The sequence below is a fragment of the Oncorhynchus keta genome, chromosome 25, assembly GCF_023373465.1.
Source record: "Oncorhynchus keta strain PuntledgeMale-10-30-2019 chromosome 25, Oket_V2, whole genome shotgun sequence".
Classification (NCBI taxonomy): domain Eukaryota; kingdom Metazoa; phylum Chordata; class Actinopteri; order Salmoniformes; family Salmonidae; genus Oncorhynchus; species Oncorhynchus keta.
This window is the reverse complement of record NC_068445.1, coordinates 17198526-17270614: the sequence shown is the minus strand read 5'-3', so window position 1 is coordinate 17270614 and position 72089 is coordinate 17198526. Positions and strand designations below refer to the sequence as shown.

Genomic DNA, 72089 nt, shown 5'->3' with positions numbered 1-72089 from the left:
CACAAGTACTGTGTGTGTGGACGGGGGATGAATCTGACAAGGGAGCGGAGGATTCTTATGTAATGCCCCCTTTAGGTAGCACAGAGTGAACTGCAGCAGCGAACGGCAGCCCACACTGCAGCATAACCTGTTTGTTAATATGCTTACAACAAGGACAAGCTGCTTGTAGGAGCCATAGTATGATTATTGCATTTAACCTGTGCACTTTTTAATTGTAGACCTCATACCAAGATTGACATTTTTACCTGCGTGATTTTACCATGCATGATTATGAACCCACATTAGGCTGGTAGGTGGGGGTGTGTGCCCGCCCTCCCACCCACACAGTCCTGCACGCACACCTCATTCACCAAATCACTCACACGCATGCACGCACACAAAAACGATCATGCACTACACTTAATAATGGCCTCTGAATGGGTGGGTGTGTGGAAAGTGGGAGTGGCTGTGTGAGTTTGGTGAGGCGATGACTTCCTCATGATGACCTCCAGTTAACAGCACCTCTGACATTTGTCAGGCCAGAGAGAACAGCAGGATGGAAACCCCCTCAACAATAGGGGCTATTGTTGACTGACACCAAGGGAAGTGTCAAATACTTCCAAATCAAAAAGTAAGTGCTCAACACAAGAACAATTTCTGTCTGGGTTTGATTCATACTAACCACCAATACAATACTAAGAATTGGCTTCATATGAGAGTGCATTTCATTTTAGCACATTAGCCTTAGAGGCATTACAATGCACAGGAAGCTGCTGAGGGGAGGATGGCTCATAATAATGACTGGAATGGAGTAAATGGAATGGTATCAAACATGGAAATCATGGGTTTGATAAGTTCGATACCATTCCATTAATACCGTACCAGCCATTACTATGAGCCCGTCCTCTCCAATTATGGCGCCATCAACCTCCTATGTTACAGTGAGTGTTCTGAAAGACACATCAATCTCTGTATCGAAGATATAAAAACCAGATGCTTACTCAATTGAGCAATGCTATTCTAACAATTTTAGCACGTCTAAAATCCAAAGAATGTTCTCAAGGAATAACAGAGGTAACATAGGAATTACAACATGTGTATAAACATGTTTAAACTGGAAAAGTAGACATTAAGTTTTTATTTTTATGACTTGGCATTGACGAGTAATTCTCTCAAATTTTTGGAAAACCTTACACACACAAACGGCTAACTTAGTTGTGTTTAGCAACTTTTTGAAAGAAGAAATCACATACAGAAAAAATATAATTTTAAAATTCCTTTGTCATAAGATATGGATGTCCCGTAAGGTTATTTGTGTTTGTTGGGAACTGAAGTGCTCTACTGGATTAAAAACGTACTGCATATGTTTGGAAATCTGTTTCCCTGGGCGTATGAGTGGAGTGAGTGAGCGTGAAGCAGCAGCTTGCGTCTCCTCCAAGAGAGAGGGCAGACACTCTCATCATTAGCTGGGCTTCAATGTGCTCCTCTACCTGCTCCAATCTGCACAGCTAGGCTCCATACTGATTCCAGACAGATGTTCCCAACATGAGGTGCAAAGCATGGAGAGGGAGAAGGAGCGAGAGCGCAGCAGAGAGGCAGAAGAATCGAAAATTCAGCAGAGAGCACAATAACATTTGAATTAGGAATAATAGCAATGGTTCTTTGTTCTCAGGTTGATGCTAAGCAAGGTTTGCTTGGCCTTTGGCTAAATATTTTTTTGGCGTCTTTCTGGGAGGGAGTTGTCTTTCAAATATATATTTTAAATTAAAGTGCAATGAAATAAACCACAAAAATATTTCCCAGAAAAATATTTAGCTAACTATAGCAGAGGTTATAAAGGATGTCTCAACAAATGTATACAATTGAATTGAAAAGACCTCAGTTTACTTTCATAGAGACCTAACAAAACAAACTCCTACAGTATCTTCCTTGGGTCAAACGATTAAGAGGCAGAAATTCCTCCTTGACTGCCACAGCACAGTCCAACTAAGACGAGTACATGAGTGTACTTGACACGCTGACTTCTTGAAAAGCACTGTCCTTTAGGGGGAAAATATAATCCTATGGTTAGTCAAAGGACATCTTGAGGGGCGGAGTGCAGCATCCCTACAGGCTACAACAGAGTACACAAACACAACAGCACCTGGTCTAACACCATCACAATACTTCACTGTTTGTATTTGTATGTCTTAGAGGAGCCTACACAGATTCACATGGGTCAGTTAGTCTGTCTGTCAGCCATGTCCTTTACCCCTGATTATGTAAGTCATGCCAGAGGTCTGGGTCTGGACCCTTGGATTCTCCCATGGAAGGTAACAGTCACTATGTGTACAGAGATTGGCTTGGTGCTGCATATAAATAGTGCATTATTATCTTCAGGTTGCATACTATCACAATATCTGCAATCCATTAAAACCCTCTGAGGTCTATCGCCCGCGTGGAAATTGGTGATATCATCACATCTTATTTTTAAAAACCCTGAGTGTTCACGCTAGAGACTGGGCTGTGTAGAAATCCATTGAATCCACCGGTGTCAGCCATTCGACTATACGGTAGACAGGCGGTTCAGAAATCTGTGTTTGCCAGACAAGAGAGGATGCTGAAAAGTTACTTTTCACGAAAACGTCTGTGAAGTCCAAACTGTTTTGCTCTACGACGCCCAGAAGCTTCACGGGAGTCGTCTCAAGTCAGTGACACCGACTTCCCCACTCTAAATAGGTCTTCTAACAAAATCGTTTGTTAAAGCTGAACAGTTTGAGCTACAAAAATGAACATGACCCCACCATCGAAAGCTGAGACTCTCACGAACGTTAGCTGTTTTGCTCTACGACCCCTATAAGCTTCACAAGAGTCTTCTGAAGGTAACCCAGTACTGGGTGGCCAAAATGAACAAAAGTTAATAGGGGGTAGAATGTGCCAAAAACAAAGGGGTTAAATATGCCCCCCAAAAGAGCTTTCTTATATCTCGAAGATATAAGGACAGACACATCAAAACATGCTTCCATTTTATTTTTCGATGATCTGTTTTGCCATGTATGAACGTGTTATTCAATGTGTTTCTATGGGCTAATAGCAGTAAGGCTATTTCATCAAATCATTTTAAAAACTATCAAATTGCTAAATGATCTAAGGTATAATCATCTTAAAACAATTCCATATGATAGCTTAGTAGAACCCCCCCTCCCCAAAGGCTTAAACTCAAAAGGGTGCTGTATACCACATAAACAATAATAAACTATTTTTTTCTAAGTTTCTGTATACTGCTGTGTAAAGTGCAAACTGTAGCTGGAGGATGAGGGTTAAAAACCAAAGAAACTGTTACATCCAACAACAGTGTATTTACATAAGCAGGCTCTTTTTAGATACTAATGACTTGCTTGTTAATTATCGCTGCAAGACAATACAAGAACATCAGCATTGATTAAGACTTTGGGAGAGAAGAGAGAGGGAGTGAGAGGCACACAATCTGGAAGCCAAGTTAGTCACAGAAAGAACAAGCTGTTGAGGATTGTCCATGATTGATGCAAAACACCACAAACTGTTTAGGGTATCCTACATTTCATTTAGCTTAAGAGGTCAATTGGAGTGAGCAATAAACTGGGGGATATTTCAGCTTATCAAATATACAGCTATAAACCCATTCACCATCTGCTCTAACCAAATCACATCTTTACTGCAAGTTGATACACAATACTGTGAGAACCCTATTTTCAAAATGTAATTCAGCTCTATGTACTCATAAAACATCACTGAAAAATAAAATACTAATTTGAAATGATCTACTCAGCATACCCTGCATTGTCAGAGCAGAAGAGCAATTGACTATATATATTGAAGTCTAATCGTTTTTCACTCCTGAAAAATAAATCAGAAATATGAATTGATGCAATTCAGATCAGCTTGCATAGAGAAACAACAGCTAAGAGGACAGAGAGGAAGGGAGCTGTAGGGAGCAATTAAAGATGAGAGACACAGCGATACACAATGCTGAGACAATTGGAGCTGAGAGAAGGAGCCTCCACAGACACAGAGGGCTGAGTGAAAGAGCACAGAGACCTGAGCCAAGAGAATCACAGAACCCTGAGATGTACATTTCATGATTCCACTTCAAAGATAAGAGGTTTAAGCAGCAATTACACAGCTCCATCACATGAGTTATTAACGGTTGTATGGTAACAGGCAGCACCAGCTAATAACGGTTGTAGGGTAACAATAGTTGATAAATATCAAATATCATCAAGAAGCATTACATGTATGTTCTTCATTGTCTCAATGGACAAGGAAAGACAATGAAAACAGAGAGCGACAGAAATGTTAACTCAACTGTGTTGTTTCAAATTAATAAAATATGTCGACATTTAAAGTAGCCCTCTGAAATACAAGTGGATTTTGGCATGGGAGCTGGCACAGGATGAAGAGAAATTCTATCAGCAGATGTGCTAGTGAGAGAGAAAAACTGGTTCTTTAGATACAGTAAAGACTCAGCCCTTTGAGTGAGCCAGCATGTCCTTGCTCTGTTAGCATGCTTTCTCTAATGAGGCCTCAGTTAAGAAGACCATTCCTCCAAATCAAATGCAATCAAATTTTATTTGTCACATACACATGGTTAGCAGATGTTAATGCGAGTGTAGCGAAATGCTTGTGCTTCTAGTTCCGACAATGCAGTAATAACCAACAAATAATCTAACTAACAATTCCTAAACTACTGTCTTATACAAAGTGTAAGGGGATAAAGAATATGTACATAAGGATATATGAATGAGTGATGGTACAGAGCAGCATAGGCAAGATACAGTAGATGGTATCGAGTACAGTATATACATATGAGATGAGTATGTAAACAAAGTGGCATAGTTAAAGTGGCTAGTGATACATGTATTACATAAGGATGCAGTCGATGATATAGAGTACAGTATATATGTATGCATATGAGATGAATAATGTAGGGTAAGTAACATTATATAAGGTAGCATTGTTTAAAGTGGCTAGTGATATATTTACATAATTTCCCATCAATTCCCATTATTAAAGTGGCTGGAGTTGAGTCAGTGTCAGTGTGTTGGCAGCAGCCACTGACTCAACTCCAGCCACTTTAATAATGGGAATTGATGGGAAATTATGTAAATACCTCCATACCTCCTTCCAGATACTTAATATCCATTAGTCTGCGCTTATGGACTTATGGACTGCCCTATTCAATTCAAACCCCGGGATTTTAATGGGGTTCAAGTCTGGAGACTGATATGGCCATTGCAAAATCTTGATTTTGTTGTCAATTAACAATTTCTTTGTGGATTTTGATGTTTTCTTGGGGTCATTGTCTTGCAGGAAGATCCACTTGCGGCCAAGTTTAAGCTTCCTGGCAGAGGCAACCAGGTTTTTGGCTAAAATCTCCTGGGACTTGGTACAGTTTACGCCATAGACGTTAACAAGGGCCGCAGGCCCAGTGGAAATAAAAGAGCCCCACAACATCTAAGATACACCACCATATTTTACAATGGGTATGAGGATATTTTCTGCATATGCATCCTTCTTTCGAGGCCAAACCCTCCACTAGTGTGCGTGGCCAAAGAGCTATTTTTTCATCTCATCTGACTATACAGTGCCTTCGGAAAGTATTCAGACCCCTTGACTTTTTCCATATTTTGTTACTTTACAGCCTTATTATAAAATGGATTAAATAAACATCTTCCTCATCAATTTACAAACAACATCCCATAATGTCAAAGCAAAAAAAGGTTTTCAGATTTTTTTTGCAAACGTATTAAAGATGAAAAACACAAATACCTTATTTACTTAAGTATTCAGACTTAAAAAATCGAGCTCAGGTACATCCTGTTTCCATTGACCATCCTTGTTTTTACAACTTGATTGGAGTCCACCTGTGGTAAATTCAATTGTTTGGACATGATTTGGAAAGGACCACACCTGTCTATATAAGGTCCCATAGTTGACAGTGCAAGTCAGAGCTAAAAACCAAGCCATGAGGTCGAAGGAATTGTCCGCAGAGCTCCGAGACAAGATTGTGTCTAGGCACAGATCTGGGGAAGGGAACCAAAACATTTCTGCAGCATTGAAGTTCTCCAAGAACACAGTGGACCCATCATTCTTAAATGGAAGAAATTTGGAACCACCAAGACTCTTTCTAGCGCTGGCCGCCCGGCCAAACTGAACAATCTTTGGAGAAGGGCCTTGGTCAGGGAGGTGACCAAGAATCCAATGGTCACTCTGACAGAGCTCCAGAATTCCTCTGTGGCGATGGGAGACCTTTCCAGAAGGACAACCATCTCTGTAGCTCTCCACCAATCAGGTATTTATGGTAGAGTGGTAGACGGAAGCCACTCCTAAGTAAAAGGCACATGACAGCCCGCGTGAAGTTTGCCAAAAAGCACGTACAGTGGGGAGAACAAGTATTTGATACACTGCCAATTTTGCAGGTTTTCCCTACTTACTAAGCATGGAGAGGTCTGTACTTTTTACCATAGGTACACTTCAACTGTGTGAGACGGAATCTAAAACAAAAATCCAGAAAATCACGTTATGATTTTTAAGTAATTAACGAGCATTTTATTGCATACAAGATACAGACTAGTTTACCACTGTTCCAGAGTTTTAAACTTCTTAGTTGTTGCCATATTAGTGGTAAGTGGTATATTTGTTTTTTCAGTAGTTTGTTTGTACCGATTATCTGAAAGTCAACAACCATTTGTCTCTTTCCATTTGTGAGTTCTTTGCCTTTCCCCATGGTGACAATGGGACTTTACATGCTTGTTACCTAATCTTTATACCCAAGTTAAACAGGAAGCCATAAAAGGCCACAATACCATTTCTTAAACTGAGATTAACTTACAAAAGTAGAATGTTGATGCAGATTCAATTTTGTTTGATTTTATTTACAAGAATCTTTTGGGGTGCCAATCTTTTTGACACATATCTTTTTAGATGATTTGTTTTACTTGTTAAACAAAATCTATTTCTCTGAGCAATCATATTAGTATAACATAATCCAATTGTCCCATTTAATATGGCTCTGTATTTGTATTATTTCATTTAGATTATTTTTGCTCCTTTCGATCAAGGGTGCCAATCATTTTGGAATTGACTGTATATGGAGTATGGCTACTAACTAACTATTGGAAATGAGCATATTCATTTTCAAACAGTTTTACCTCTGACCTTACCCCCGATTCCACATTCACCTCTACCCCCATGCATATTGAATAACTGACACAAATCAAAAGGGGTAAAGAAAAAAACGAAGTGCCAATTTCACTGAGTGAATAACTTTAATGTGTTGTAATATTGCTGACAGCTAACAGCATGGCGTGACCAGTGGTAACCCATGGTCTTACTTTAAAAAAATACCTGAAAAAAGCAGCAGACAAATGACCTCATTTACATTTTCAAGAACATATTGCTACCGCTATCTTGGTTTGAACTTTACTTGCTAAATTTTACAAACAAATATTATATTCAATAAAGGGTCAGAGAATGATCAGATTCTTCTGAAAAAAAAAATCCTAAAGAAAGTAAAAATACAAGGGTTATTCATTTGAACATTACCTGTACATACATTGCCTTCGGAAAGTATTCACACCCCTTTATTTTTTCCACATTTTGTTGTTACAGCCTGAATTTAAAATGGATTCAATTGAGATTTTGTGTCACTGGCCTACACACAATACCTTATTTGTAGAAAGTTGTTGAAATGAATAAAAAATGAAAAGCTAAAATGTCTTGAGTTTTTTCAGGATAAAAGGAAATGTAATACAGCTACGTACAGGCATAAAACCTGGTTCAGTCTCCTTTCCAACAAATACTGGGAGATGCATTCACCTTTCAGCAGGACAATAACCTAAAACACAAGGCCAAATCTACATTGGAGTTGCTTACCAAGAAGACATTGAATATTCCCGAGTGGCCTAGTTACAATTTTGACTTAAATCAGCTTTAAAATCTATGGCAAGACTGGAAAATGGCTTTCTACCAATGATCAACAACCAACTTGACAGAGCTTGAAAAATGTAAAAAAAGAATAATGGGTAAATATTGTACAATCCAGGTGTGCAAAGCTCTTAAAGACGAACCCAAACTGACCCACAGCTGTAATCGCTGCCAAAGGTGTTTCTAACATGTATTATTTCAGGGAGTGAATACTTATCTAATCAAGATACTATATTAGTATTTCATTTTTCATAAATGTTATAAATGCTATAATTTTGACATTACAGAGTATTTTATGTAGATCTTTGACCAAAAATGACAATAAAAATACATTTGAATCCCACGTTGTAACACAAAAAATGTGGAAAATTCTAGGTGTACTTTCTGAAGGCACTATATTAGTGTAAACCCCCAAAGGTATTTAGAAATAATTCAACACATTTACAACCACAATTGTTATAACTAAATGGAGGTTATATGATGTCACCTAGTCATTCCCAGCAATTAAACACCTCCCACTGAGGGTAGGCATCACTCAGAATCCTCCTTAACCCCCCTGACCAACCACCAGCCACCATCACCCAAACATCCTGCCACACTGGCCAATCACCACGCAGGTAATCCAAGTCAACGCCCACACAAGTGACAGGAAATTGAATTGCTGGCAGAGAAGTTGTCTGTCAGCGCACCTAAAATACATTTGTTTATTCTCAACTGGTCAAGTGGCCAGACAGTAAGGACCTTTAAAAAAAGAGCAAATGGAGGTGTACTGTAAGTTAATGGTGGAGTATGCTACAGTGCCTTCAGGAAGTATTCACACGCCTTGACTTTTTCCATATTTTGTTGTGTTACAAAGTGGGATTAAAATAGATTTAATTGTCATTTTTTTATCGACAGAAAATACTCAGTAATGTCAAAGTAGAAGAAAAATGTATAAAAAATGTATTGATGAAAATAAAACAGATATATTTTGAATAGATAAGTATTCAACTCACTGAGGCAATGCATATTAGAATCACCTTTGGCAGTGATTACAACTGTGAGTCTTTCTGGGTAAGTATCTTAGAGCTTTGCACTTCTGGTCGTACAATATAATTCTTTATTTATTTTTTAAAGATATGTCAAATTGGTTGTTGATCATTGCTAGACAGCAAATTTCCGATTTAAGTCAAAATTGTAACTAGGCCACTCAGGAACATTCAATGTCGTTTTGGTAGGCAACTCCAGTTTATATTTGACCTTGTGTTTTAGGGAATTGTCCCACTGAAAGGTGAATTTGTCTCCCAGTGTCTGTTGGAAAGCAGACTGAAGCAGGTTTTCCTCTAGGATGTTGCTTCTCTAGTCCTTGCCGATGACAAGCATACTCATAACAGGATGCAGCCACCACCATGCTTGAAAATATGAGACGTGGAACTCAGTGATGTGTTGTGTTGGATTTGCCCCAAACAACACTTTGTATTCAGCATTGAAAAACCTCCCTGATCTTTGTGGTTGAAATTGTACTTGAAATTCACTGTTCGACTGAGGGATCTTACAGATCATGTTAAACACTATTATTGCACACAGAGTGAGTCCATGGAACTTATTATGTGACTTATTAAGCACATTTTCATTCCTGAACTTATTTAGGCTTGGCAAAACAAAAGGGTTGAATAATTATTGACTCAAGACATTTCAGCTTTTCCCTTTTAATTAAAGTCAAGGGGTGTGAATACTTTCTGAAGGCACTGTATGAGAACTCATCTAAATTAGGTCACTGCTCTGTAACAAAGTGGACTGTAACAGTTAGTGAACTTGTCATCATTATACTAATGATTCACTACCAATACTAGGACATTTTTTGAAAATCAAGCAAGAACATGGGTGTGTCTCCAAAGCTTAAAGGAAAAAAAATACCTACCACTGAAAACTATATTTAGTATTTGTTTCATTCGCCCACTGTTGATACAGCTCTAAAATGTTTGGCGTGTCAGCAATCAAGTTTTCAAGATATAGAACTTTCAAAACACAGTACGATGCGACGCAATTGAACAGCCTAATGAATCACAATATTGAGTTTTCAATTTCATTTCGTGAACATTATGGATTATAATCCTGGCAAAAATTCCTAGTCATATCACATGTGTATAGATTTCATTAAGCCTCTATGATAACAAAGAGAAGCAAAATGTGTCAAACCTTCTCTGTTGCTTGTATAGCTGCTCTTCAAGTCACTAGTGCTAATCAACTAGGTTAATCACTGGGTTGCAGTGGAATTCAAAAATGTCTGCAAAACCTCACAATATTTGAGGCAATCAACAACTTAACACACATTTGGCGTGAGAACGCAGGAACGTGAAAACAAATGGATGGAGGAAGATGAGCAAAACATGAAGAGAAATAGGGGGATCGGAACAGTGCCCATTTCGGGGGTGTAAAATATGGAGAAGTGTGGATCATTGGAGGAGCTGCTCTGCCTCGGGGAACAGATGAAGGGAGGATGTTCTGCCAAGATCTCTCCACTGGAGGGGGAGCTGAAGGCCCACAGCTCTATAGAGCCTGCTCCTCTACTCGCCACGCATGCTGCTCTCCTCAATCACAGTCTCACACGCTTGCATTGACACGTCCTAGACTCTCGATCAGCAGCAGAGGGAAATTGCTGCTGACAGGGCCTCACAAACTTTCCCCGTCATTTAGTATGACTTACTCCCACACTTTTGTCACAGGCATTTATTGCACAAGATGCATGATATGAAAAAGTACTTCTCCTTTTTAACATGGTGGGCTTAAAAACTCTACCATTCATACGATTTAAGCCTTGCAACCTAGTCTCCAATTCAGGAAACAAAATCTTACAGGTATCACAGAATGGCATATTTAACTACAACAGTGACATTCTGTATTTGATACAGGCTGAATGTTATTGACAGACCTTGAATTTAAATGTTGTATCCGGTTTGGATGTCCTGTCCAGTAAGTGTTGAAAAAAAGCATACCCACTTTATTCGTCTGCTTACCTTTATGTCCGCCACCAGGTAGCGCCTCCAATGAGAGCAAGTTGGTTTACTACAGCTGGGAGCGTCAGGGTCAAACATCATTGAAACATTACTTTTCCCCTGAAAACAAAAAAGATAGACACTATTGTATAAAAGCTTAAAGGGAAAAAAAATACCTACCACTTAAAACTATATTTAGTATTTGTTTAATTCGTCCACTGCTGATACAGCTCTAAAATGTTTGGCGTGTCAGCAATCAAGTTTTCAAGATATAGAACTTTCAAAAAAAGTGGCTTCCAACATTCATTTAATGAGGTTTTGGATCTGATACTGCTGTGGCTAGCCTGTCAGTTATCAACAATGAAGTGTTGGAGGTTACATTAACTAAGTAGTTGTGAACATATTCATGCTTTCATTCTGTCCCTTCTGGTGTATCTTTACTCCCTTCAATCTGTCAGTGGGTAATTCTTGTGAAAAACCATCTCAAGTAAACACTTGATCACAGTCACTGGACGATAACTTGGCGTTTTAATTGCACAAAATATTCCACTCTGTCTGTCCCTCAAAGTTAGAGAATTATGTGAGCAGATTGAATTATTGCTAGAGCACATTTGTCATCCCTGGTTCTGTGCCCAAAATCTGTCAGACCATATGATGGGATTTTTTTATTTATTATGTTCACTTTTCCTGCAAACAGAGGCATCAATCAAGGCTAGTCCCAACTCACAAGGTCTCCATGCAGTAATTAAGACAGGAGACATGAGCACGGTGCTATATGTGCTGCTGGGGCATGAGCAGGTACAGCAGAAACAGGTTGCTCTGACAGTAACAGCCAATCACATTTCAGACCCTGTTTTGGAGGTGCAGTGAAGACCACCACTGTCACTTTATACAAGATAACATGATGTTCACACTTGCTTTCACAATCTGCTTGTTGTGTCCTATCTAGACATTCTTAAGACCTCAGAAAATTATTATTATTATTATCGTAAGCCGGTGTACCTGAATGAGACAATACTGTAGTCGTGGAAATAAACATTTTTGGAAATACAAATCTTCAGTGGGATACTTTTACCTACCTGACAAGCAGCAATAAGCGTAAACAACTAAGCCTAATAATAGGATAATGCTGTAGTCTCAGCGATAGTGCCTCCAGGTAATACCCAAACATACCCACAACAATGGAGCCTCCTCCACAGCCTGTCAGAGACAGACTCCATCGTTGACCCCCCTGGGCAGCTTACCAACCATGACCTGTTGCCTTCTCAACCGTTGTAATCCTCATTTGTTTTTGCTACCAGGCAAAGACAGCGCGATAATGTAGCTACATTAATTCTTAAATTATACAAAGATGAGTTAAAAAAATAGCACTCCTTCAAACAGCACAGTATATACACAATTTAATGCAATTTAAGTAGTGGATTAGGAGTATCTTGGTCAAATGTGATCTTTAAAGCTCTAGCAGCACCTCATACGACAACAAAATTAACTACAGCACCTCATGTTATCTGGGATAGAAAGGGGAAAACGAATACAACAATAATATACACAGTACTAATCTCAACTCTCATGCAAGACAAAAACCCAGCTATAATGGTCAGCAAAACTCAAGTGTGTGTGTGTGTGTGTGTGTGTATGTGTGTGTGTGTGTGTGTGTGTGGCTACCTGTAAGGAGCTGGCTAGTCCAGCTGGCACTCTGGAGAAAAAGAGACTCCCTCCATGTCTGCACTTCACACATTGTGGCATGTACCCTTCCTTCTCTCTTACAGGGACAGTTTTTTTCTTCCATCTGTCAAAATCCACATTAATTACACACTGATATGCATAAAAGACTCCAGGGAAAAGCAGATGCATATTTCCTGCCTTCTGAAATAAAATAAAAACTATGGGTGCAAAAAAATAAAATACAGCATATAAAAAATATACAATTTCATGTTTTAATACCAATTAAGTGTTTAAGTGCACATATACACACAGATTACACACACATAGAGACTATTGTCCCTCAAACAATTATTCCACTTTAATTCTCAACCCATTGTCCTATTTAAACCATTCACTACCCACGGTATAGGAGGGCAATGTGTGTGAACTGATCTCAATAGATGTCTCAGGGTTGAACCATTAAAAGTTGTCTGTAGCTCCACTTTTCAGATGAATATTGTGGCAAACAAAGGTTATTGTTGATGGTCATTTCATTTATTATCCCTCACATTTCTTTCATTAGCATTGAGTGGATTCTCTCCAGTGCGTTCTGTGTTGATGCAGATTATGTTCTGTGATCCATAGCCCCAGTAAGTGATGGCTGGCCTATTCAGATGGCTGTGGGAGGTGACAGGGGTTGACTGTCCACTCTGACATTGTCCATGGAACCTCACAGTGTCCTAACAAGCTGGGCCGAGAGCGATGGAGCCAGGGAAAATCAGGGTATGTGTGAGCCCCAGGCAATGCTGTTCCAATGGGCCATTAGACAGAAATGGGAGTGTGCTAGCCTGGGGTGCAGGCTGAAGGCGGGGAGATTGAGCCTGCAGTCTCTTGGGATTAACCTCCCACTGCCTGCTGTGATCACAGCAAAATGGCCCTCTGGGACTGTGTCTTGGACACAGGGCGGCTTTAATTAGCCCTGCAGCCGACTGGGTCTGGCCTGGGTGTGGGCTGGGTCTGGGTTGGGCTGGGTGTAGGCTAGATGTGGGCTGGGTTGGGCTGGGTGTGGGCTGGGAATGGGATGGGTGCGGGCTGGTTCTGGGCTAAGTCTGGTATGCGCTGGGTGTGGTCTGGGTGTGGTCTGGGCGTGGTCTGTGTCTGGGTCTGAGCTGGGTCTGGATTGGGCTGGGTTTGGGCTGGGTGTGGGTGTGGGCTGGGTCTGGTGGACTCTCCTATGGAAGGAAGAAGGAAGTATATCTTCATATTCATATTTCTCAAAGTGGAGATGGAATGAAGCAGGATGAAGGGTACATTGTCTACTACTGCTAGTGCTAATGTCCATATTTTTATGGCAAATGCATACTTTTTTGACTCATATATGAATACAGGAATCTACCAATGGGGGACCGAGCCAAGACACACAATGGTTCTCTTATAGATATCCATCAAATGCAGAGGTACAGTACTTGCAACACAGAGGATGGGGAAGAACAAAAGCTGAGAAAGCCCTTTGTCTCAGAGGGTGTAAACTACTGGCTTACCTTTGAGTGAACTCTACTGGGGCTGAGAATCTGATAGATGTCTAATCGCTGCTCTCGCAGAGCTGCATGGGCTATTGAGCTCAGCTCTCTGCTTACTGATGACACTATAGAGGGTGGGAGAGAGATGGAGGGAAGGGAGTTGGGAGAGAGAGGCCCCTCTGTGAGTTTACAAGTTCATGGTTTATCCCTGACCCAATAGGAAACGGTGTCATCCATGCAGCTGCCTATTAATATCTCCATTGCCTTATTCTCTGTGTTCTTCCTCTCCTTCAGCAGAGGCTGGCAGAACCCACAATGTTTCATTAAACGGTCAACTGTGCTCACCGCTCGACCCAGAGCAAAGCAACACATCTCAAATCCCTCTTTAAATAGCAAAAACACTTGAACACTTTTGGTAATTAACAGGTATCTGTGTTGTGATTAAGAGACGGTGATGGCTTAACAAGCATCGACTGCAGCTTAGAACAAGGTTGATGGATCGATCTGTAAATACAGAAAATTCTCCCCCTTGAAAAGCCCTGGAAAAATAGGGGTTTTAATGTTAATGTGATAAATACTCCTTCAGATACATGAAATAATACTGCAATCCTAAAACATCTAATTAAGACTAATCAACAACTGCAAAACAGATCAAATTGTACTCAACCAAAGACATCCAACATGTACTTATTAAGCCATACACACCTGGACAAACAGATGAGAGGCACACAGCAATCATTTCAGCTGTCACACATCAACACATTAGGCAGTAGGAAGGGAAGCCTAACAGGTCTGGAGATTGGTGGTGAGAGAGAGAGAGAAAGAGAGAGAGAGAGAGAGAGACAGAACAGGGGAGGTGGGAGGGAGGGAGCCATGGGGAAGGTTAACTGTGGTCTACGCCACTTGTTCTATCAGGGTCAGAGGATGAGGTTCATCCTGGGGGAGACAGGTCAGAGGTCAGGACTCCAGCAGTAATTGAATTCTGTCCAGGGAGTGGTGGGAGCAGGGGGCCCATAGATGAGATGGAGATAGAAGCGGGACAGTGGCCATGTTGAAAGGACATGGTTGTGTGCAGTTTCTGGCTGGAACTCACCTAGAGGTCACCAACCTTAGGGGTGGGGGGGGCCTTATTGTCATTAATAACAGCTCCCCCTCACATGCGCAGAGGCTTCGTAACCTCGTTCTTCCTCTTCACAACTGCCAGTATACAACCCCCCTTTCTGCCAGTCAAAAGGGCAGCACAGTAATCTGGACAAGATGAATTGGGTGCAGGAAACCACTCAGAGAAATATTCTAACAGTCCTTCCCATGAAAACCCATCTCTTCTCCAACTGAAACTCTAAATTCTTCTTTAAATGGTTTCTTGAACTGGTCCTTTTGAATGACTAATAAGCCACTTTATATTTAGCATGATATGAGACATCGACCCTTAATCATCCTCTTGATGATTGTGCTATATGGATCAGAGTGCAGGAGGATGACATATCACAAGACTTGGACAAATGAACGATTCACCTTGCACACAACTTGTCACACTGTTTGGCCACACCTCAGAGAAAATGAAAAGCTCAGGCAGAAAAGAGAGCATTGAGAGCAGTAGTGAAATTAAATTGAAAAATGAAAACATGTGTTGCCTGTTTGCATGTTATTTTGGCATTAATACGTGTCACACATATCAGTTTGCAAACAATGTAAAAAAAAAACACAAAAAAAATTGAGTTAATAAAGACTCATAGAAACTTGGTCTTTTATTTGCTTTCTTGAGTAAGGCAGCTCCAAAATGCAGGTGTTTCAGCCTAGCTCAGTGCTTTCTCTGGTGTTAAGGCAGGCAGAGGAAAATAGTAGGAGTTGGTAATGCTTTCTAGGTGCGCCGTGATTGGCTCAGTGTTCTGTCACTCATGGGGATACTACTTACTGTATGTCACCGCAGAATATATGGGAAGAGCTCAAAAATTCAAGCCCCTTGGGTGCTGCCATAGAGTTACCTTAGAAGGGGCCATCCAAGAAGGCTCAAGGTCATTGGCCACAGATAAAATGATGTCAAATCACATTATATCTACCGTAGCTTTGATTGGACTTAGCTAGCAAGCTAGCAGTTATCATCATGAATCAAGGCTACAATCTACTGGCAAATCCTTTTCAATCCTTGTTACATGAAGATAAATAATGAAGAGAAATTATAGATAAAACATGTCGGTGCACATCGGCCATTGGACTTAAACATTACACAACAAGTTGGAAATCACAAATTCAACAATGAGTGGTTTGGAAGGAATCAGTGGCTAACTGCAAGCATTGCAAAGCAATCACTAGCCTGCTATTTAGTGGAGTGGGTGTGTGATCCAAGTCTGGGTTTAAGGGTCTCTCTTCTAAGCTTAAAAGGATAAATATTCAACACTGGCCATGCTGTCAATCCAGCATGACTTCTGCTACTTTCAAAACAACTGGGAACTTGGAACTGGGAAATCTTAGACTTCAGTGAGTTCAAGACAACTGGAATCTCTGAAATAAATGAGCTCAATCTGGGAAAATACATTTTGAACGGTCATCCAACTCAGAATTGCAAGTTGGGAACTCGGTCTCTTTCTAGAGCTCAAACCTGAAATCACTGACATCACGATTTGACCAAGTTTGTTTCAGAGATCCCAGTTGTCTTGAAAGCACCATAAATCCAGAGAATGCCAGACTTTGATGACAAAATCCTGTTCAAGTGAGCACAGCACAACAAGGTGTGTCCAAAAATGTCTAGTATGCTGCTGCATAAATGATGTAATATGCCAGGGAGATATGTATACTGTAGCTAAGAAAGTAATGCTTAGTGTATGTTGTGTAGTACGCTGTTAGTAGCCCATGTGCCTCACCCTAATAATTTGGTCCCTTTTCCCCTCATAACTTAGCCTACTGTTCTGACTTGGTGGTGCACATGTAGCCTATAGCCTGTTTTAGACACATGTCATTATTGAATATTGTACGAGCTTTCCTTGGCCTCTATGCCCCCTTTATTTATCCTATGGTTCTGACTTGGTGTAGAGGGAGAATACTGTAAGAACGACCCATGTTCTGAATTCTGTCGCTGTACATTTCAAAAGTTCTGAACAAATAGTTATATTGACTACGTCCGTCTTAGCTCGCTCATTAATGTCTTAATCGTCCCCTTATTCCATAGTTTGTACATCCCAATTGTCAGTAGAAACCACATTTCCATACCAGCTATGGTTTTTAAAAGGTAGTAAATGAGGCTGAATGAACTGTTTCACTGCCAGACAAGGCTCTGCTGATAGCCAGGTGTAGCGATGGTTACGGTGTTGGGACTCTGCTGTTGGGACAGCTTTATGTAAGCCCTAACAGTTTGTGGGCACCGTTTGTCACCATTACAGTGCAATTAATGTATTGTTTAGTGTTGTGTTGTGTAGTGGCTTTGCTGGCATGCATACATTTTTAGTTTTAGTTTGCCCCACCAAGATTTACATGCAAAAATTGCAACTAATAGATACAATGCTCAAGTGAGTCAATGCTTAAGTCTGCTGGCGTTGGATCTGACCTCCATCACCAAAGTAGCAGTCTATTGGACGCCAAAAGGATACGAGTGGAGGATGAGTGAGGGAGATTTGCTCTACACACGTACACAATGCATATAAATGCCATTAGAGCCATTTGGTGAAAACAAGAAGTGACATGCTGTAATTTGCTGGCCATTGTTATCATTGGGCAGTGTGCTTAACTCTCCGCTGGTGCAATTAGCAGACTCAGCTTCCCTGCCATTCAGAGCTCCGCATCAGCTCACTGCCCGAATAATGCTAGAACATCTAAATGCAGAGGGCCTAAAGGGTAATACGCTAATTACAGTATAGCAAGTATAGCCTAAAAAAAAATCTTTGATTGATAATTGATGAACTGTTTCATGATCATTTTGATCCAAATTGAGCAAGTTGCCAGAAAGTTTGTACCAATGAAATCCAATGCTCTGCTAGTTTCCCACTCTGAAAAGGACTGCCCACTACCTCCAAACGTGGCTATTTTTAACTCAGCCTACCTCCTACACAGAAGAGGATGGCGGAGTGGCTCGTGGAACCACAGCTCCAGGAGCCACATGGTCAAATAAAAAACAGATCTGGCACTACGATGCATCAACTAGGACACAACACAACAGCCAAAGTCAACAACTCGAGAGCACTAAGTATGAAGAGGCACCAGTTCAAGAGTTATATCACAGAGGAATGGGAAACACCAGTTTACATGAATATTTAATCACATTAACGCCTTTCTTTTCATTGCACTCACCTAACCACAACCAGACTTTAACATGCTCTGCAGACAGCTATCTAGTTATACACTACACTGAGCTCCAGTCTCTTTTGTTGATTTTGTGCATCGTCGTGTCACCATAATTCATAGGGACATGAAAGATCATAGAGTCAACATATGATCATCATAACTTTCCCAATCCCTTATTCTACTGCATTATTGATTGTATGTTTGTTTATTCCACGTGTAACTCTGTGCTGTTGTATGTGTCGAACTGCTTTTCTTTATCTTGGCCAGGTCGCAGTTGCAAATGAGAACTTTTTCTCAACTAGCCAATCTGGTTAAATAAAGGTGAAATGAAAAAAAAAAAAACATGGGAACCATGTCAATTACAGCTTACAGATTTACCAATACTAAAAAACGGGTATTTCAGAGATGTATATAACTCCTAGATGTATATAATTCCTATATAACATCTGAAGCTATTATATAGGAATTATCCACTCACTCTTAACCACTGTAAAAAAATAAAAAATAATAATAATTGAAAAAAGGACTCCAAATCCTAAACAAAACAAATAAGAACAGTAATCTCTGTAAATGTTAAAATCCCCATGTCCTAAAATCAACCGCTCGTTTGTTTTTCCTGGTGGAAGTGTATTTCTTTGGTTTCCAACATCATACTGTAGCATCAGCTAACCAGGTGTAGAATGGTTCGGTCTGACCGAGGGGGGGTATGGAATTAGTAGAAGCCTAGAGTATGATTCCTGCATTTCTCTCAATGTTGAGGACTCTTTTTCACCATACCGATGCTTGCGAAAACAGTCAAGCTCATTCTAAGCTTGTTAGTCACCCTGGATGCGATCTTGCTAGCTGGGGGTTTCAACACTTTCTTCTGGTAGCTCTACACACACACACACACCTACTCACCACCATGAAAGCATTTTTGCAAATGCACATGCTCACACACAGTAACTGGCATTAACAGGTTGTATGTAACTTGTATGTAACAGGCACAAGCATATTCACCACCACAGACAAAGAAAAAACATATGGTAAATGGAGAAAAGAGAAATATTTTTGACATGTAGCTCTGCAGTACAAGGAGCTCAACATACAGAATGCGGTAAATAACAACACAGGACTGAAATCCATAATTACTCTTTTTATCATACTTACTTTATACGAAAGGTTATAGTGTTGCGCTGCCATTTGGTTGGATTGTGGAGGAGCACACCAACAGGGAATGTGAGTGCCGCTAAAAGTCTCAGTAGACATTCATTTTGAGGAGGAAAATGTAGATACAAAATGAATACATGTAGGCCTATACATTATGCAAAAAACATTTGGAGAAATGCATCATTGAAAGAGAGAAAAAAAGAAGCGTATCTATTTAAGACACCATATCATTTTAATCCAGCGATGAATGAAATCTCTATGTACACAGTGCCAGGATTTTTGCAGCAAAGAAATACACTTGGTACAAGTGCACTCAAAACAGCTAGTCCTCCAAAAGTCACAATATCGGGAAAGATTATATTTCAAAGCTAAAACTGCCTGAAGACAATTAAATAAGGTCTCTGAGAGCTGTCTGATATCCATCCCTCTGAGAGGGATATTCTAAATATAAACATATATTGGAAATGGGTTTTTAGTTTGACTCCAGGCAGGTATATGGTTCCTATGGCAACCTTTTTTTCATTTGTGATAATAGGGGAGGGGGTGTCTTTTACATTTACACTGCTGAAACAAATCAGTGTGATCTCAACGTGATCTCTGGACAATTAATGTCAGAATTCAGCCCCCGCCCCACCTGTATGTCGTAGCCCCTTATAATAATGACAATAATTAACACAGTCTTGCTGCTTTAGACAAGAAAAAAAGTGAGTCATGAGTAATTAGTACATACTGTGTCTATAACTAAGTAAATAGTCTGGAAAACTCCCCAATACTTTTCTTTCCCAAAACCCCCTTCTGTTTGCCTATCAGAGGTGTCAGAGCTGTTCACAGGCACTGTGTGCTTCACCAGCCTGGATGCCTTCCACGTTCTCTATATCATGATTCATGAATGCTTCTGATGCACTATACAGTGGGAAAGTGTCAATTATTCCCACATTTGCTTGTGCCCTCTGTTTACTCATGTCTGTGTAGGAAGATGCCATTGACACCATTCATGGACAGCCACCAGAAGACATCTACATACTGTCTTAGAGTGTACTGTAGGGTGGCAGAGATTAGTGTCTATCAGAGGAGGGGCAGTGCAGTCTGTGCCTGTGTGTGTGGCCTGAACCAGGCCCAGCCTGCCAGTTCACAGGGACTGATTTTTCAGTATGTCTCTGGGAGTCTCTGGTTTCAGTGGGCGATGCTGGGTGTTGGGAGACTGGGAGAGAGGAGTAACCAGGCTTTGGAAGCTTGACGTATTCAAACCAGACAAGTACAGTCTGTGTTCATATACTGTATCACCAGCCCACCAGTCTGACAATCAGGGCCATGTGATCAGAAAGGCGCTGAGTAGTTCAAGGAGCACTCATCTCACCTAACAGGAGGTAGAGAGCTAAGATGTCAGGGCAAAAAAATGTAAACACTGTAATAAATGAATACAACAGTAAATGGGTAAAACACGAAAAGACTTAGACGTTATCTCTCTTGTTTTTTTAACCCCTTCAATCTCAACCTCCAAAAGAAATAACAACTATTGAGAGAAGAACGGAAAGCCTTAGTTCGGAGGACAGGCTCAAAATGATCCTCCCCGTGGCATGACATTCATTTAGTAAGTGTTGATATATCAGGGCTTCCGAGTGGCACAGCGGTCTAAGGTACTGCATATTAGTGCTAGAGGCATCACTACAGACCCTGGTTCGATTCCCGGCTGTATCACAACCAGCCGTGATTGGGAGTCCCATAGGGTGGTGCACAATTGGCCCAGTGTCGTCCAGGTTAGGGTTTGGCCGGGGTAGGCCGTCATTGTAAGTAAGAATTTGTTCTTAACTGACTTGCCTTGTTAAATAAAATAAAATAAAAAAATATATGTAAAGCCCTGTTGAGAGGAAGACATGGGGCAGAATGACACAGATTTCACAATACTGAAAGTGTTATCAGACGAGATGCAGGTTTATGGTTCAAGGGTCCATTCATACAGAGAATGCTCTCCCTCTCCGCCTGCCTGACACACTGATAAAGACACAACAAACAAAGCAGCTCCACACACAGCTCCATTCTGGCCTCTCCCCACAGGGGTCATATATCATCCTACTGAACACTCCACAAGCAGAATCTCCTTTAACCTCCACCATTCATTTGAATAAAGCATATTTTACAAAATACTAAGATAAGTACATGAAAACAGGCATAACAGATAGATTATCGAACTGACACTGATCTGAAGGTCTGAACCCCATTCAGAACACAATTAACCACCAAAGCACATAATCTTAGCAGATGTGTCCTTTTCATCCTTGTTTGACTGTCACCCATAACCTGTCTACCCCTGACAGACCCAGGCATGCTTGACCCTGGGGAGTCGGTAGCTGCAGGCAGAAGTCATCTTATCCTGGATTTACATAGATAAATGCAAAGCAATAATTCTGGGGTCAACCAGTGGCCTGAGTCTTGACCTGATGTCTGCTCTGCTGCTATCTAATGGTCCACTCTGGCTATTAACCATACTGACAAGAGCTTAGCTGTCTTATGGTGTCAAGAGTCGACTACCTGATAATGTATTGTACTGAACTGAAATGATGCCCAGTTCTCAGTCTCTACTCTGTACATGACAAAAATCTGTCCTTTTTTAAACAGTAGCAACCCCAAATATAAGGTCCAGTGTGTTCAGCACAAAGCTGCACAGATGCACAGGATCAGCCTAGTGGCAAATACGAGGAATCAACCACTTAGGGTTATATCCACATCCAGGCTGAAAGACACTCCAACATACACAGACACAAATCCTGTTGAGCTGTGCAGAGATACCCTACATACTACCAGCCCTCCAAGGCACAATTAGGATTTCACGGGAGGGAGAAACCCACATTCCAGCACAAGTCCTTTCTTCCTCTTCAATATCAACTTTTTACTCAAGGAAGAACCTAAAGCACCACTCAATAGGATTTGAATAAATAAATAAAAACAAAGCCAGAAAAAAAACTATCTAGGTATTCATGGTTGACTGTGGAAAAGAAGAAAAACTATCTAGGTATTCATGGTAGACTGTGGAAAAGAAGAAAAACTATCTAGGTATTCATGGTTGACTGTGGAAAAGAAGAAAAACTATCTAGGTATTCATGGTTGACTGTGGAAAAGAAGAAAAACTATCTAGGTATTCATGGTTGACTGTGGAAAAGAAGAAAAACTATCTAGGTATTCATGGTTGACTGTGGAAAAGAAGAAAAACTATCTAGGTATTCATGGTTGACTGTGGAAAAGAAGAAAAACTATCTAGGTATTCATGGTTGACTGTGGAAAAGAAGAAAAACTATCTAGGTATTCATGGTTGACTGTGGAAAAGAAGAAAAACTATCTAGGTATTCATGGTTGACTGAGGAAAAGAAGAAAAACTATCTAGGTATTCATGGTTGACTGAGGAAAAGAAGAAAAACTATCTAGGTATTCATGGTTGACTGAGGAAAAGAAGAAAAACTGTCTTCCAGTTTCAATAATTTCCCCAATTCTATACAATATGAAAAGAAGCAACCACTGGTGGTTTGTGTGAAGTGTGTAACTTAGCCATGTTGACTGAGATGAAGATCCTGTGTGGATTGCTACAAACAGCTGCACTTCTACAATCTCTCAGTGTCCTAGACGAAGTACAGCACTAGAGTAAGAGGCCAACATTTTAACACAGCAAAGAGCTGGCTGACAAGTGTTGTGGAGGAATAGCTACATTATGAACAGGAGAGCAATTGGAGATAATATTTGACAGAACATGTCCACAACATACAACAGCAGTTAAAGGTTTAAAATAGCAAAATAATGAGACTGTTTTCACACTTGGTCCCTTTCAGCCAATTCGTGGGAACTCAGTGCAGTTCATTTATTTTTGTGTGTAGTGTGAACACTCCAAAGGAACTCAGACGCTCAAAAGAGTCCCCGAAGAGAACCGAACTGAGACCATCGAGAGGTTCAGTTCACTTTAATCCAGTTCCCTTTTTTTAGGGCAATGTGAACACAAAGCTCCCCAGGATCACTTGTCATTATTCCCACACCACACACTAGATTACTGCAACACTGTTTCCCCTGCCATAAAAAATGTGTGCTGTTTTTGGATATTGATTAGCAATTGTCAAGGATGCACAGCCATTACAAAATATGTGTGGAGTTTTGTACTGACACAATGTTCAGGTTATTTGTTTGCAATATGTGATATTTAGGCTAAGAGAGCTTCATAAGCTGCTTATTCAATTGTGGGGTTTGAATAGTGTGAGAAGACAACAAATATGATTTGGTCACAGCATAGGGTACAAAATCAATGCTTGCTCTTAAAGTGGCAGTAGCCTATATTGGGTGTTACATTTTCAATTACAGCATTATTTGTTCTGCAGTTATTCTTCTGATATTATGTTACCAATAATATTTACATGTTAATATTCACTTCTGATTATAATTATTATGTCTCATCTTTTAACTAAATGCAACCTATTGCTTCCAAAATGTAAGTGGGTATATCTAGCTGTCTCATAATATGTTCTGATAGAATGGCTGGTCCTGCACTTTGTAAAAACCCAGCGTGCATTGAGTGAATATTGGAAAAAGATCTTGGTTCCTTTCTAAACATAACAATGTAAATGCAAAGAGGACTCGGACCACAAAATAGGTGAAGTGAACTGGCAAAAGAGTTGAGTCCTCATGCAAAGGCAAGGGCAGTGTGAATACAAAGAGAACCAAGGTTTTGGGCTTTTTTTCCACCCAAGAGTTCACTTTAAAGAGGACTGAGATGGGTTCTTTTAAAGAGGACTATATGTGAAAACACCCTGAAATGAAGAATGACAGTTCTTATGATGTGATCACTGCATTCTACTAGGGACATGCATTAATTAACTAAGGTTAGAACAAGTATTTTTCAGATTCACTCTGACAGTATCATCAGCTTAATTTGATATAGCCAATAAACCCAATGCACCCTAGAAAATAAAGAGTAAATTGATGCAATTAAGAACGATAATTTCCTTTTAACAGCTTTCGAGAAACACATTTTTCTTTTACTGACAGTGACATCAGAGCTTTTTGATAAGAGCATGAGAAGAAAAAAATCCCTAATTTACTATGAAGATCTCAACATCTATTACACTGTGAAGTGACTTTGATGCTAACACTATCAGATGAAATGATGACAATAAATGGGGAATGCAACATGGGATAGTCACTAGCTGATGAGGAAATGCCTGGCAGCAAAGCCTGGACGTAGCACATCGCAGCACATAAGGGCTCAGTTTTGGATCAGTTACTGTGTTGTGATCAAGGCTTCCCAAGTGTCCAGACAGTGGAGCCGAGATTGAAAAGACCACATTGTAGCTGTCACTACCGATTCCGGCCCAGAGCTATTACCCTGCCTGGAGAAAAGGTTAAGAACATCCTCCACTTGAAAAGTGCCAAAACCTATTGACAGATGTGCGCTGGCATACAGAGAAATCATGCCTGCACTGTGGTTATGCCTCAGTACTCTAACTATTGATATAACTTCTCATAACATTTACCGAACAAAAAACCTCAAAGCGCTCGCCAACACCTACTTTATGAGAAAGTTCTTTCAGTGCAGCTCAAAAGCTGAGAGCTTCAACCCTCCACCTTACAGTGTGGGCAGTTCTGGCAGAGACACGTGCCGAACGACACCGACTGAGAGTGCAACAGTTATCAACAGAGCCAAATCTCCACGGCTGAGAAACTTGACTCTTGCCCACCTCTGTTTTATTGAAGAGTCCACAATGTCCACAATGCCTTCCAGGTCTCAGTGCATTAAAGGGGATGATCTCGATACAGCTTTAGCCACTTCAGGGTAATGCAAATCACTTTAATATGTTAAGAAGATTAAACTGGATAAATGTCTAGATACATGTTTTTTTTAAAGCCACATAAACCGCTCTGGTGTTTTTATTTAGGGAGGGGAGGTGTGTGCGTCAGTTCAGATGATCAACACAAACCCTCCAAAATCTCATGCCATTGGCTGAGGAAAATTAGGCTTATTCGAGATTTTGCATTTTAAGCTTCTTGGATATAAGACCATCCCACTTCTTTCTTATTATTTTAACACCAACCCTTAGGACAACAAAACACAGGTCACAATCTCATATCTCCGTTATGCTACTCTTGAATTTGATTTGGTTGTCTTGTCTTATCTTGCCTGTGCCAATATATGGTCTTAATTTTGACCATGAAATGTTGGTATTTTCAAAGGGTTCATAATCTATTGGTAAAAGTATGAGAGATATCAAAGTAGGTACGGTGAAAGGAATATGGAAATTATATCCCTTAGTAGCTTAATGAAGCTTTAGATACTTTTAATGATACTTTAGATAAAAGTATTATCCTGTCACACTTCGTAGCTTAAACTTTGATGAAACTTTAGATGAAAGTATTATCCTGTCAGAGTATGTGCCATATTTCTATAGTTTTGAAATCTGGTAAATTCACTACAACTATATCAATAAACATTGGATTTACACATGTGTTTACATTGGTTGGTTGGTTTCCCTGGCAATGATTTTGGCTTATCAAAATCAAAATCATGTTTTCCATTTATTACTGAGATATATCAAATTCAATCAGGTGATCAGGTATGTTCCCAACACATGATTTATTGTCAATCCTTTTCTATCAGAGGAATTGTGGAACTGAGAAGGTGTCTGCCTGTCAGTTTGCCATTCTGTTAAACATAGAAACTGCGCTCAAAATTGTTGAGTGTGAAAATGAAAAGGGAGAAATGGAACAAAAATAATGTAAAGGGATTAACAAATCATTTGCATACCCTTTCCACTGCTTCCAAACCACAGGATCAGAGGAATGACAAGAAGGTGATGGTTGCTAAGTCGTATCACCAACTGCATTCTCTGGAAAGGAGCAAAGCCAGCTCAGATCAATCAGTTTGCTTTTAAATCAGAGATGGATTCATTTAACATAATCATGTCTTGGTCACCACTCTCGGAACAGATAGACAATAAACAGATAAATATTGGCCTATCAAAGCTACCTCCTTAATTGGACAAAGGAAAGAGATGTTCTTATTTCAATTAGACAAATCTTCTCGCTCTACAAACTCTAACTTTCCGTACAGTGCAGTACATGAACACAATACAGCAATTTGAGGCAGGTGCATAGCAAGTTGAGTCGAGAGTTTTCTGCCCTCATGTCACTCGAATACATTTCATCCACGTAAGCACTGTGGTTAACATTTCATAAACTAACGTCTCTAAAAGAGAACGAGTTAGTCTGCTTTCAAAACTTCCACTTGTTTCCAAAATGAATTGGGTTCAAAATTTCTATTAAAAACTATTTGAACATAAATAACAACTTTATTCTACATTTCGGATGAAGTCTACACTAGCAAACACTGGTAAAGTGTAGTAAAAAGATACTCCACAGCAGATAAAAACAAATACTGTGTTTCGGGAAAATAAAGAACCCACAGAACGGAGTTCACAACAACATCACCAGGAGAGATGAGGACGTTCTTAAAGAAGGTGAATCAGGGGATTGGGACAGAACTGTAACTAAACCTGAAGCTGGACTACGGATGAGAAGCACATTACAATTTTGGAAAAATTCCACAGAGCCAAAGCTTCCTCGTAGGCTGTTAACTTTATATTCTTTAACTCTATCATCACTCAGAAATGTGAGTAACACTCAAAGGGAAAGTTTAAATCCAATAGTTCTGTCTGTATAGAGAAGAGAAGCCCTGGAGAAAGGTACAGTATAAGACAAAAGGAGGCACTAGCATGGAAGAGTCTGAATACAACAAGCATGAATTGAAATGTCACTGTTGGATTTCACAGCATTGCTCAGTGAGGTCACAGACAACTAACTAAAAACATCTTGAACTTATGTGACATTTTTGGGCACATTTCATGATCCTAACGCCAGACTGAAGGTGAGAGAATCCTTACATTGTTAACATTAGCGCTAATTACTGAAGGTGGCTGAGGTTGCTGCTGTGGTCTAGCTACAACACTAGATGGTTTCTGTGCCCTCATATAAATAGACATTTAATCTTGTATGTTTGTCCTAGCATCCACAGCAGCAAATGCACTTTCCTGTGCAGATTATGAATCTCTGTTCAAACAGATCTGAGAGTCAATGTATATGAACTGACTGAAACGGAAAGATGGCACTTCCATTTGAATAATATTGACAGAGACCACAGGTTGAGTACCGACTGTCTTTTCATGCTCCTCTTTCAGTTGTCTTTGCTCTTGATTATTTATGTTTTCCCCACCAAAATGAAGCAAAACTGATCATTATGAAAAGGCATGAACAGGGTTTTGATAGCAGCCAACATTTGGACAATATTCCATTTAGTCCAGGATTTACAACATGTTGTGTATCAAGTATCACTTTCATATGACTTTCCCCTCTAATACTGCTGCTTGCACACTAACCTGGGCTTAGCCATTCACACCACATGGGTATTCCCCTGATCTTTCCTTATCCCCTCATGGTGATAAAACACAACTCCATGGTAATTGAAATCATATTTTACTCAAATCCACTGTGTAATACTGTTTTACTACATGAGCTCCTATCACTACGCAAAAGAGAGGAAATGAGAAAGAAAGATAAATAAAGAATAGAGAGGATACTGGCAGTAATATATCAACAGGACAAGTCATAATGATTGAGTGGGTGAGTGTGTGAGTGAGTGATAGAGAAAGAGAGAGAGAAAAAGAGAGTGATAAAGAGAGGAGTGGAGAGAGAAAGAAGAATACAGAGAGGTCAAGAGGGGTAAATGAGCAGGTTGGAGCATTACCACAGTGCACACCTCACCTCAACCCAACACAGTGCACACCTCACCTCAACCCAACACAGTGCCCACTCACCTCAACCCAACACAGTGCACACCTCACCTCAACCCAACACAGTGCCCACTCACCTCAACCCAACACAGTGCCCACTCACCTCAACCCAACACAGTGCACACCTCACCTCAACCCAACACAGTGCACACCTCACCTCAACCCAACACAGTGCACACCTCACCTCAACCCAACACAGTGCACACCTCACCTCAACCCAACACAGTGCACACCTCACCTCAACCCAACACAGTGCACACCTCACCTCAACCCAACACAGTGCACACCTCACCTCAACCCAACACAGTGCACACCTCACCTCAACCCAACACAGTGCACACCTCACCTCAACCCAACACAGTGCACACCTCACCTCAACCCAACACAGTGGCCCACTCACCAAGGGCAAACTTCATAGCATGGCAGCCTGTGTTAACCTATCTGGGCTTTGTAGAATGGGGGGCTGTACAGAATTGACATTTGACACAACATGTAAATCATTCATCTTTGTGGAAACTCGGATTATGTGGCTTATTGACTTTCAACATTCAACTGATTATGCATATTCAATCCTGCGCTTCTGGTAAGAGAGGTTGTAATTCTTTACTGTTCAGAACCTCACATGAATCATACATGTTGCGCAAGAATGGACGATGACTGAATAAATTGGGTCACGGGTCAGCTTAACAGGGTTGTTATTATGATAAACTGGAACATTAGCTCGGGAAATAAACACCCTGAATCTTGGCTAAATGAGCTGGTGTAAATCCTACCAGCCAACTACACCCACCTGATGACACTGGATTTACAACTAGACAGACATCACGTTTCATTTGCAGACCTGGGGTCTCATGTAATGATAACTAATAGTATGCAAAGTGTCTTTAGACGTCTAAATATACATCCCTGACTCTTCCGCTGAATGAGGACAATCGCCTACAGAAATTAAAATCCCCGTCTCTCTCACATCCCCAACAGGAAGATCTTTCAGGAATCCTGCATGGGTGGACGTGTAGGCTTTCCTGGGAATGACAGGGTCTGTTGGAGAGGAACCCCACCCTCGCGTTCTCCACCATGCCAAGGCTGTTGAGAGTGGGCAGCTAGCACTGAGACGGCAGCCTGTCGTGGGCACTGCCAGGCTTAATGCTGCCCTGTCGTCATCAGAGGCTTGCAGAAAAGAACACTGAGATTCACCAAGAAAAGAGGAGGGGGGGATCGTCACATTTAAATCCTCTCTTAACGCCCCCACATGGTTTAGCCAAGCGTAACAAATCATTCACACAGAGTGAGACAGAGAAAGAGAGAGAAAAAGATATTAGCAGCAGTAAGCAAGCTCAAGAGATCATAGTGAGGCACTTCTAATCGTAGTAATGGTTTAAGCCCTCATACCCTCCACCAGATGCGGGAAAGTCTCCACAATAACTAAAATCCCCCATGCCTAAGACTGTGCCCTGTGGCTCTGGGCCCTCCTCAAAAAACAAACTCCACAACTGACTTACATTTGAGAATACCAAAGAAGTGAAGAGAACTCCAGTGGGAAGTTTGCTTAATAAAAGCTGAAGAAATGTATTTACAATCGTACAGTTACTGTAAGTTGATACACAACAGATACTTTAATGCAAAGCTCACAAGATCAAGTAGTGTAGCTGCACAAGAGACGACATCAAGTCTTAACCACTTCTAATGGATTGATGGTGGTGAGCCAACAAATGCTTTCCATTGTAGCAATATATGGTGAATGTCATCCAAATAACAGCAAAACACTTGTTGTGTGTGTTTAATGGCCATGGTGTTATAAAGACTAGCATTCTGTGGAATATATTGAAGTATACCATTCCCAAGGGGACCTCTGTGATTCTAATATATTCCCCATTGGTTATCATTAAGTGATAAACATAACTTAAATCACTCCTAAGGAGTTTGGCCATAGTCCACTCTTGACCCTCATTTGAATTTTTTGAACCTTTATTTAACTAGGCAAGTCAGTTAAAATAACACATTCTTATTTTCAATGATGGCCTAGGAACAGTGGGTTAACTGCTTTGTTCAGGGGCATAACAACAGAATTGTACCTAGTCAGCTCGGGGATACGGTCTTGCAACCTTTCAGTTACTAGTCCAAAGCTCTAATCATGAGGCTACCTGCCACCTTAAAGTCATTAAAACTTTATGACCTCAAAAAAGTTAAATATAAAGAAATGTGTCACAGCACTTAGGTTTTTAAATCTACAGCCAACTGAAACAAACTCCTTGTGTTATCAACAAGCATTTCACCTCATCATGTTATATCATTACTACTTCAGACCCACATAATAGATGCTTATGGTGATTTACGGCTCAATTAGTAATTTCAAAATGCATTGTAAAAACATATAGACAGCCTTTCCGAATGGGAAACTAAGTTCAAGTTATTGGGTGAATCATTACTTTATAGCCCAGGACAAGGAAATATATTGTTTCTGTGTGCCTTTGGTTTTGTTTCTGGTAATAAAAGCCTATTTAGAGGCATGGTTGGCTGGGCTTCTGCTCATTCTGCTCCATTACAATTACTCAGCAGGCTAGCATCGGGGTAATGAAGAGGGTGTCACAGTGGGCGGGCCTGACAGTGACTGACCGCTGCTCTGGAGCTCAGTTCTGTTCCTCAGCCACTGGCTGCTGTTACGGTCCCTAACTACAGTGACAGCAAGCAGACTGGCTGTAGACCTACCCACCTACCTACCGCAGAATAAACACGTGTGTGCATTACAGTAGTATACAACCTCCATGAACCCTCCTGCTCAAGCCTCAGCTAGTACTGTATGTGTTTTTAAAAGTGTCAGGGAAAAAGGGAATTACATTTCAAAGCCCAGTAAATAAAGTTTGTATTGATTTGATATAACATGTAATCTGTTTTGCTGTCTTCTACCAAAAGGGAATCATGTAAGACAGCATTATAGATAATACGACCATACATCAATTGGAGTTTGGCCGACATAAGGGCAATAGATCATGTTCAAGCTAGACTGCTTAGCTCTGGAATTTATAAACTACCTCCTAAATCGAGGTGGCTTTCAATTTTAGTTTTTGATTTAAAGATATGAGATATTGTCAGAGTTGATTTTGTTTCATCTTTAGTTTCACAAGGGGCTCTAGATTTAACTCCATCTCTCAAACTGAACCACACTTGCCATTGGGTCCATTACAAAAGTAATGCATTGCTCATCGGTACACCTGCAGGTCTTCACACCTGTTCAAACCAGTGTTTCTTTTTACTGTGACATTAAGAGCTATTGATAAACTGTATTTTGTTCCCTATCACATCATGTCTTCATCTTTGGTGCTAATGCCCGAATGCATTTAAAATATGAGTAGGCTAATGCTTATCAAGGGATGTGCTGGTGGTGTCACCTTTTGTAACATGATAAATGACAGTACGATTATTCCATAGTTTGCCAGTATATACAATTTAAAAGTATTATTTCCACATTGTATCTTGAAAATCTGCAGATTTTCTATGCAGTAATAAAATAATGTATGCTGTTACATACAGCAGTCTCTACAATTTCAAAGCATATTATACAAGATCTTAGTGATTTAGTGAATCATACTGTATATTCCACTGATTTTATTCCCAGTAAAATAAAAATGTTCTATGATTGAATTACTGAATAGCCTGTATCTATCACAAAAAAAACAAATAATACAGTGATCAATTTATTTGCCTATTGTACTATAGTGAGTAGAAACAACAGATAACTGAAAACATTATTTCATTATTGGCTCTACGATTTAGATTAAAACTGAATTTAAAAATAATCAACATTTAATCATCAGTAACGTAAGTTTGTATATAACGCAACAAATCTATATAAAAGATGAGATTTCAAATCACAATGCATTTTCAGCATTTAGGCTAAGAAACATTTGTGTAAAATATAGGCTGCTTGCACCACCCTCTGGTCAACATTGGTTATAACAACACTGGCAAAGGAGAAGAACGTAAGGGCCTCAGAGACACAAACCAGAGTGAAAAATAGTGACAAGCCTAATGTTGTTTCATTAATTAAAAAGTTTGATTAATATGTTTATTGTACACACCGAAGACAACAAAATTGCTCATCATCACTGCATTCACTGACTGAGGCCTGAATAATTATTATAACAATTTGACTTGATGTACATCTATGTGCTTTAGTGCACTCTAGTGTTAAAATAAAGAAGTTAATTCAAATTATATTTTGGAATCAGATGCATTATAGATTCCTCTCACCTTTCTCAGCGCTGGCTAGGCAGTTGTATTTTATCTATGAAGAACCCTGTTCTTTGCTAATCTTCAACCTGAGTTGACGATCCCCAGGGACGATCAGTTACTTCTAACCCCCCAGTGAAGAAACGGACAGTTGTTTACTTACACAAGGCAGTAATCTTCCAATGTCATCCCTGAGTAATGCAGGATTATAGAACGTCTGCATTGGTAAAGGGCATGGCATTTTCACATTTAGATCATCCCAAAAAGGTCGTGGTTACTTGCACAAAGAAGCATCCAATGGGCTCTTGTCAGAGTCTGGCCTGATCCCTGATGCACCTCATAAAGCCCAGCAGCCAGAGAGTTCGAACACCTTCAGCAACAACAAATGACTGGAGACGTGTCAGTTGAGATCGTTCACTCACGTCCTGCTTGGTTAATGGACAAGTTTCAATATACAACGTCATAAACGGGGACATCCATGTGCAGGCTGCTACTTTAGATTTATTATAACACTATTTACACATTTCAAGGACACATGCTACAGAACTCCAGATTTACAGCTCTTAACAAACAATACAAACACCTAACTCTCCAGAACAACAAAAACAAATACCTGTTGACGAGGGAAAAATGTCAGACCAGGCTATTAACACTGAAAAAACATTTCAATTACAAGGCTTCTTTATATCTATGCAATTGTGATTGTGCAGCAGATTCTTGTCCTGGTGCTGCTACCAGCTCCCTTTGGTTGATGCTTCTCTGCAGCAGTAATATAGCACCTATGGAAAAGAGTTTCAAAAGTTCTGAGTTATAGCTTTTCATCTAGTCATAATATATTTGCAATTTTTAACACCTGATGTCATCTACTCATCTACGCATATGAGCTGTGTAGGTCTACATGTCATACCCCCATAATGTAATTCAGTGAAAATTGAAGAAGGCTATCAGTCTACATAATGAAGTGTGCATTTATGGGTTTAACAACACTATGTCCCGCATAATGCACACAATCAGCTATTATCTATGCTGGAATATGCACAGCTAAAAGCTTGTTTTATTTTCTCGGCCATATTCTAACAGGCAGTCTGAAAAGAATTGGCCATTATCTATGCTTTTGATTTATAATCCAACTTTTAATGCCCACACCAAGTCAATACCATCCATTGAAATGATAATACTAGTATTTCTCCACAGTGGAGTTCATGATCAGAAAACAAATTAGAATTGGTATTCTCTGCATTCATTTGATGGGGGTGTGATGAATTTTCCAACCGATGAGTGTTTTCTAGTGGGCTTGTCATTGTGTTACTCTATTAGTGGGATCTTAGAGTGGTAAAAAATGGTTTACTACTAAACATTCCATTCAGAGCATGAAAATAATAAACGTAAACACTAACTAAACTAACAAAAGCACAGCTCACGATTCTCTCAAGTGTACACACATTGATTCCATACTCAGATATGTACAATTACATATACACAAAGCCTTCAGTACCATGGTACGTTGACATCTTTAGTACACACAAACTAGAGACCACAGTAACACGATCTGCATTCAATGTCTCACACACACACTATACATTAAGGCATGAGGTGTCTTCTTGGATGCAGTGCATCAGCAGAAGAGGATACATTGAGAAATCAACTCAAATGCATTTCAACCACAGCATGTAAATGTCAATTGTCAAGTGGAATGGATTAAACTAATGGAAAGAATTAGGCCCGAATCAAAACGTCAAATGATCTAAGTGTACATTCTATAAAACATATGATTTATACAATATTTCAGAGTGAGACAGTGGTTAATTGATGCAACATTTAGCAGTCAAAAAAATAGAGGTCGTTCAACAATTTCAACACGATGAACCATTTTTCAGTCCAACAATTACAACAATTAATAATTTCACTATTTGACAAAACAGAACATTGACCACAATCAAGCCTGCGTAGTCTGATGTACAGTACAATACAGGATGATTCAAATGGTTATGAGTTGGGATAGTATGCCAAGTGACTTATCCTTTCACTAGATACATATGTCAAACCTGCCTTTTTCAATTATAGATTAGAGCAAAACATCACATATGAACTTTATCTAAACATGTAAAGCTATTTATTGGCTTGTGCTCATACCTATACTTCCATGATCTATTCCTTAAATTACAGATTATACGGATCAGCCATGTACATGCAGTCAAATTGCATTAAATGAACATTTAAGCAACATTTTGAGATATAATGTTAGCTTTGTAAGTGGATTCATGGCATTTAAATGACTGGAAAGCTCATTTTGAGGATGTCATAAGGGATTATAATTTCTAAATGCATGGAGGAGAACAATATCCTACAATATCCTACAAAAAGCCCTGTCTAGTATCTATAATTATTTGATTGTATTATTTCACAACGAAATGCTTCCCGGTAGCCTACTGTATATTAGCTGGAAGCGTGCTCCAGGTTATATTTTCATACCCAAGCTGTAGTGCCACTTCTTTTGACTCAAAGCAGTTTGCCTGCATACCATACATGTAACCAGAGGTCAGCACAAGCATTTGGAGAAATGTGAAAATTACAAATAACTATCCATAAAACAAACAGAAATCTAGTGGACTATCACACTACATTAAGTTGCCAAAAATAGCGCAAAACATGGATTTTAAATGTCTTTGATAATAAATTAGCAGCATTCATAACTGTGTATGAAACAAGTCAAGTTGTTATACATACATATTATTTCCAGTCAGTTACCACCATCATTCTATAGTAATTCAAGGGCACTGTTATGTAATGGAGACAACTTCATGTAAAGTTTTTTTGTATTTTTTTTGTTGTTGAAATATATACACACACACCTGCTGTAAATACTCAAGATTCAATGAGCACCATGCTTAGAAATCAAAACAATACTGTGGGTTGTCTTCGGTGAAATGACAACAGGGAGATAAACATACACTTCAGATATCTCTTCAGTGTACATTAAGGCAGGTGTGTCAAACTCACTTTGCCCTGGGTTGGATTGGACTCCCTCGCTAGCTGTATGTTTGACACCCCTGCTCTAAGAATTTCAACCCATCTTCCTATCAAACTTGTCTTGAAGTGCTGCTATTATTCTCATCCAATGAGCTCTCCAATCACATGTAGATTGTTTGCAGCACATGTTAGACAACTGTGTACAGTACTGTAGTGGCCTCGGTGCTCTTCTCATCAGGATGCAGACAACTTGGTAGTGCAAAGCCATTCCATTGTTGCAACAAATAGCTAGTGGTGAGCTTCGTTTGTGTTTGATGGAGTTTCCAAAAGTAAATGCTAAACGATACTCTGTGACTGAGGTTCTCGTGTGTCTTGTCAAAAGATGTTGAATGTGGCTGTGCAAAAGAAAGCCCTTTTCTGGCAAGTAGCCACACATCACAAGAGCACATCACACTTGGATTAAAGCAACAACAACAAAAAATCCCATGACTGAAACTTAAATTGAACTCAGATTGGCAGGAAAACTTTATGGCCTGAAGGCTACATCGGGATTTTCGAAATTCAACAGGAGGGCTGCACCGTTTTTTTAATGACCAATTTGTTTGTCGAAATCTATTTGTGGGCCAGGAAAAAGGGCAGTTAAATATTTTCTAAAATGTCCATTATAATTTCTACATGCTTTCTATCTAGTTTTAGACATTCAAGTGTGGCCTGGAGTGTATTTTTCCTAACCAAAATATTAATTTCCCCCTGTCCTATACATACAGTTGAAGTCGGAAGTTTACATACACCTCAGCCAAATACATTTAAACTCAGTTATTTACAATTCCTGACATTTAATCCCAGTAAAAATTCCATGTCTTAGGTCAGTTAGAATCACCACTTTCTTTTAAGAATGTGGAATGTCAGAATAATAGTAGAGAGAATGCTTTATTTCAGCTTTTATTTCTTTCAACAACTCAGTTTAAATGAATTTGGCTAAGGTGTATGTAAACTTACGACTTAACTGTATATACACACATCCATAAACTCAGCAAAAAAATAAACGCCCCTTTTTCAGGACCCTGTCTTTCAAAGATAATTCGTAAAAATCCAAATACCTTCACAGATCTTCATTGTACAGGGTGCACCTGTGGAACGGTCATTAAGACACTAATAGCTTACAGACGTTAGGCAATTAAGGTCACAGTTGTGAAAACTTAGGACACTAAAGAGGCCCCTCTACTGACTCTGAAAAACACCAAAAGAAAGATGCTCAGGGTCCCTGCTCATCTGCGTGAACATGCCTTAGGCATGCTGCAAGGAGGCATGAGGACTGCAGATGTGACCAGGGCAATAAATTGCAATGTCCGTACTATGAGACACTTAAGACAGCGCAACAGGGAGGCAGGACGGACAGCTGATCGTCCTCGCAGTGGCAGACCACGTGTAACACTTGCACAGTACATCACAGGCAACAACGTCGCCTATGGGCACAAACCCACCATCGCTGGACCAGACAGGGCTGGCAAAAAGTGCTCTTCACTGATGAGTCGCGTTTTTGTCTCACCAGGGGTGATAGTCGGATTCGCGTTTATCGTTGAAGGAATGAGCGTTACACCAAGGCCTGTAATCTGGAGTGGGATAGATTGAGGTGGAAGGTCCGTCATGGTCTGGGGCGGTGTGTCACAGCATCATCAAACTGAGCTCTTTGTCATTGCAGGCAATCTCAACGCTGTGCGTTACAGGGAAGACATCCTCCTCCCTCATGTGGTACCCTTCCTGCAGGCTCATCCTGACATGACCCTCCAGCATGACAGTGCCACCAGCCATACTGCTCATTCTGTGCATGATTTTCTGCAAGACAGGAATGTCAGTGTTCTGCCATTGCCAGCAAAGAGCCCGGATCTCAATCCCATTGAGCACGTCTGGGACCTGTTGGATCGGAGGGTGAGGGCTAGGGCCATTCCCCCCAGAAATGTCCGGGAACTTGCAGGTAACTTGGTGGAAGAGTGGGGTAACATCTCACAGCAAGAACTGGCAAATCTGGTGCAGTCCATGAGGAGGAGTACTTAATGCAGCTGGTGGCCACACCAGATACTGACTGTTACTTTTGATTTTGACCCCCCCCTTTGTTCAGGGACACATTATTCAATTTCTGTTAGTCAAATGTCTGTGGAATTTGTTCAGTTTGTGTCTCAGTTGTTGAGTCTTGTTATGTTCATACAAATATTTACACATGTTAAGTTTGCTGGAAATAAAACGCAGTTGACAGTGAGAGGACGTTTCTTTTTTTGCTGAGATATATACATGCCCATTGTACCAGTCAAAGGTTTGGAAACAACTGCACATTCCAGGTTTCTTTATTTTTACTATTCTCTACATTGTAGAATAATAGTGAAGACAAACTATGAAATAACACATATGGAATCATGTAGTAAACAAAAGTGCTAAACAAATCAAAATATATTTTATATTTGACATTCTTCAAAGCAGCCACCCTTTGCCTTGATGACAGCTTTGCACACTCTTGGCATTCTCTCAACCAGCTTCATGAGGTAGTCACCTGGAATGCATTTAAATTAACAGGTTTTCCTTGTTAAAAGTTAATTTATGGCATTTGAGCCAATCAGTTGTGTTTTGACAAGGTAGGGTTGGTATACAGAAGATGGTCTTTTACCAAATAGGACTAAGTCCATATTATGGCAAGAACAGTTCAAATAAGCAATGAGAAATGACAGTCCATCTTTACTTAAAGACATGAAGGTCAGTAAATGCAGAACATTTCAATAACTTTTAAAGTTTCTTCAGGTGCAGTCGCAAAAACCATTAAGCGCTATGATGAAACTGGCCCTCATGAGGACCGCCACAGGAAAGGAAGACCCAGAGTTACCTCTGCTGCAGAGGATAAGTTCACTACAGTTACCAGCCTCAGAAATTGCAGCCCAAATAAATGCTTCAGAGTTCAAGTGACAGACACAACTTAACATCAACTGTTCAGAGGAGACTGTGTGAATCAGGCCTTCATGGTTGAATTGCTGCAAAGAACCCACTACTAAGAGACACCAACAAGAAGAGATCTGCTTGGGCCAAAAAACACGATCAACGGACATTAGACTGGTGGAAATCTGTCCTTTGGTCTGATTTGTCCAAATCTGAGATTTTTGGTTCCAACTGCCGTGTCTTTGTGAGACGCAGAGTAGGTGAATGGATGATATCTGCATGCGTGGTTCCCACCATGAAGGAGGAGGTATGATGGGGTGGGGGTGCTTTGCGGGTGACACTGTCAGTGATTTATTTAGAATTCAAGGCACACTTAACCTGCATGGCTGCCACAGCATTCTGCAGCGATACACAATCCCATCTGGTTTGTGCTTAGTGGGACTATCATTTGTTTTCAACAGGAAAATGACCCAACACACCTGCAGGCTGTGTAAGGGCTATTTAGCCAAGAAGGTTGATGGAATGCTGCATCAGATGACCTGGTCTTCACAATCACCCAACCTTAGCCCAATTGAGATGGTTTCGGATGAGTTGGACCGCAGACTGAAGGAAAAGCAGCAAACAAGTGCTCAGCATATGTGGGAACTCCTTCAAGACTGTTGGAAAAGCATTCCAGGTGAAGCTGGTTGAGAGAATGCCAAGAGTGTGCAAAGCTGTCATCAAAGCAAAGGGTGGCTACTTTGAAGAATGTCAAATATTGTAGCGTTGTACGCTGAGAGCCAGGGAGTGAATACATTTAATTAATAAATGAACAAAACAAGAAACACGAACAGTGCACCGACATGAAACAGGAACAATGACGACTGGGGAAGTAACCAAAGGGCGTGACATATATAGGGCAGGAAATCAAGGAGGTGATGGAGTCTAGGTGAGTGTCATTATGCACATGCCGCTGGTGACAGGTATGCGCCATAACGAGCAGCCTGGTGACCTAGAGGCCGGAGAGGGAGCACACGGGACAGTAGCCCCTCCCCAACCCGCAGCTCCAGCCTCAGGACGCCGCCCAAGAAGATGATCCCGGGGATCAGGCGCGGATCGGTTGCTAAGGCGCGGGAACCTGACGATCCGGCAGAGGTGCGGGAGCATGACGTCCTAGAGTGCCGGAGAGAGAGAGCATACGTGACAGTACCCCTCCCCGGTGCGTTCGGTTTCAGCCACAGGACGCCAACCAAAGGGACGATCCCTGGGATCTGGAAAGGACCGGTCGCCTCCGCTGAGGCGCAGAAACCTGATGAACCGGCTGAGACCTACCCGATTGCCTCGGTCTAGGCATGGGAACATGTCGAACCCGCTGAGGCATGGGAGCCTGTCGAACCCGCTGAGGCATGGGAGCCTGTCGAACCCGCTGAGGCATGGGAGCCTGTCGAACCCGCTGAGGCATGGGAGCCTGTCGAGCACGCTGAGGCATGGGAACATGTCGAGCACGCTGAGGCATGGGAGCCTGTCGAGCACGCTGAGGCATGGAGCCCGTCGAGCCAGCTGAGGCAGGGGAACCTGACAAACATGCTGAGGTCTCCCATGTAGCGCCGGTTCAGACACCCGGACCCGACATCACCTCCAATACCAAAACAAACAAAATAAACACTCCCTGATTCTTCTCTTTGTTGAGTCGTCATTCTGTAACGATGTACACTGAGAGTTGGGAAGCAAGTTCAGTGTGTGACTACATTTAATTAATAAATGAACAAAACAAGAAACACTAAACACGAACAGTGCACCGACATGAAACAGGAACAATGACAACTGGAGAAGAAACCAAAGGGATTGACATATATAGAGTAGGTAATCAAGAAGGTGATGGGAGTCTAGGTGAGTGTCATTATGCGCGTAATGCTGGTGACAGGTATGCGCCATAATGAGCAGCCTGGGGACCTAGAGGCCGGAGAGGGTGCACACGTGACAAATATATTTGGATTTATTTAACACTTTTTTGGTTACTACATGATTCCATATGTGCTATTTCATAGTTTTGATGCCTTCACTATTATTCTACAATGTAGAAAATAGTAAAAATAAGGAAAACCCAGGAATGAGTAGGTGTCCAAACTTTTGACTGGTACTATACATATATCAAACATCATGAGTCATACATATGAGGGAAACCCGTCGTAGTGACAGAGCACTTTAACCCCTGTGTCACAAGAACACTGGTCATGTATTCACTCATATCAACGTCAGCTGTGCAAGTTGTATACAAACATTCAAATATGCAATAACTGTAAAGGAGTCAAACCGCCGCTATTTAAAACATAATTCTGTACAGAAAGTGGTTTCCAATAGGAAAATGGTCTAAGACGATGTCCTACATGACATTAATAGATTAATCGTAATGTAGACGTAATGCATTTTGTTGATATTTCTGCTTGAGAAGTGGTTATAATTTTACTGTACACATCCTGGTTTGGTAGATTGTACAAACACTTTAAGGGCAAGTGTTGTATCACTGAGACTTGATTTCTGTGTTGGTTTGCTGGTCATTGGTCTTTGCTATTTGTCTGTTGCAGCTGATAAGCACTTGGTTGTCAATTCAAGTCAGTCAATGGTTATCATGAGCTGAGGATCACAGTTCTGTAACCTGATGCAAATCCCTCTCATAACTTTCTGAGTTCTCCTCCTGGTGGTGTATGCAGGAATATCAACACCATATTGAGCAGTCACCTGCACCTGCATTTACCTTGCCTTGTTCATAAGGTTGAAGTCACTGAGCTTGAAGGTTTTTAGCTTCATGGTCTCTGCACTGCAATGTGGCAGGATATGCTAACACAAAAAGCAAAAGAGGCTCATTTCGTTCATGATTTGATTTAGCTGACCCTGCAAACCCGGGAGAGTATAGCTTGGCTGCAGATGCAAAAAGAGAAATGAAAGAGGGCGGGAGGGCCTTAATGAGGGGGCCTAGTGTCTGGCCAACAGTGCTGATGCTCCACTTTCCCAAATCATCCCCACAGTGGGCCTTGCCTGTACCCTGAGAGCCAATCAGATGACAGCATTGGAACCAGAAGAGGAAGAGTTGGCAGAGGGAGAAGAAGGAAGGTTCCAGAAGAGCCACTTGCGTTTACACTGCCTCCTCTGGTACAGGAAGTCCTCCTTGTCCCGCTCCTTCCGTGCTCTTTGATAGTGGTCGTCCTCCTTCAGGAACCACACTGGTGGCCAGCGGTGCTTCTCAAAGTAGTCCTGGTTGTCTGCAAGAGGCATGGCGCCACAACGTTAGCAAGATTAAATGCAGACACAAATGATTAAGATAATGATAACTTCTCAAAATATCCTGCATTGATGTCAATGGGAGATTTAAATGAAAGTTGTAGTTTCATGCACATATCTTTAGCTAGTATTTGCGTTACTTGTAGATTTGGCCTTCATGTCTCGAGGAAACTTGCGACACACACTATTATAGTTGGTGCAGATGTGGTGAAGGCACCAGCCACTTAGCTGTTGTGCACAGTGGAACTGCCAGAGAGACAAGACATTATAGAAGACCTTATTCCGGCACATGATAAATTTACATTTAAAAAAATTATAATTCGAAAATCTTGTGAGATTGGAGAAAAACAGTATTAAGTATATATACACCTATATAATTGCAACAATGAACAATCTTACCTGAGCCATCTCCAGGTACACCAGCACATCTCCATCAATATCAGCCCCCATCATAGCAGCCTCCATTAATACTGTCACTGTGTAGAGTTCTGTAACATAGGCATAACACACAGAAGATCACCAAGATCAACAGAATTATATTGCCAAATCTATCTCACAACAGACTTATGCCAAGTAACAGAAATATTAGGAACAGAGCTCTCTGAACACACATACTAGCCTAATAGACACTTTTTGAAGAGAAGAGAGAGTAAGTGCATGTTATACTCTGTATGTCTACAAAGTGAGTGCAGGTCTTGCCAACAGATGTAGCTTTGTTTAAGAGGGTGTGCGCAAAAACAACTAGAGACCTGTAAGAGCAACCAGGTGTGGGAGGCAAAGACGGTTGGCCAGAACAATGAGCTCCATGGCATCCAGGTCAGTGCGGGAACAGAAGCGCCCAGTGTAGAGGTACTCCAGCACAGCCCTCATACAGCTGCGAGTTGTGTTGGGAAACAGCACCTGAGACAACAGGCACAGATCAACATCAGGTTTTCCTTCCCTAGTCACTAGTGAATTTTATTGTAATGTGTGTTTATCTGGTTATTTAGGGGACTTGCAGTAAGTCTTGATATTGTGCACATGATCAAGACCCAGAAAACAGTGGAACACACTGTAGCTCCAGTGAGAGGGTGAAAAGGATTGTCTTACCTCTTTGGTGCAGCTCTCCACAAAGGGCCCCCCAAACATAGCTGCCATCCAGTCACAGCTGGAGATGAGCAGGGGCTTATGGGCCATGATCGTTCCATCATCCAGCTTGAACGCTACATCTGATACACAAAGAGAAATCATACTGCCATTACCTTCTTCTTCCTCTATTATTTATTAAGTCCTGTCAAAGGTGGATCCTGTTTTTGAAAAGCATGTTCTTTCCCATCTCCAGATCTCTGTATCCCAGAGCAGAAACACTTTGTACAGAGTGTACAAAATCTCTCAGAATTACATAATGTGCTCTCACCAGAGAAGGTGCCTTTGGCCAGGCAGTCTTTGACTCTGTTGGTTCGTCGTACATGGAAGGCTTTGGTGATTTCCTGGTTCATGAAGGCCTCGTTGTTAAGAATATTGGCCACCATCATGCGCAGGTCAAAGACCTCCAGCAGCTCAGCAATGTGTGCAATGTGCATCAGCTCCTTCTCGTGCTCATCCAGCTGGCCTGTGTACAGGTATCGCAGCACAGCGCGGAAGGGCCCCAGCTGCATGGACTGGTCCATGTATACCACGGTCATAGGCCTGGGGTTGTAGGTCACTGGGTCATCCACCAGCTCCTCCTGGATGCTGACAAAAGCTCTGCTCAAGGTAGACAGCAGTCTGCCCCTCCGGCCTCCCTCAGAGTCTCTCAGGGTTCCATCACTGGTGCAGGCCCGCAGGTTGGCCCTGTCGCCCTCGTCAGTGCTCTCACACACATCGAAGCTTGCAGCACGCATCAGCATCTCGCGGCCAGACAGAGCGGTGGCGCGCGTGGGCCGCTCAGACTCCTCAGGTCGGGCATCCAGGATGAAGAGGTCATAGAACTTGGAGGAGGACGTGGCCAAGTAGATCTTGTGTGCGAAGATTCTCTGCTTCTCCTGTAGGACCAGGATGACATCGGAACACAGGGGGTCCTCTAGAAGACGGCCAGGATGCTCCTCAGTGGTGGTGGGGAGAGGTGGTACAGTGATAATGGGAGGGGGGGGTTTGGGAGGCAGGAAGGGGGCCTGGAGGAGGGGCCGCTGCACATTGCGCAGGTGAGACTTCCAGAACTGCAGGTGGCGCCGTGAGATTAGGGCAGCGCGGATGGCATTATCAAATACGTCCTTTACTCCAAACTGAGCCACAACACTGGTCTCGTAGTATGGCACTCCCAGCTCTTTGGCCACCTCATGGCCCTTCTCTGGAGGCAAAATCTCATTGGATTTAATCGGTCTGAAAGATGACCATAAAAAGGCCAAAAATTAACAAGATTCAGAGAAGCATCAACCTGAGGGTAAATAACAGTGTATATCGTTTACAAATCTTAGTAAAATGTGGACCCTACATTTCTAATGGTGACACAATCAATATATTAATCACAAGCTATCAAATTTCAATTGAGATGCTTGAGTTGAAAAGCACTGTTTGAGATTGAAACTACTGGACTTAGTTGAATGTAGGGCACCTTGCTAGTGGCCGTCGTGCCCTGTTGACTGCCTCCAGGTCAGCATAGCGCAGGTCCAGCTGGCAGCCCACCAAGATGACTGGAGCCCGGGGGCAGAAGTGCTTGATCTCAGGGTACCACATAGTCTTTACATGGTACAGGGAGTTGGGGTTGGCGATGGAGAAACATAAAACCACCACATCCGACCTGCAAGTGTAAAGTGATGAGTGGACCAGTGAGTGATGAGTGGGGTTGCGGGAGGGCCAGAGAGGAAATGTGCAGAGGAAATGTGCAGTGTAAACCTAGTGGACCAGTTCCATGATTCGTATGAGTGAACAACGAGGTCAGCTGATCTCACCTTCCATATGCAAAGCGTCGGTCCTTGTGATGGTCCCCGAATGTGTCCCAGAGTCGCAAAGACACGCTGACCTCATCCACCACATCCCTAGATCGCTCCAGAACCTGAACGGAGAGACACCCATGACATCCATGTACATTACCACCAGCAGGGTGTGAAACTAACACTAGTCTAATGCGCTAAGTCCAAGGTAAACATTGTGTGTTGCAGGTTAATCAAAGTGCAACAAGGTTTTACACAACTGTAGCACTTAAAATAGAGGATTTCAGTATTATTTTCCTTCACTGTCAAGTTGGCTGGTGGATCAAACACTTAATTTCAGACTCTATGCACCTTTCCTCAGCAAGTTCATGATCTAAAACATAGACATGTTATAAAAAACAGACAAATAGATAAAGATTTTCATTAAATAACAATCCAAAAAGATTACTCCACTACTCACTTCCTGGCAAACTCTGTACTGGTCTATGGCCCAGACAGTGGGTACATGCGTAGCAAGCAATTGGTACTGAGTCAGTGTTGCATTACAGGCCCGGGCACAGATAAGGCGGGTCTTCCCAACAGCGTTGTCCCCTACCACCACACACTTGATAGTCTCAACGTTTGGCCTCTCATAGTCCATGTCAGAATCCATCAACTGGGGCCTGTCAGGGGAGAGAAAAGCAGAGTTTGATCAAATGCCAAAGGATGAAGTTCAAGTTTGTTTATTAGTTATATACAGATGATATACGTGCAGTACACAGCGCATTGAAATGCTTACTTACAGGTTAACCTCTCGACAATGCAAAAACTGGAGATCAAATATCAAATGTACTGAGGAGCTTGTTCAAAACACTACACTTCCTCACGACCCCTCTGACCCCATCAATGAATTCTCCCTTCTGATCACTACAGCATGAGGGATCAATATTGCAATAAGCCCAGACTCTGCTTCATCTGCATTGCTCACACTGTATACAGTGCTATCGATGGTCTGTCAAGTGACTGCATTCAAAATGTTGCTGCCTGGCTGAGTACCTGTGCCAATTCAGAAGGTCCCTGACATTCCTTACTCTTCTATTTTAACAGACGTCCTGGGGATTTCAGAGTTCTGGAAGTCAAGTAGGGTGTGTTCCTGAAATTAAGCACAGACTGCTAACCCAATTTGTCCTTCATCTTGGTTACACTCAGGCAGGATCTGAGTCTTGTCATTTTATACAGATTAAGATATCAAGTTTTACTGACAGGAATGGACATTACATTTACCTGGACAAGGTGTAATAGCATCACAATCTCTCTCCAACATAAGCCATTTTCAACATAACAAAATTGTATATGATTCATATTGTTACCCCATAAGATACATCGTTGATCAAATTAAACAGACCGCAAGGAGTGCCATTATGCAAGGATCCAGCTGAAATCACAGTCCTGTATAAAACGCTTGAAACCAACGCATGTCATTCAGTCAATTCAACCATGGACTTACCAATAGGCTTGGCAATGCAGTATAATAGTGTTGTTTTTTTTTAAACAAAAATACTCACACCCACATCTGTCTTCTGATTAATGTACACCATCAGTCATATATAAGCATTCCTCCCTTGAGGTGTCTAAGAGCTTCTTAGCAAGCCTAGAAAACTATCTAACCATAGGTCAGTGTAGGATCCAATAAAATGGTGGTGTAGAACGTAAGTTGACAGACAGACATTTTCCATTTACAAATAAGGTTGCACTGACTAAATAAAATTGAGAGAATCGGTAAACATAGGAAATTGTTATTTTCTCGAAAATGGTGGTTGCTGATCTCGTTATTCAGTTTCCAAGGGAACCAGATTTGCTTCTATGTCATACCCTGCTACCACCCATGCAATGGGCAATAGATTGACAGAACATAGACCTATCGTAATGGCAACTGAATAAGCTTTACCAGGGGTCCCCAATTAAATTCAGCCGTGGGCCGATTTTTCCTTGAGTGGATGTTCGGGGGCCGGAACATCGTTATAATTTGTAGGCTACTAGACTGCAAGAATCCCAAATAGGTAGCCTATAGTATTTGACAAAAACATAATACTTTCTAACTTTGATTTACATTGGGATACGATCACATATGACTATCTATTAATGTGTGGGAATCATTTTTTAATATATATATATTTAGTAGGCTATACATTATTTTTTATGGTCAGAAAACCGAATTTGGTCCGCAGGCTACCGATTGGGGAACCCTAGTAGACTGACAGCCACGCGCAAAATGTAAACAATGTGTCAAGACTCAGCCAGACTGCACCATGAGGCAACAAAATAGCATAGCATACCAAGCCAGCTCCTATACCGTGGGAAATTAGAATTTCACATGTGAATGAAAGCCAATTATTAAAACATACCAGTTGTCCTTCCTATCTGCCTCTTGATATTCATTTATAAAAAAGGCACACCCAGTCAACCTCCGGAACGATGAGTTGCAACAATGTTACTCTTTTTCACAACGAGCACGCGAAACTGATGACATTTGAGTTTCGACGAAATTCGAGTGTATACTGCTGTGTAAGTATTTGTAGTCTCTGTGGGTTGAGTTCCAATATAGGGCTATAATTGGATCGTCTCACAGTGGCTATCTCAAAATGCACGCCAATTCATATGAAATAGCTCCAATATTAAGTTACAGAATGGGAGAGGGCGGGGATCTTGGACGTCGGCGAACACTGAAGTCAGGGGTGGATTGCCAGTTTACCGGATCACTGAAGATCATGCTACTGTTTTGGCAGAATATATTCCTTAGTCCAATGCCATTCTCTCTCGTTTGGCATATTGGCCACGGTCTGAAGCAGACTGCGTTTAGCAAATACCGATAGACCCGTCATCAATAAACAAGACCTGCTTGCAAGACCGTTGTCTAATGCCGGGGCCACCAACTGTCCGTCAGGCAGGCTATGGCATAAAATATGCATGTCTCGCACTAGTTTATCTTATCTGCAGGGAAGAATGCCGTATTTATTTAGTTATACTATGCATTTAGTATATTTGAGCCTATGGCCATTTAGTTAAGTGGCTTTAGATTCAAAACAGACTGTCATAACTAGTAGCCTAAGTTTGATAGATCATAGCCCCAAATCCACATTATTTCAGAGGATGTCGTTCAATGGATAACATAGCCATATATATCATATGATAGCGTCTTTATAATAGGATATAGCCGCTCCAAGAACTCACCATACGTTCAATTTAAGGAGGATTTAGCTAATAATATTCACCCAGGTTGCTACGAAAGCGTTTTCCACCAAGCCGAGTCACTGGTCATTCAGATCCACTGCATTACGTTATGTAACACCCAGAGATTCCTTATTGTGCCATTTTGTGTTATTGAGGTGCATGCCAAAGTCTTCGATAATTACAGACTATAATTATAGGTTACTAACCCATTGGCCTATCCTTACCGCAACATAAGGAAGTGGTGCATCGGATTGACCGATGTTTGAGACCGAGAAGAAGAGGGCTCCATGGGATGAAGCTTGCACCTGACCGTAGCCTCCCTGACCGTAGCCTGGTTTGAACTTCATTTTCGCAGCAATGTTAAATGTAGTGGATTAAATATAGGCGACCAGCCGCTCAAGACACCAGAAAAATCCACTTGGTGAATATAAGAAACGTATCATCACTGTGTGTCGGAGGACACTGGTGGGCTTTGAGTCTGTCTGTACCGTCAACAGCAGCTCCAGCCTCCGCCACGCAGCGTCAAAGAACTACCTCCAGTCACCTACGTAGCTTTTTATAGAGGCACGCGCACAAACAAAAAACCCATTCATTACAAAACCGTGGTCCACCCCAAATCTCCAGAAAATCCCATTCCAAACCTAGGCTAGCCTTTGGCTCACATTCTACTGTAAAGACAGACTCAGCTAGGCTACTGTAGGCCTATGTGACATATAATGATTAAGGTTATGCCTAAACTTCAAAGATCATGTCTAAAATAAGCAATCAACTAGTATAACTACCTCATAAAACTGTAGACTATTTCAAACATAATGTGATGACTGGACTTACCAGTTACACGTTGCTATGACTGCCATGGTGTGGCACTGTGAGTCCATATGGTTCTGGTCCTGGAATTTGAATTCGATTTTATGATCACTCGCTGCAACCTGGACTCAGGGATCGACCAAACACAGAGCTCGCTGTATGGAATTACTTTTGTGCCTTTAATACAAACATTTTGAAATTGAGAACAACACTCTTAGTATTGCAAACAAAAATAATGATGTTGAAAGCAAAACATGAATAACCTCAAACCATTGAGCTAAATAAATAATATCGCAAGGAAATCATTTTGAAAGGAAAAAACAAAAGTATTATACCGAGTCTAAATTTGTTTTATATTCAGTTTTCTCTCGTCAATAGCTATTGAACGAAGCGTACAATGACTATGAAGATGGTATATTCTGAATCAGATAGAGAAAAATCGGTCTAAGGCACTGCGTCTCGTGCAAGAGGCGTCTCTGCAGTCCCATAGGGCGGCGCACAATTGGCCCAGCAACGTCCGGGTTTGGCCGGGGTAGACTGTCATTGTAAATACGAATTTGTTCTTAACTGACTTGCCTAGTTAAGCAAAGGTTAAATAAAAAAATGTTTTTAAAAATTTAAATAATACGATTTCGGATTTCAGTCTTCAATAGCTCTTAGACAAATCGTGCCATGAAGATGACAATTATATATTCAGAATCAGGGGAGGATGGACTAAAACTTTTTTATATTATCATTGCAATATCCTACAATTTTAAGCGGTATTTATACTAGTCATGGCACGCTTTGTGTAAGTGCTATTGAAAATTGAAAGGAAAAAAAAGAAAGGATTTTTGTCCATCCTCCCGATTCAAAATATATCATATTCATATTCATGGCACGTTTGTGTAAGAGCTATTGAAGAATGAAATCCAAAATCTTACTATATATATTTTTGGTTGTTGTTGCTTTTTCTCAATCCACCCCTGATTCAGAACATACCATCTTCATAGTTATGGCATTCTTGGTTCAATAGCTACTGGCGAAAGAATATCTACAGAATATACAATATAAAACAAAATTGACCTCGGTATGAAACATAAATGAGTGCACTATTTTTTTTAATGAAACTTTTTCAAAAGTGCTTCCCTCTTAATCAATTATTTTTTCTATCTTTGGTTATGTTACCTTTGCTTTCGCTGCCTTCAGAGAGAAAGAAAATAGAAATATTAAAAAGGTAATACCAGGTAATAATAAATACACAATGACTTGGCTTTATACAAGGGGTACCAGTACCGAGTCATTGTGCAGGGGTACAAGGTAATTGAGGTAAATATGTACATATAACTAGGGACTAGGCAACAGGATAGATACTGAACAGTAGCAACTGCGTATTGTATGTGATGAGTCAAATAAGTTAGTGCACAAAGGGTAAATGCAGATAGTCCGGGTAGCTAGTCCGGGTAGCTATTTGGTTAACTATTTAACTAAATATTTAGCAGTCGTATGGCTTGGGTTTAGAAGCTGTTTAGGGTCTTGTTGGTTCCCGACTTGGAGCATCGGTAATGCTTGCCATGCGGTAGCAGAGAGAACAGTCTATGACTTGGGTGGCTGGAATCTTTGACAATTTTTAGTACCTTCCTCTGACACCGCCTGGTATAGAGGTCCTGGATGGCAGGGAGCTTAGCCCCAGGGATGTACTAGGCCGTACGCACTACCCTATGTAGCGCCTTGTGGTTGGGTGCCAAGCATTTGCCATACCAAGTGGTGATGCAGCCAGTCAAGATGCTCTCAATGGTGCAGCTGTAGAACGTTTTGAGGATCTGAGGGCTTGTCATGAAAAATAGTGTCCCTCGGCCAAACAGTGTCCCCCTCCACGTCACAATGGAATTCGATGAACTATTAGCGTCCTTTGCTATATCAACAGTGTGATGACCTAATGATTAGAATTTTGGAGATCATAACAGCCAAAATGACGTTCTTGTCATCATCGCTACGCAAACCCTGCTGGTTTCCGCTACAATTTCGCTGTTTTAACAAGTTTTGTTTAGGTAATACAATGAAAACATTAATTTGAACTACTTTTGGGTACCTTGTTAACATTACAACATGAAATCCATGTCTTAAGCATTGCTACGTTTTGGAAATGGCAAAGATCTGCTTGACACATTAACGTTTACTTACCTTACAGATCACGAAGTCAGCTAATTTCCAACTAATTCATATGCAAATAAGTTTGATTCATACACTGGCTTGTCTGGCTGTCTTGTTTTAATTTTAACCTGCCCTTCCCCGATCTACACTGAAATAATATCATTTCAGTAGTCCTCTACTATGATTTAAAAAATATATATCTCACATAGCTCATTAGTACACCCTTGTGGTTGAATATATATGTATCTATTGTAGGTCCTAGGATACAACAATGAATAATGTGGAGCAAATAAATACCATCAAAGGATACCTTACAATAATGAACACCTTGTGAAACAGCTATGAAAACCAACCTGGCAATATTTAAGATTTGAATACATGAACTTGGATCATTTTTTGGTACAATTGTGTAATTCATTTATTTTCACGGATTTGTTTTGTGCACTCACATGGCAATCATAGACTAAAATACTGAATTCTGGTGTTTGGAATATAGAGGAGGTGAATGTGAGGTTCTGCCTGTCACTTGTTCTCAAAGTCCTCTGCAAAGTCCAGTCACAGCTGCTCTCTTTGTTCTGAGTGTTTGCAGTGCTAGTGTTTTTAGTTCTGTGGATCTCATATATTATGAGCCCAGTATGATAGAGCAAGACAACTTTCTTAGTGGATAATGACAACAACAGTAGCTGTAGATGGTGTAATTAAAAGTTGGAGGGTGGTTGGTAGTGAATGACATCATGTGGATCCACGTCTGGGTGTTGAGCAGAACCCCTAGCTCCTAGAGATCAGCAAACAACGGAATTGCGAGAGCTAGCTATGTACTGTCCAACAAAATTGCTAAACACAGCAAGCCATTCGCCGAGGGCAAATTCATTAAAGAATGTTTAGTTGACTCTGCAGCAATACTTTGCCCTGACAAGAAAGAGCTGTTTGAAAATGTTTCCCTGTCAAGACTAACAGTGACACGGCGTGTTGAGGACACTGCAGAGAATATGGATCAACAGTTGAAAGACAAGGTAAAGGATTTCACCTATTACTCCTGGGCCCTGGATGAGAGCAGTGATGCACGTGACACATTGCAGTTGTTGATATTCTTATGAGGTATAACCCCAGACTTTGAAATGACAGAGGAGCTTGCTTCAGTGCAGTCAATGAAGAGCACAACCACAGGGAAATATTTATTGGAAGAGGTTAATAAATGTGTGGCAAAGCTGGGACTGGGTTTTTAAAAGTTATCCAGTGTGTCCACTGATGGGTGCCCAAACTTAACAGGAAAAAACGTTGGCCTTTTGAAAAAGATACAAGATCAAGTAGCTGAGCTGAACCCAGATCAGAACATTATTTTCCTGCATTGCATTATTCATCAGGAGGTGCTCTGTAAATGTGTTCTGAAAATGAGCCATGTTGTGCATACAGTCACTAAAGTGGTACACTTCATAAGAGCAAAATCTTTAAACCACAGGCAGTTTGTCTCACTGTTGGAAGAGACAGAGACGGGTCATGCAGATCTCTCCTACCACACAAATGTGAGATGGCTGAATTTGGGGAAGGTGCTTAAATTGCGACTAGCGGGCAGTATTTTCATTTTTTGAGAAAAAAAAACGTTCCCGTATTAAACAGGATATTTTGTCAGGACAAAATGCTAGAATATGCATATAATTGACAGCTTAGGATAGAAAACACTCTAACGTTTCCAAAACTGTAAAAATATTGTCTGTGAATATAACAGAACTGATATTGCAGGCGAAACACGAAAGCCTGATAAAAATCCAATCCTATAGTGCCCCATGTTTTGAAAGCGCTGCGTTCCAATGAGACCCTATTGAGCAGTGAATGGGCTATCAACCAGATTACTCTTTCTCCGTATTCCCGAAGGTGTCGAATGTTCGTAGTTTTACGCATTTATGTTGAAGAATACCTGTAAGCGGCTACATTGCGCAAGTGGTCACCCGATGCTGCCAGAGAGATTCTCACGTAAAATACAGAGGTAGCCATTACTCCAATCGGTCCTACTGAAAAACTAATTGTCCTGATGGATATATTATCGAATAGATATTTGAAAAACACCTTGAGGATTGATTATAAACAACGTTTGCCATGTTTCTGTCCATATTATGGAGCTAATTTGGAATATTTTTCTCAGTTTTCGGGACTGCAATTTCCTGGCGATTTCTCAGCCAAACATGAAGAACAAACGGAGCTATTTTGCCTACAAAAATAATATTTTTTGATTAAAGGAACATTTGCTATCTAACTGGGAGTCTCGTGAGTGAAAACATCCGAAGCTCATCAAAGGTAAACTATTTAATTTGATTGCTTTTCTGATTTCCTTGACCAAGTTACCTGCTGCTAGCTGGACAAAATGCTATACTAGGCTATTGATAAACTTACACAAATGCTTGTCTAGCTTTGGCTGTAAAGCATATTTAGAAAATCTGAGATGACAGGGTGATTAACAAAAGGCTAAGCTGTCTCAATATATTTCATTTGTGATTTTAATGAATAGGAATATTTTCTAGGGATATTTATATCCGTTGCGTTATGCTAATTAGTGTCAGGCGATGATTACGCTCCCGCATGCGGGATGGGGAGTCACTAGAGTGTGGGACCTGAAGTTGGAGATTGCTGAGTTTTTGCAAATGAATGGAAAATATGTGGATTTCCCTCAACTGCAAGATAAAGAATAGTTGGCTGATTTTTCCTTCAACGTGGACATCATGATCCTTATGATTGAACTGGATTATATTCCCCTACAAGGGAAGGGCCTTTTTGCACGTCAGATGTACAGCCTTGTCAAATCCTTCAAGGGTAAATTACTCCTCCTGACCCACCAAGTAGAAGCCAACAATCTCACCCACCTTCCGACACTACTAATCTGTTCCCTATCAGATGACCAGTGGGAGAAGTATACATCGCTGCTGCGTGCTTTGAACGGTGAGTTTTCTCATCGTTTTGAGGATTTCTAAGTGTTGGAAAATGACATGCTGTTGGTTTCCTCTCCTTCACCTTCAATGTGGATAACGCTCCCACTGACCTGCAACTTGAGCGTATCGATCTTCAGTCTGCTGCAGTGATTGGAGAACTATTCAAAACAATGTCACTGATGAGGTTCTATGCATCTCTCGATGAACAAAACTTTCCAAAGATTAGGAGTCATGCTCAGAAGATGTTTGTACTGTTTGGGGAACAGACATTTTCAGTGATGAAATATAACAAGTCAAGGCACAGATCATCTCTTCCTGACTCTCACCTCTCAGCAATCCTGCGCATAGCGACATCAGAAACTATACTTGAACTATACTTATACCAAGCCGACCCACTACCCCTAAACCGAAGTATGCATTCATATAATCCTCCTCATGGTCTTGAAAAGGAATGAACTGGTAGTGTAAGGAATATGGCAGAAATCCCCCCAACCATGGCGGTAGCAATCCATTGCCTTAAATCCACAAAGGGGGTTTAACAAGTGCAGATCATTGGAAGAAGATGGTTAAGGGCACCAAGTCATTTTTCAGCCCTAGCTTCCCATGGGAGAGCATCCTCACCTGGCTGATGGAGGGTAGCTTGGTCAGTAGCATCTGGAAGGCAGGAGGGGGCCGTCTGCTGGAGCATCTGCTGGGGTTGCCTGCAGACATCAATGCCATTAGTCAGCTGAACCACTCTCTTATCATAGTTTCCTAAGGGTTGGAAAACAAAATAGATTAGTTGAAAGGCACAATGACAGGTCTGGACTGGAGCAACTACGCTAATATAGGAAAGGCTTGACCTCCAAAAAATATTGTTGTACCTTTCAGAGTCAGACAACAGGAACTCAGAAGAATCAGATTGATTCCAGTCCATATCATAGATAATCAGCCCCCTTACAGAGTCTCTGGGTACTGTCCCATGCGGTTCTAATAAAACTACTATAGCGTTGACAATATTTACTACTGTATGCAAACAGAAACAAACAAAATGTCACTTACAACAACTCACAATAACTCAGTGGTGGAGGATAGGATTACAATAAGAATCTAATTCAATAATTTTAACTCTACCGTGAACCCTACCATGCTGTAGAAAGTATTACTTCAATTGGAATAATGCTGTAGACTTAGAAATGGTTGAGAGAGCACACAATAGCTATGTCCCACTTCTCCACCCTTCTCCTGAAGTGTGCACTTGCACACTCTTCATCATGGATTTAAAAGCATAGAATAGGTGTGTAAGCATTGGCAGGAGGGAGTTTCCAGCATTGCTAAATCCATGAAAGAAAGTGTGCACACTTTGGGAAAAGGGTGAAGAATCAGAATGCAATTCAAGCAGTAACATGACTTTAGGTCAAACTCATATTGGTACTGCCCATGAGGAGAATCAGTGCAAAGTAATGACTTGTAATGACTTGCAACCATAGAGTTAGATACTGTAGACATCTGCCTCTATGCTTGCAACCTCCACCTATCTATCCAAGTAGTAGTTGGCCTACCTAATATAGGATACCTACTGTACTTGTATCAGCTGGTATAGATTAACTCCATGAGGAGGGGAGGCAGAAGGACAAATGAACCCTGCAGCCAGAGAGTCCTCAATGTACCCTTCCATGGTCTTGGTCTCCAGACCAGACAGGGAATAAAGCCGCCCCCAAGGCGTTGTAGTCCCCGGGAGGAGGTCAATGGCGCAGTCGTAGGGTTGATGCGGAGGAAGAGATGTGGCGCGGACCTAGTTGAAAACCTCTCGGAGGTCCTGGTACTCCGTGGGAATGGCTGAGAGATCTGAGGCTTTTCCCAAGCCCGCAGGAGGATGTCCAGGGGCAGGCTGCACTGCCTTGAGACAATGTGCGTGACAGAACGGGCTCCAACCCAGAATAGAACCCGTAGCCCAGTTGATCATGGGGTTGTGCCTCTCGAGCCATTACAATCCCAAAACCACTTGCACATGAGGAGACTCAATGAGCAGAAACTGCATAGACTCACTGTGGTTATCTGACACTCGCAGGTTGATGGGAACCGTACTGGGAGTGACCCTGCCAATACAGAGTCCATTCAATGCTCTGGCGTCCATGGGAATGGAGATGGGTTGTGTGGAGATGCACAGCTCCGACACCAAGGTCGCATCCTTAAAGCTCCCGTCCATAAAGCTCCCATTGGCCAATGAGCATCTGGAGATATTTAGACTGGCCACCCCACAACACCAGAGACTGACTGATTTTCTGATCCACACCCCTACCTTTTTTAAAAGTATATGTGACCAACAAATGCATATCTGTATTCACAGTCATGTGAAATCCATAGATTATGGCCTAATTAATTTATTTCAGTTGACAGATTTCCTTGAACTGTAACCCAGTAAAATCTTTGAAATTGTTGCATATATTTGTGTTCAGTGTAATATATCTCAGAGGGTTTTCTTTAATGGAAGCCTCTCTAAAGTCAAACATGTCGGGTGTGGTGTACCACAGGCCAGCTCTCTAGGCCCTCTGCCACTGGCAGGTAATTTATGCTGATGTGTCACGATCGTCGTAAGCATACTCGGACCAAACGCAGCGCGATATGGTTTCCACATGTTTATTCAATGAAACGCACAAAAAACAAAGAACAAACGAAACGTTCTGGAGTGCTCACAGGCAACAACACAAAAACAAGATCCCACAAAACACAGTGGGGAAATGGCTGCCTAAATATGATCCCCCATCAGAGACAACGATAAACAGCTGCCTCTGATTGGGAACCATACCCAGCCAACATAGAAATCAAACAACCTAGATTACCCACCCTAGTCACACCCCGACCTAACCAAAATAGAGAATAAAAGGATCTCTATGGTCAGGGCGTGACATGATGATTCCGCAACCACAGAAAATGAAGTCACTGAAACCCTTAACAAGGTGTTGCAGTTAGTTTTGGAATGGGTGGCCAGTAATAAACTATTTTGAACAAATAATTCCCTAAACTCTAGACCTCAGCTGAATCTGGTAATGAATAGCGTGACTGTTGCAGGTTGAGGAGACTAAATTAATTTGTGTTACCTTAGACTGTAAACTGTCATGGTCAAAACATATAGATGCTATGGTTGTAAATATGGGTAGAGGTCTGTCCATAATAAAGAGGTGCTCTGCTTTTTTGACACCACACTCCAAAAAGCAAGTCCTGCAGGCTCCAGTTATGTCTTGTCTTGATTATTGTCCAGTCATGTTAGTGCTGCAAAGAAAAACCTAGTTAAAACTAACCTCTCTTATGACGGTCTAAACCCAGCTCACGTTCCCTATTAGAGTTCTAATATAAATACTATGCATGCCAGTCTGTCTTCGCTAAGAGTTTAGGAGAGATTAACTGCATCACTAGTTTTTATAAGAAAAATTAATGTGCAAAAAATGCAATGTTTTTTTTGCATAGTCAATTTACACACAGCTTTGACACACACTTACCTCATCTGACTGGACACCAGAGGTATTTTCACAGTCCTCAAATCCAGAACAAATTCAAGAAGGTGTACAGTATATATAGAGCCATTATTGCATGGAACTCCTGTCCATCTCATATTGCTCAAATTAATTTTAAAAGCACATACTGTTTGAGTTTGATGTGATTTTTGATTGCATTTGCATTGATATCAGAGTGGTTAGAGGGACTATAGAGCCCTGAGCACCAGGCCATTAGGACCTGATTGAGGGACAATAAAGCCATGAGAACCAAGCCATTGGGATCTGATAGAGGGACAATAAAGCCCCGAGTACCAGGTCATTGGTGGCCTGGTGAGAGTTAGAGAGTTGGGTACACCTAAAATATGTCCAGAGTGCATAAAATGAGATTACTGTGGTTCATTGGTCACGTAGAATTTTACTGCAGTCATGACTCATGACTGCCAGTGTGGCAGTAATAATGTCACAGCAACAGCCCTAGTCACAGGATTAACACACACACACACACACACACACACACACACACACACACACACACACACACACACACACACACACACACACACACACACACACACACACACACACACACACACACACACACACACACACACACACACACACACACACACACACACACACACGTCAATAACTCCACCACCACCCAAGTCTCTCATAGCTGGTACTTCTCTCACAGCTGGTATCCCAGCCCTCCACATTTCCACCACACACACACAGTTTGCACAGACTCACCAATGCCGAGGATTTAACGGGTCCAGTCGAGCTCCCAGTTCGTCTGGTGTTGCTCCTGGTGAAGGGTATGTGGTCGTCAATCACATCTGCTTCTCATCTGCGTCTGACAATGCTGGCTTGCTGAGTCAGTGGCTAGATGGTTGGGGTGAAGACCACAGAAAGTCGGGCTACTCATTCTAGGATCTGGCTACTCATTCTAGGATGCAAGAGGTGTCAGGGATAGGCTCATGTTGGCTGTCCTCTTATAAAAGGAGTGCCAACCTGCCAGGCAATACAAATAATATAAAATATGTTGTGTCTTTATATACAGTGCCTTGCGAAAGTATTCGGCCCCCTTGAACTTTGCGACCTTTTGCCACATTTCAGGCTTCAAACATAAAGATATAAAACTGTATTTTTTTGTAAAGAATCAACAACAAGTGGGACACAATCATGAAGTGGAACGACATTTATTGGATATTTCAAACTTTTTTAACAAATCAAAAACTGAAAAATTGGGCGTGCAAAATTATTCAGCCCCTTTACTTTCAGTGCAGCAAACTCTCTCCAGAAGTTCAGTGAGGATCTCTGAATGATCCAATGTTGACCTAAATGACTAATGATGATTAAATACCATCCACCTGTGTGTAATCAAGTCTCCGTATAAATGCACCTGCACTGTGCAGAGGTCCGTTAAAAGCGCAGAGAGCATCATGAAGAACAAGGAACACACCAGGCAGGTCCGAGATACTGTTGTGAAGAAGTTTAAAGCCGGATTTGGATACAAAAAGATTTCCCAAGCTTTAAACATCCCAAGGAGCACTGTGCAAGCGATAATATTGAAATGGAAGGAGTATCAGACCACTGCAAATCTACCAAGACCTGGACGTCCCTCTAAACTTTCAGCTCATACAAGGAGAAGACTGATCAGAGATGCAGCCAAGAGGCCCATGATCACTCTGGATGAACTGCAGAGATCTACAGCTGAGGTGGGAGACTCTGTCCATAGGACAACAATCAGTCGTATATTGCACAAATCTGGCCTTTATGGAAGAGTGGCAAGAAGAAAGCCATTTCTTAAAGATATCTATAAAAAGTGTTGTTTAAAGTTTGCCACAAGCCACCTGGGAGACACACCAAACATGTGGAAGAAGGTGCTCTGGTCAGATGAAACCAAAATCGAACTTTTTGGCAACAATGCAAAACTTTATGTTTGGCGTAAAAGCAACACAGCTCATCACCCTGAACACACCATCCCCACTGTCAAACATGGTGGTGGCAGCATCATGGTTTGGGCCTGCTTTTCTTCAGCAGGGACAGGGAAGATGGTTCAAATTGATGGGAAGATGGATGGAGCCAAATACAGGACCATTCTGGAAGAAAACCTAATGGAGTCTGCAAAAGACCTGAGACTGGGACGGAGATATGTCTTCCAACAAGACAATGATCCAAAACATAAAGCAAAATCTACAATGGAATGGTTCAAAAATAAACATATCCAGGTGTTAGAATGGCCAAGTCAAAGTCCAGACCTGAATCCAATCGAGAATCTGTGGAAAGAACTGAAAACTGCTGTTCACAAATGCTCTCCATCCAACCTCACTGAGCTCGAGCTGTTTTGCAAGGAGGAATGGGAAAACATTTCAGTCTCTCGATGTGCAAAACTGATAGAGACATACCCCAAGCGACTTACAGCTGTAATCGCAGCAAAAGGTGGCGCTACAAAGTATTAACTTAAGGGGGCTGAATAATTTTGCACGCCCAATTTTTCAGTTTTTGATTTGTTAAAAAAGTTTGAAATATCCAATAAATGTCGTTCCACTTCATGATTGTGTCCCACTTGTTGTTGTTTCTTCACAAAAAATACAGTTTTATATCTTTATGTTTGAAGCCTGAAATGTGGCAAAAGGTCGCAAAGTTCAATGGGGCTGAATACTTTCGCAAGGCACTGTATACCCAATACCCACAGGTGTTCCCACTTCTGCAATCAAAAGAGTCCAGCTCAAAACAAGCAGAAAGGAGTGTGACAGGGCAGACTTTAAGCATACAAAATACACTTTTCACTCATATGACCACACAATTCAGAGTAAGAGGTACTAAAACTCATACATTGAACAAGACTTAGTCTTGTCAACGAATGACAAGTTGAGGGCTTGAAAGGCAAGTTTGCCTACATCAATGATATTAAATGAATGCAACAGATTGAAAGTGGACCTCTGCTATGGAGATAGAATGTTGCATGAAGGTTGGCTAAACACACTGTCACTGTAGAAAGTCATGCACACAAGATTCTACAACCTGGGCTTGCCTATTCTTCCGGTGAAGCTTCACATTCTAGTGACTAGTAAAAAATACAGGCAGCAGCTGGCAGGACTTCCATCCCTCATACTGGCTGTGGCTCTGCCTGGTGTGTGTGTTCCAAGGATCATCAGCTGAAATTATAAAGGATGGCAGAAACAATATTTACAATACACTTCTAATTCGTTTTTCAACCAAATGTCCTATCATCACTTTTGGTATAAAGCAGTACGCTGGGGTTAGGAACCCCCTCTAAAAGGCAGACAGACTGCAAGAGAGACAGTAAGAGATTTTTTGAGAGTTTGAGCCACATCCGTGAGGTGATGTGTAGTCTAGAGGTGGCCAGGGCCACATTGTGAACACATTTCTGCTCAGTGTGTAATAACATTTGAAAAAAGAAAAACCTGCACAGTGTGGATGCACTGAAAGCACATACATTAACTTAAGTTAATATGAATAGCAATAAAATACAGTGGACCCAATGTAGACAGAAGAGTCATATCCAGCTCACATGTAAGTATTATGTGTAAATGCACTTATTGGGATCCGAGAGTTCTCATCGGTATATTCTAAATTAAGTAAGACATGTAGACATAATACATAGCCTAAGCATACCTGTAGACAGCTGTTGGTCAGTTGATATACCGACATGAATGTAGACAGTCACTCACTGGCCTCCTTGTTGTAAAGTGTATTGAAAACTTTGTTTTCTGTTAGGCTGGTCCTGAGACTGCCATCTTTGCTACACTTTGTGCTGGATTGTACACACACACACACACACACACACACACACACACACACACACACACACACACACACACACACACACACACACACACACACACACACACACACACACACACACACACACACACACACACACACACACACACACACACGTTTTGTTATATTTGAACTTTGTTCAGAGGACAGGAGGATCATTTGACCTTTAGATTTCAAAGTTTCTATGAACTTGCCCAGTGCAGTATTTTATCATGCCCTTGTGTGGAAAGACGAGTCAGAGTAGGCCTACTTGATTAGCCAAAATTGTGTAATTCTGTAAAGGCAGTTAGTAATGTATTTTCTATACATTCCTTTCGTTGCATTGACACAAGGTTTTTAAATAACAATAATGTGCCAGAGGCTGCATCACACACACATCTGTGCACATTCTATAAATAATCTATAAATAAGCTTAGCTATTGTTAACAGTAAACCCCCTTGGGAAGGACTAATTAGTTCTTGACTTTCATGAACACATTGTTTTTACTGTGTGTTTTTGGCTACTGTAACCCTAAACATAACATTGCTTAAAACAATGGTATTGCATATGTTAATTAACAATGCTTAAGTGAATAAGTTCAGAGATTTGGTCATCTAAATCACCTGAAATCATGTGATTCTAACCATTATAATGTGTTATCACATGTAATGTGTTATCTATTCCACTAGATGAGGCTGCTGCGTTACTATTTTATTCACTGCTATATAAGCTGCTATTTTGTTATCAAAATAACAATTTGTAATTTACTGTAACACATTTCTTGCATAAACATGTTAACAGACTGATAATAGTACAAGTCAAACTAGGTCAAGTCAAACTCGACCCTGTAACTACTAACTCATGATGTGATGAGACCCTTGTGCAATAGTGTGGTTAAAGGTAAACATAAAAGTTGTGTAAGCAGATCTTTGTTGACAGGATTTACAAGTGAACTCTGTGCTGGGGTCCAGACAGTTTGAGGTCTGGCTGGACTCACTTTGCATACTTACCAGATCATTCAAACTGCCTGACAATCACTGCACATATCAGGGATCCTCTTTCAGCCCCCATGGCCACTACTATCACAGACTCACAGAAGCCTTTCTCTCTGGACCCCTACCATGTCTCTGATGTGTTTGGCTTCATTCTCCCTGCACCCCTGGTAGGTACAGCCTCCTTATCTTATGGGATACCCATTGCATTTGTAATCATTGTCAGCCATTAGTGGGCATGTGTTGTTTCCCATGACAACGGCTGCTTATTAGTTGTTTGTTAAATCAAAGTAAGTGGAACGTAAGTAGTATTGATATATTTGTAAATGTTGTAAGCAGGTTGTAACTTTCCCAGCCTCAGACAGTGACATTAGTTTCCCTGAGACCCCCCAAATCAAGCTGTGGTTAAGACTTAGTGGTTTTGAATTTGGAGTGCAGAGTACAGATGAGAGCATTCCAATCCAGGCAAGGTTGATACATGCTATACTTTGTTGAGGCAGAATTGGGATGAGCTGTTGCCACTTCTCAAGGGTTATGTTATTGTTCTGTGCTGGACTTTGATGTTATGCATTTCATAGACTCCTGTTAAGGCCATTGTGTTTTGGAACTGTTGTTTCTGTAAAATAACTGTTGTGTAACAATATGATTGTGTTATCACCTCCCACTATATAAGGGACATGTAATCATTTACTCTTGGAGCGCCTTCCCTGACTGCGATCACAGACGGATCTACCTTGCCGCTGTTAGTCTCTGCTTAATCTTTGGATCTAGTTTCCACAACAACTTGCAATTGCCATCCTTTGTGTTTGTCCTGTTCGTGAACTTTATCCTTTATCCTTGGTAAAGCAAAGCATTGATGTAATGAGGAAACAGCAAGATTGCTTTTCTAACTACTGATATGTCCAGTGCATCATTTGGAATACATAAAATAAGTGGAATAGATTTTAGAACTGTAATTTCATAAGCTTGTTTGACACTTTCCACAGTTGCTTGTGGCCTACTCTGCATAATCTGTCCTGATACGAGACAGAGCATCCAACAATAGTATTGATTGAGGGACAATACATTGACACTTTCAATATGACTCAATACCCTAAAGACAGAGTTGCCGCCATACTACCAGCCCTGGATGGACATTGCCCAGCATGTTACAGAGCTCATCTACTCTCACACACTGCGCTCCCACATTCTCAAGGTAAGTCTATGCTGTCAAACACAGCTGATCAGTAAACGGTTCAAATAGGGGGGAATGGATTGGAATTGCAATTCTACCACCTGGTTGAATTCCACAAACTTGGTTTGGAACACATTATACAGTGGAAATTAAATAGGTTTATATATTCAACAGTTTTTGGTGACAGTTCCACATTTAAAAAACATCTAAACTTTGAATAACAATGCGTGACTTCACCTGTGCAGAGATGACAAAATATAAATCCAATTTGATAAAATATATTTAATTTAATCGATTAATTACATAACCTGAAGCATTTATATACAACAAAAAAATGTTAAATGGGTCATTTGCAATTTGTCAAGCAGAGTGTATTCATAATTACTCACAATTGTACGTGATATAGTGTCATCTCCATTCTTCCATTTACTCACTCAGATGCCCTTGCTGAACACCCGATTCCTGGAGAGCCACAGAGAGCTGCGTCTGGCCCATTTGGCCCTAGGTGTGATGACCATGGGCTATGTGTGGCAGGAGGGGGAGAATGACACAGTCAAGGTTTTTCAACAACCCTTCTTATTATGTACAGTTGAAGTTGGAAGTTAACATACTTAGGTTGGAGTCATTAAAACTTGGTTTTCAACCACTCCACATATTTCTTGTTAACAAACTATAGTTTTTGCAAGTCGGTTAGGACAAGCAGTGGCTTCTTCCTTGCTGAGCGGCCTTTCAGGTTATGTCAATATAGGACTCGTTTTAGTGTGGATATAAATACTTTTGTACCTGTTTCCTCCAGCATCTTCACGAGGACCTTTGCTGTTGTTCTGGGATTGATTTGCACTTTTCACACGAAACTACGTTCATCTCTAGGAGACAGAACGCGTCTCCTCCCTGAGCGGTATGACAGCTGCGTGGTCCCATGGTGTTAATACTTGCGTACTATTGTTTGTACAGATGAACGTGGTACCTTCAGGCATTTGAAAATTGCTCCCAAGGATGAACAAGACTTGTGGAGGTCCACAAATGTTTTTCTGAGGTCTTGACTGATTTCTTTTGATTTTCCCATGATGTCAAGCAAAGAGGCACTGAGTTTGAAGGTAGGCCTTGAAATACATCCACAGGTACACCTCCAATTGACTCAAATTATGTCAATTAGCCTATCAGAAGCTTCTAAAACCATGACATTATTTTCTGGAAATTTTCAAGCTGTTTAAATGCACAGTCAACTTAGTGTATGTCAACGTCTGAACCACTGGAATAGTGATACAATGAATTATATGTGAAATAATCTGTCTGTAAACTATTGTTGGAAAAGTTACTTGTGTCAATCACAAAGTAGATGTCCTAACCGACTTGCCAAAACTATAGTTTGTTAACAAGAAATTTGTGTAGTGGTTGAAAAACTTGTTTTAATGACTCCAACCTATGTGTATGTAAACTTCTGACTTCAACTGTAAAGAAACCTCCCTTTTTCACGACCCTGTCTTTCAAAGATAATTCGTAAAAATCCAAATTACTTCACAGATCTTCATTGTAAGGGGTTTAAACACTGTTTCCCATGCTTGTTCAATGAACAATAAACAATTAATGAACATGCACCTGTGGAATGGCCGTTAAAACCTCTTCGGGATAGGGCTGTCTACTGCCCCCGCTGGAGTAATTGCGTGCCCATAGTAAACATAATTTTTTTTTTGTCAAAACTTGCTAATATATGCAAGTAAAAAAATATGATTGAATAGAAAACACTCTAAAGCTTCTAAAACCGTTTAAATTATGTATGTATGTAAAGCAGAACTCTCAGGGCAGTCATTCTCCCAAACGCTCTCTTGTCATCATAAAAGTTGGCCCAACTTTGACGTCATCGCTCCCACCCTTCCCAAGCAGTTACAGGTCTGGGAACAGTCTCTCTGTCTTCAGCGCGATCTCAGCTTTCAATGGGGCTTCTCATTGTGAGAATCGCACGCTCACAAGAGTTTTGGCGGGCCGAAACCTTTTATGCGCGCTCTGCTCAGGTCCTGTCTTTTTTCCAAGATCGATTATACAATGCATGCGTTTCTGTTCGTCCTCACGATTGCTGTACACCTTTATAACATGTTAAAGCTTGATTATGAAGTTAGTTTGACAAGTTTAATCGACATATAATATGTAAGTTTGACGTTTTGGTGCGCATCCACTTGACTTTTGGCTACATTTCAACCGAAATGTGTCGTGTTTGAGAACCGAAAGACACAGACTGCAAAACTAAATGCTGTTTTTGGTAAGTATAATTCCTTCCAGGTCTTCTGATGGAAGAACAGCAAAGGTAAGGGAATATTTATGTGGTAAATTTGGGTTTATGTAGACTCCAAGATATAGGAGCCATAATGCTACTTTTTGAGCGCCGACTCATAGTATAGCCTAGTGAACGAAACCTGTAACGTTAAAAATAAATGTAACTCAGCGATTGCATTCAGAAGAAGTGTATCTAACTATATATATGTAGAACATGCATATTTAGTCAAAGTTTATGATGTGTATTCCTTGTTAGCTGACGTTATCTGCCGGTGCTATCGTCATTTCTCAGGACATTTGAGTAGCATTTTTTGAACGATGCATCATTGTAAACAGAGATTTATGGATATATATAGCATATTATTGAAAAAAACATAAATGTACTGTGTAACATGTTATATTACTGTCATCTGGTGAAGATTTCAAAAGGTTAGTGCATTATTTTTCTTTTAATCCTGCGTTTGTTGATTGCATATTTTTTTCAACTTGGCTATGCAAATTAGCTGTGTCTTCGGTGGTGGTTTGACATAAATATGTGCTATGTTTTCGCCGTAAAACATTTTAGAAATCTGACTTGCTGGGTAGATAAACAAGGTGTTTATCTTTCATTTGAGCCATTGGACTTGTTAATGTGTGGAGGTTAAATATTTTTAGGAATATTTTTGCGTTCCATGCGCCACCTTCCAGCTGAACGTGGGGGGGGGTGTTCCAAAATTGGAACCCTAGTCCCCTTCTGGTTAAGACACCAACAACTTACAGACGGTAGGCAATTAAGGTCACAGTTATGAAATGTTAGGACACTAAAGAGGCCTTTCTACTGACTCTGAAAAACACCAAAAGAAGGATGCCCTGCTCATCTGCGTGAACGTGCCTTAGGCATGCTGCAAGGAGGCATGAGTACTGCAGATGTGGCCAGGGCAATAAATTGCAATGTCTGTACTGTGAGATGCTTAAAACAGCGCTACAGAGAGACAGGACAGACAGCTGATCGTCCTCGCAGTGGCAGACCACGTGTAACAACACCTGCACAGGATCGGTACATCCGAACATCACACAGGTACAGGATGGCAACAGCAACTGCCCGAGTTACATCAGGAAAGCACAATCCCTCCATCAGTGCTCAAACTGTCTGCATAAGGCTGAGAGAGGCTGGACTGAGGGCTTGGAGGCCTGTTGTAAGTCAGGTCTTCACCAGATATCACTGGTCACCCACCGTCACTGGACCAGACAGGACTGGCAAAAAAATGCTCTTCACTGATGTGTTGCGGTTTTGTCTCACCATGGGTGATGGTCTTATTTACGTTTCTCATTGAAGCAATGAGCGTTACACCGAGGCCTGTACTCTGGAGCGGGATCATGATTTAAGTCAAGGCTGAGTTGTAATTCATATATACAGAAAAAACAGTAAACTACACTTCCTATGCATATCTAACTCCCTTCATTTGCATTAATCTGAGGACACAGGATAGGTGTCGTTTTCAATGAGATACTTAATTTCAACCAGTGGAGAATGTGAAACTCTTTATTGAAAGTTCATTATCCAGGTGTTATAAATACATAATACATGCATTAGAAATATTATAATTGTAATATTTTATCATAAATACAAGTTCAATCTGTACACATATGGTGTGCATTATAAAAAAAGAAAGAGGAGGTGGGGAGAGAGGTGTAGAAGACCGAGGTAAAACAGAGGAACAGGGAAGACAGCATATGATTAATGAATTACAGTGTTACACTAATATTCTCTCAGTTCATCACAATTACATAGTGTCTCTAGTGGTGTCTCCTAACCAGCCTTGCGCTCCAGTTGGCCCGAAGGTTATCTTAAGAGCGGGTGAGGTGGCGATGACGGGACTGGCTTCCTCTCTCACGTCAAAACATAGATGCAGATGAGTGACAGATGGATAGAGAGAGAGCATAATTAAGCTTTGTTTTTTTTATTCTAACACTGTCAGTCATCATAATAATTAGGAGGTGAAATGCAAAACTGACCATGGATCATTAACTCTAGGACTACTACATCTCTATCTGTATTTCAATGTAAAGCATCTCTTTAATAATACTTCTTGTTGACTCGACCAAGTGACCTCTCACCTATGATCATGCTGTGCCCACTGTGTCAGCCAGTTCAGATGGGTGAGGGGTTCACCAACACAGCTGATATAACCTAGAGGATTTAGGGAGACGGGGGAGAGGGATGAAGTGAAGGAGAGAGACTGTTATTGAGAAAATAAGGTAGTTAAACAGGAATCTGTGTGTGTAGTCTCACCTGGTGTCCACACTAAGTGGCTACAGAGTACTTTATGCTGAAAAACAGACACATGATGACAAACAATAGAAGATAATGTCATTATTAGACTTTTACATTACCAGATCACAACTGAATACATAAATACCATTCGAAGCTTGATGATGACTTGATCATTTGAATCAGTTGTGTAGTGCTAAGGCAACAGCTGGTGAGGTGTCAGGTTCGCCTCTGTACTTAAAGGGGGAATATTCCAACTCTCTGTGAAATGCTGCAGACCTGCCTGCAGATGAGGTAGGAAGACATATCCAACACAGTGGATAGCATTTTACACGTCAAGTTAGCCTTCTTCCTCCAAATTGTGCAGCAAGTTGTAGTACTGACATGTCACAGCACTCCAAACATCTCTCTATAAGCGTTCCACTCTAACAGAGAGAAAGAATAGGTTTTGTGGGGGGAACCTAATGTCTGTGTTCCTGTGTTCTTCCTCTATGAATAGGGAACACTGAGGTGGGTCCGAGGTTATAGAAATACAAGTTGTGTGAGCCTCTGTGAGTGGTTACTGACTGTATGTGATGCAGACACCTATCTGAGTGTACCTGAAACACGTAAACATAGAGGGCTATGTGTCTCACCACTTGGTTATTGCAAGGCTAACCCCCAGGGAAATCACGACTTGGCAGCAACAGGGGCTTGATAGTCAAGTGAAAATGGCTGAGTGTTTATGTTGTGAAAATCTGACATTTTGCAGCTGACATCCTAGATTTTTTAAAGTTAAGGCATACGAGACAGGTTCCACGTACAAGACAGATAGCGATGAAGAAAGAAAAAGAACACAGAACAGTTTAATTACCTCTGGTTATGGACACTTTTGCCAGCAATACATCTTCCACGGCCTGTTCCTTGGACAGTGAACATACATCTGTCAATATCTATATTTTCGACCCGTTGATCAGCTCGCACTCTGAAAGTAAAGAAAATAGCTTATTTTTTTGTAGATATGAAATGACCGTTCAATCTAAAGCAGCAGATGTCATTTTCAGGAGACGTCAATACAACACAGAAAGCTGAACACCAGACTGGTATTCTGGTTGTTCATTAGGTGGTGGGAAATATGCAATATGCATACAAAATAGAAATACTTACCTTCTCTGAAAATCCATCTATACCGCCAAAGATAACAATGTTGTATCTTGAAAACATGCATTGGAATTAAAAGAGAAATGTTTAAACTATTAACCTGCTCCATTATTTATGTATTGCCAGTTGATGAAGAACAACTCCAATTTCATATGTCATTGAACATTTGTCTACGAATAAGTAAGAATAAAAAGTTAAAATAACTTCTTAGATTTGATGGAGACATTATACATCTTAGTACCTTATCTATTTATGATTTGTATCAATGTGGACGAGAGACAAGGGAGCAGGAACAGAGAATTTGTCACGGATCCCTCTGGAACTTTCATTACACACACCTGTCCCCTATTACCACCTATTAGTACTTGTACAAGTGTACCCTTTGGTTTCCATTGGGCAGTTGATTATTGTTCCAATGGCCGTTGGTCGTGTGAGTACCTGTGCTGTGTTTTGGCTTTCGTGCCACGTATATTGCGCAGATGATTACCGGGCTCGTCCCTTGTGGTATCATTGTGCGCTTGTGTTATTTATTCAAGGTACTCCTCGCTCTTTTGTTTGGGTTTCAATCCTGTGTTTTTTTACATGTTTGTTTGGTCTTCGTCCCTGTGCCTTTACACAGCACGCTGTAATTTGGGTAAATTTAAATTTAAAAAACTATTACGCATTTCTGCGTCTGTCTCTCGATCCAACGTGACAGAATAATCTACCATGAAGGGAGACAGTGGGAATGACATGGGTAGGCCGGTGTCGTTGTGCTGCTGGTGCAGCGCGTCAAGGATCCCTCCGGAACTTTCATTACGCACACCTGTCCCCTATTCTCACTGATTAGTACTTGTAGAAGTGTACTCTTTGGTTTCCATTGGGCTGTCGGTTATTGTTCCAATGGCCGTTGGTCGTGTGAGTACCTATGCTGTGTTTTGGCTTTCATGCCAAGTGATTTGCGCAGATGATTACAGGTCTTGTCCTGTGTGGTATCATTGTGCGCTTGTGTTATTTATTCGAGGTACTCCTCGCCCTTTGTTTAGGTTTCAAATCTGTGTTTTTTTTGACGTGATTGTTTGGTCTTCGTCCCCGTGCTTATGAGTTGCCATGAAAGAAAGTTAGGTGAATTCAACTGAAAATGGCGAGAACAGGCATTCGTAGCTAAATGCTTATGGTTTGCTTGTGAATAATAATTGCATGATTTATCATTCTACGGTTTGTACACTACCGTAGATCTTTGTTTCTGGCCAATTGGTTTGTGGCCATTTTGAGCCTGTAATCAAATCCACAAATGGACCTCCTGACGAGCCGCCCCCAGGTGGTGAGGGTAGGCAAGAACATATGTCATGCTGACCTTCAACATGGGGGCCCCTCAGGGGTGCGTGCTTAGTCTTCTCCTCTACTCCCTATTCACCCACAACCGTGTGGCCACGCAAGACTCCAACACCATCATTAAGTATGCCGACTACACGACGGTGGTAGGCCTGATCATACGATGAGACAGCCTATAGGGAGGAGGTCTGCGACCTGTAAATGTGCTGCCAGGACAACAATCTCGGCCTCAAAGTCATCAAGACATAGCAGATGATCATGGACAAAAGGAAATGGAGGGCCGAGCGCACCCCCATTCATATCGACGGGGCTGTAGTACAGCAGGTCGAGAGCGTCAAGTTCCTTGGTGTCCACAACACTAAGGAACTATCATGGTCCAAACACACCAACGCAGTTGTGAGGAGGACACTACAATGTCTCTTCCCCCTCAGGAGGCTGAAAAGATTTGGCATGGGCCCTCAGATCCTCAAAGTTCTACAGCTGCAGCATTGAGAGAATCTTGACTGGCTGCTTCCCTGCTTGGTTTGGCAACTGCTTGGCATCTGACTATAAGGTGCTACAGAGGGTAATGTGTACCTCCCAGTACATCACTGGGACCAAGCTCCCTGCCATGCATTTACATACTTATGCAAATTGCATATCTGTATTAATTTTTCAATACATCTGCAAAAATGTCTAAACATGTTTCTAAAAACACTCAGTATAGGGTATTGTGTGTAGATAGGTGAGACATTTAAAAATCAAATCAAGCTGTAACACAACACAATGTAGAATAAGTCAAGGGGTATGAATACTTTCTGAAGGCACTGTACATAAAATCTAATTTTATTTGTCACATGCGCTGAATACAACAGGTGTAGAACTTACAGTGAAATGCTTACTTACAAGCTCTTAACCAACAATGCTGTTTTAAGAAAAATTCCTATATAAAATTAACAAATGCCTAAATAAAAGTAACAAATGAGTAAAGAGCAGCAGTAAAATAACAATAGTGAGGCTATATACAGGGGGTACCGGTACAAGGTCAATGTGCGGGACACCTTTAGTCGAGGTAATTGAGGAATATGTACATGTAGGTAGAGTTATTAACATGACTATGCATAGATAATAACAGGGAGTAGCAGCAGCATAAGGGGGAGGGGCATTGCAAATAGTATGGGTAGCCATGTGATTAGATGTTCAGGAGTCTTATGGCTTGGGGGTAGATGCTGTTTAGAAGCCTCTTGGACTTAGACTTGGCGTTCCGGTGCCATGCGGTAGCAGAAAGAACAGTCTATGACTGGGGTGGCTGAAGTCTGTGACAATTTTGAGGGCCTTCCTCTGACACTGCCTGGTATAGAGGTCCTGGTTGGCAGGAAGATTGACCCCAGTGATGTACTGGGCCATACGCACTACCCTCTGTAGTGCCTTGCGGTTGGAGGCTGAGAAGTTGCTATACCAGGCAGTGATGCAACCCGTCAGGGTGCTCTCGCCGGTGCAGCTGTAGAACCTTTTGAGGATCTGAGGACTGAGGGGGAAAAGCTTTTGTTTTGCCCTCTTCACGACTGTCTTGGTGTGCTTGGACCATGTTAGTTTCTTGGTGATGTGGACACTCAACCTGCTCCACTACAGCCCCGTTGATGAGAATGGGGGTGTGCTCTGTATTTATTTTCCTGTAGTCCACAATCATCTCCTTTGTCTTGATCACGTTGAGGGAGAGGTTGTTGTCCTGGCACCACACAGCCAGGTCTCTGACCTCCTCGCTAAAGGCTGTCGCGTCATTGTCGTTGATCAGGCCTGTTGTGTCATCGGCAAACTTAATGATGGTGTTGGAGTCGTGCTTGTTCATGAGTGAACAGGGAGTACAGGAAGCGACTGGGCACGTACCCCTGAGGGGCCCTGTGTTGAAGATCAGCATGGCGGATGTGTTTTCACCTACCCTTGTCATGTGCATATTACCTCAACTACCTTCTACCCTTGCACATTGACTCTGTACCGGTACTCTGTGTATGTATTCTCATAATTAAATTTGTATTATAACTCATTGTTGGGAAAGGGCTC

General features: G+C 41.2%; 2 protein-coding genes across 12 annotated transcripts in view; one reads left to right on the top strand and one right to left on the bottom strand.

Annotated features, from left to right (window-relative positions):
• Positions 1 to 33010: 33010 nt before the first annotated feature.
• Positions 33011 to 49013, bottom strand: LOC118358317 (rho-related BTB domain-containing protein 2-like). Of its 5 annotated transcripts, none has more exons than XM_035735981.2 (11): positions 48612 to 49013; positions 45031 to 45232; positions 44589 to 44692; positions 44252 to 44437; positions 43076 to 44019; positions 42769 to 42887; positions 42429 to 42579; positions 42079 to 42167; positions 41820 to 41925; positions 41532 to 41660; positions 33011 to 33308 (listed from the first exon to the last, which is right to left on the bottom strand). In XM_035735981.2, exons 1-11 carry the CDS (start codon positions 48656 to 48658, stop codon positions 33199 to 33201), a joined length of 2187 nt encoding a protein of 728 aa, XP_035591874.1. In that variant the 5' UTR covers positions 48659 to 49013; the 3' UTR covers positions 33011 to 33198. The 5 variants fall into 5 exon arrangements, with proteins under 5 accessions (XP_035591874.1, XP_035591875.1, XP_035591873.1 ...); XM_035735982.1 differs by lacking the exon at positions 48612 to 49013 and adding an exon at positions 48005 to 48291 and having other exon boundaries at positions 41437 to 41660; XM_035735980.1 differs by lacking the exon at positions 48612 to 49013 and adding an exon at positions 48005 to 48291.
• Positions 49014 to 61901: 12888 nt separating this feature from the next.
• LOC118358316 (indoleamine 2,3-dioxygenase 2-like) overlaps positions 61902 to 72089 on the top strand; it is a 15556-nt gene continuing 5368 nt past the window's right edge. Inside the window, exons 1-3 of one of the 7 annotated variants that reach the window (XM_035735976.2) lie at positions 61902 to 62069; positions 62999 to 63094; positions 63512 to 63631. In XM_035735976.2, coding sequence (XP_035591869.1) covers positions 61977 to 62069; positions 62999 to 63094; positions 63512 to 63631 — 309 coding nt within the window. In that variant the 5' untranslated portion in view covers positions 61902 to 61976. The other 6 variants (XM_035735978.2, XM_035735979.2, XM_052478782.1 and 3 more) reach the window with 6 other exon arrangements.

Bases quoted from the DNA above. Each gene is read 5' to 3' on its own strand.
- LOC118358317 (XM_035735980.1), bottom strand. From the start codon at position 48,069: ATGGAGCCCTCTTCTTCTCGGTCTCAAACATCGGTCAATCCGATGCAC. The intron at 44,020-44,251 runs GTGCCCTACATT...GTCATCTTTCAG, and splicing joins GCACGACGGCCACTAGCAAG to ACCGATTAAATCCAATGAGA. The intron at 41,661-41,819 runs GTAACGCAAATA...TGCCTCTTGCAG, and splicing joins CATGAAGGCCAAATCTACAA to ACAACCAGGACTACTTTGAG.